The sequence below is a fragment of the Gadus morhua genome, chromosome 10 (genome assembly GCF_902167405.1).
Source record: "Gadus morhua chromosome 10, gadMor3.0, whole genome shotgun sequence".
NCBI classification, from domain to species: domain Eukaryota; kingdom Metazoa; phylum Chordata; class Actinopteri; order Gadiformes; family Gadidae; genus Gadus; species Gadus morhua.
In genome coordinates this window covers 11051672-11102367 of record NC_044057.1, presented here as the reverse complement: position 1 = coordinate 11102367, position 50696 = coordinate 11051672, and the positions used below count along the sequence as shown (strand labels likewise).

Genomic DNA, 50696 nt, shown 5'->3' with positions numbered 1-50696 from the left:
GTAACGCGGTTGGTGTGGCCGTACCATTAGTCGATTGATCCATGATGAATGCAACAATTGCCTCGCAACTGGCTGTTTATATCTAGCCGGTGCCATGTTTGGGTGTGTGTCTGTGCCGTAAAGCATTTTCGAAACTACAATCTGACTACATTTTCGAGGATACTTCCGCTGCGTCACATCCGGATTGTGTCGGTCCGAACAGATCAAGTTGCATATGCGCTTTTTCACTGGAGAGGCGACATGGGTAAATGACACACCCACCAATCGACCCAGAAATGGATGCAGAACCATCAGCATAACTCTCAACCTGCATACTTAATGTAATTTTGGCTAAAAAAGTTGCATAGTGGGCCTTTAAGGTTCTCTTCTGCCACAGCATGAGTTTCTTGTAGTAGGATAACGCTGATGTTGTGTTTATCTGCAAGATGGCGGATAAGGTCTCTTTTCGTTCTTGTTAGTCCCTCAGCATTCAGCTGTAGGATACTGATATTGCTGCTGGTCATAGCTTCTAGTGTGTATAGTTTCCTTCTGGAAATTGAGTTGCTGAGATTAGCCGACTATGAGTCGTTACTAGGATCACCACGTAGAGGTTCTCTGCTTGATCCCTTTTACCATTTCGGTACGGGGTGCTCGGTTCGGTGCGGAGGCGTACCGAACGAGTTTCCATACGGACATATTAAGTAGAGGACCGCATGTGTGGAACATGCTGCAGCCGCACATGGACAGTTGCGCACACCGTAGCTGTGTTCGAAATCGTTCCCTATTAACTCACTCAATCACTATTCCATATATAGTGTTCATGACATAGTGCACTATTTAGGGAACGAACAAACGAGAATTCGGACACTACGCTGAACATTTCTAAACGTCATTTGCGTCAGTAAATGCGCCGGGTATTTGTGTGACGCAGACAGATGCGCCCACATCTTGTAAACAAACCAGGCACTCACGAGGAAAGCTGGAGGTTGTATTGATGTTGAATGTTACATTTCCTTGTTCAAGTTTTTTTAAAATTAATTTTGAATGTTAAATATTCTATTTAACATTCACGCAGACAGATGCACCCACATCTGTGTTAAATCCCAAATAAATTGTTGACGTTTTTAAACGAAAGCCGGAGACTCTATCATTAAGGCCCCGTCCACACGAAGCCGATTTCATGGCGAAACCGCAAAGGTCTTGTACGGTTCGGCCTTCCGTCCACACGAAGCCGGCGAATCCGCTGACCGAAACCGCAAACTTCTGAAACCACCCTAGGAGGTGGTTTCAAATCTACCCGGTTTCGTTTTGGATTCGTGTGGACGCCTGAAACCGACTGAAACCGTAAACCATGACGTCATCGCCCCACCCCTCGACCCTAGTCTAGCCAATGACTGTTAAGCCCGCGGAGTCTCACCCTTTATGACCATGCTCGCCTCTTCTTACTATTTATTTTTGTAGCAGAAGCGGCGCCCCTTATGGGCCTGGAATGTGTACTACAGCGATTCTACAGATCTACCCGGTTTCGCTTGACTCCTTCTTTACGGAGATACTCCGAAACCGGATAGATCAAAACCGTAACGGTTTCGGCTTCGTGTGGACGGGGCCTCAATATATTCGTTTTCGCGGTTATTCAGCTTCTTCTTCTCCTCCGGAAAAACACGACCGCATTGCATTGTGGTATACGGGAGTAACATGTAGGGTATATCGTATGTACAATACACTCAAATTTTGGGCATTATTATCCTGCAGATAATGTGGATAAGGAGATTTTTCTGGCAAAAAACATAAAGATTGAGTGAAAGTCATCAGGGCTAAAGATTGGGGGGGAGGGGGGGGGGGGAGTAAAAATTAATTCATTGTTGCACATTAGATTGAGAAAAGATTTGTTTTTAAAAAAACAGTCTGAGCCAATGTTATTTATTTTTATTTCTACATTTCAGAATCTTTATATTTTTGAGCAGAATTCTAGCTTTGTATTGTCTAATGTTCCTATTGTAAAAAGCACAAAAGTGTGTTATGAACAACTTGAAGCAGATGTTATGAAGCACATTTATGTTTAGCATTTTGATTTTTTACTGTACCGAAAATGAACCGAACCGTGACCTCAAAACCGAGGTACGTACCGAACCGAGATTTTTGTGTACCGTTACACCCCTAGTATATATATAATATAATAGCACTGATCACCTGTGGAACTAATATACTGTATGATCATTCTGCTCTGGTTTAGATATTTTCTTTTAAAAGAAATGCCCTTCATGCATATAATATAGTAACAATTTCAATGTTAATGATCAGCATAGGTCATTTACTTGGCCTTATTAGTTACCAAAGCTTACAATGGCGCTCCAATGAAAAGGCCCATAAAAGGTGAAATGTCACTGCAACTCTCAAAAAATATATTCACTCTAATTTAAAGTTTTCAGTTAGTGGTAAAACATGTTTCTCAACATTAATGGATATTAACGTTGATGATTGGCAGAATTCCTTCAGTCTATCTAGAGCCGAATGACAGAGTTCAGGTAAAGGAAGGTGTCTTTACAGGGGGCGGTCTTGACCTCTCCAATATGGCGGAGGCGCTGACGTAAGATGGCGTCTACGTAAAAAACTGAATGAAGGAGGTGGACGTGTTGTTCAAGGAACGAAAGTTTGTTTAAACCGAAACCTATGTAATGCGACGTCGAGGCACACCTGTCCTTTTGGAGACAAAGAACAACACTTTAGAATCAAAATAGACCGCCAGAAACATCAGGCTTATAAGGTGAGTCCAACATATTTTACTGTAGCCTATAATCCTCAATGAATCTGTCCGGGTAGCAGGGCTTCATGTGAAGATTTCTGCTCAAACTAAGCGACACGAAAATATAATATATAAAACACTTGCATTATTACAACGAGTTGAAACCTTTCTTTTACCATTGTCATTGTCAAGTAAAAAACGAATGTTATGTGGTTTTATAAACTTAATTTAACAGAAACAAATCCGCAGAGAAAGAAGCTGTAGGCCTCAGAGCTGGAGCAGGAAAGAAGATCTGACCGAAAGAAGATCAGAGGTGAAACAGCTCTCACACACTGAAGACCACCTCCAACTCATACAGACCTTCAGATTCCTGAAGGATCCTCCCGCCAGGGAGTGGACACTGCGGTCAAGCCAGCCGACTCATCAAGATCGGTGGTCAAGCCAGCCGACTCAGTTTTTTGCCGTACCTGTATATACTAGCCATTACGGTAATAGCGTCTCAGAACTAGTTTCAAATAAAAGCATTCGTCGGGTACATACAAAAAGACAGTCAATAAAAGCAAATACTATCAAAGGAAGTGTACGGCCGTTGTGGTATTTACTTTCAAAATAAAAGCCCACCAAACATTCCTATATGAGACATATTGATTTTGGATACGATTTAAAAGAAAATGCCCTGTTATTCCAGGCTCATTTCCCTGCAGGGCGATAGTTCAAGACCCCACAGGGTCACCCAAGAAGTTTCAGGACATTCTGATGCGTAGTTTCAAAATAAAAGCCCACCAAATATGAGACATATTACATATGATTTTGGATTCGATTTAAAAGAAAATGCCCTGTTATTCCAGGCTCATTTCACTTCAGGGTTATAGTTCACGACCCCATGGGGTCAGGCAAGAAGTTTCAGAACATTCTGATGTGGAGTTTCAAAATAAAAGCCCACCAAACATTCCAATATGAGACATATTACATATGATTTTGGATTCAATTTAAAAGAAAATGCCCTGTTATTTCAGGTTCATTTCACTTCAGGGTTATAGTTCACGACCCCATGGGGTCACACAAAAGGTTTCAGAACATTCTGATGTGGAGTTTCAAAATAAAAGCCAACCAAAGTTTCCAATATGAGACATATTACATATGAATTTGGATTCAATTTAAAAGAAAATGCCCTGTTATTTCAGGCTCATTTCACTTCAGGGTTATAGTTCAAGACCCCATGGGGTCACGCAAAACGTTTCAGAACATTCTGATGTGGAGTTTCAAAATAAAAGCCAACCAAAGTTTCCAATATGAGACATATTACATATGAATTTGGATTCAATTTAAAAGAAAATGCCCTGTTATTTCAGGCTCATTTCACTTCAGGGTTATAGTTCAAGACCCCATGGGGTCACGCAAAACGTTTCAGAACATTCTGATGTGGAGTTTCAAAATAAAAGCCAACCAAACATTCCAATATGAGACATATAACATGATTTTGGATTCAATTTAAAAGAAAATGCCCTGTTATTCCCGACTCATTCCACTTGAGGTTCATAGTTCACAATATTCCACTGTGATCCTACAAAGAGAAAAGCATTAAAATATTTAAGTGAACAGCAATGAAGCCCACGTGCTGCAAAAATGGGAAATCAAACAGGAATAACTATTCTAAATCCATAGAAAATGTTGTACATTAAAAAACATAACATGGAGACGGGAATGTCCTGAATCAGGATCAGAATGTCCTAAAACTTCTCGGGCGACACTATGGGGTCGTGAACTATGACCCTGAAGTGGAATGAGTGTGGAATAACAGGGCGTTTCCTTTTAAATTTAATCCAAAATCATGTCTAATATGTCTCATATTTCAAAATCTAGTGGGCTTTTAATTTGAAACTACACATCAGAAAATCCTGAAACTTCTTGGGTGACACTATGGGGTTGTGAACTATGAACCTCAAGTGGAATGAGTCGGGAATAACAGGGAATTTTCTTTTAAATTGAATCCAAAATCATATGTAATATGTCTCATATTGGAAACTTTGGTTGGCTTTTATTTTGAAACTCCACATCAGAATGTTCTGAAACTTTTTGCGTGACCCCATGGGGTCTTGAACTATAACCCGGAAGTGAAATGAGCCTGAAATAACAGGGCATTTTCTTTTAAATTGAATCCAAATTCATATGTAATATGTCTCATATTGGAAACTTTGGTTGGCTTTTATTTTGAAACTCCATATCAGAATGTTCTGAAACCTTTTGCGTGACCCCATGGGGTCTTGAACTATAACCCTGAAGTGAAATGAGCCTGAAATAACGGGGCATTTTCTTTTAAATTGAATCCAAAATCATATGTAATATGTCTCATACTGGAAACTTTGGTTGGCTTTTATTTTGAAACTCCACATAAGAATGTTCTGAAACCTTTTGCGTGACCCCATGGGGTCGTGAACTATAACCCTCAAGTGGAATGAGTCGGGAATAACAGGGAATTTTCTTTTAAATTGAATCCAAAATCATATGTAATATGTCTCATATTGGAAACTTTGGTTGGCTTTTATTTTGAAACTCCACATCAGAATGTTCTGAAACTTTTTGCGTGACCCCATGGGGTCTTGAACTATAACCCGGAAGTGAAATGAGCCTGAAATAACAGGGCATTTTCTTTTAAATTGAATCCAAATTCATATGTAATATGTCTCATATTGGAAACTTTGGTTGGCTTTTATTTTGAAACTCCATATCAGAATGTTCTGAAACCTTTTGCGTGACCCCATGGGGTCGTGAACTATAACCCTGAAGTGAAATGAGCCTGAAATAACAGGGCATTTTCTTTTAAATTGAATCCAAAATCATATGTAATATGTCTCATACTGGAAACTTTGGTTGGCTTTTATTTTGAAACTCCACATAAGAATGTTCTGAAACCTTTTGCGTGACCCCATGGGGTCGTGAACTATAACCCTGAAGTGAAATGAGCCTGAAATAACAGGGAATTTTATTTTAAATTGAATCCAAAATCATGTAATATGTCTCATATTGGAATGTTTGGTGGGCTTTTACTTTGAAACTCCACGTCAGAATGTTCTGAAACTTCTTGTGTGACCCCATGGGGTCTTGAACTATAACCCTGAAGTGAAATGAGCCTGAAATAACAGGGCATTTTCTTTTAAATTGAATCCAAAATCATATGTAATATGCCTCATATTGGAAACTTTGGTTGGCTTTTATTTTGAAAATCCACATCAGAATGTTCTGAAACTTTTTACGTGACCCTGTGGGGTCTTGAACTATCGCCCTGCAGTGAAATGAGCCTGGAATAACAGGGCATTTTCTTTTAAATTGAATCCAAAATCATATGTAATATGTCTCATATTGGAAACTTTGGTTGGCTTTTATTTTGAAATTCCACATCAGAATGTTCTGAAACTTTTTGCGTGACCCCATGGGGTCTTGAACTATAACCCTGAAGTGAAATGAGCCTGAAATAACAGGGCATTTCCTTTTAAATTGAATCCAAAATCATATGTAATATGTCTCATATTGGAGATTTTGGTTGGCTTTTACTTTGAAACTCCAAATCAGAATGTTCTGAAACTTCTTGTGTGACCCCATGGGGTCTTGAACTATAACCCTGAAGTGAAATGAGCCTGGAATAACAGGGCATTTTCTTTTAAATCGAATCCAAAATCATATGTAATATGTCTTATATTTGGTGGGCTTTTATTTTGAAACTACGCATCAGAATGTCCTGAAACTTCTTGGGTGACCCTGTGGGGTCTTGAACTATCGCCCTGCAGTGAAATGAGCCTGAAATACCAGGGCATTTTCTTTTAAATTGAATCCAAAATCATATGTAATATGTCTCATATTGGAAACTTTGGTTGGCTTTTATTTTGAAACTCCACATCAGAATGTTCTGAAACTTTTTGCGTGACCCCATGGGGTCTTGAACTATAACCCTAAAGTGAAATGAGCCTGAAATAACAGGGCATTTTCTTTTAAATTTAATCCAAAATCATATGTAATATGTCTCATATTGGAATGTTTGGTGGGCTTTTATTTTGAAACTCCACATCAGAATGTTCTGAAACTTCTTGGGTGACCCTGTGGGGTCTTGAACTATAACCCTGAAGTGAAATGAGCCTGGAATAACAGGGCATTTTCTTTTAAATCGAATCCAAAATCATATGTAATATGTCTCATATTTGGTGGGCTTTTATTTTGAAACTACTCATCAGAATGTCCTGAAACTTCTTGGGTGACCCTGTGGGGTCTTGAACTATCGCCCTGCAGTGAAATGAGCCTGAAATACCAGGGCATTTTCTTTTAAATTGAATCCAAAATCATATGTAATATGTCTCATATTGGAAACTTTGGTTGGCTTTTATTTTGAAACTCCACATCAGAATGTTCTGAAACTTTTTGCGTGACCCCATGGGGTCTTGAACTATAACCCTAAAGTGAAATGAGCCTGAAATAACAGGGCATTTTCTTTTAAATTTAATCCAAAATCATATGTAATATGTCTCATATTGGAATGTTTGGTGGGCTTTTATTTTGAAACTCCACATCAGAATGTTCTGAAACTTCTTGGGTGACCCTGTGGGGTCTTGAACTATAACCCTAAAGTGAAATGAGCCTGAAATAACAGGGCATTTTCTTTTAAATTTAATCCAAAATCATATGTAATATGTCTCATATTGGAATGTTTGGTGGGCTTTTATTTTGAAACTCCACATCAGAATGTTCTGAAACTTCTTGGGTGACCCTGTGGGGTCTTGAACTATAACCCTGAAGTGAAATGAGCCTGGAATAACAGGGCATTTTCTTTTAGATCGAATCCAAAATCATATGTAATATGTCTCATATTTGGTGGGCTTTTATTTTGAAACTACTCATCAGAATGTCCTGAAACTTCTTGGGTGACCCTGTGGGGTCTTGAACTATCGCCCTGCAGTGAAATGAGCCTGAAATACCAGGGCATTTTCTTTTAAATTGAATCCAAAATCATATGTAATATGTCTCATATTGGAAACTTTGGTTGGCTTTTATTTTGAAACTCCACATCAGAATGTTCTGAAACTTTTTGCGTGACCCCATGGGGTCTTGAACTATAACCCTGAAGTGAAATGAGCCTGAAATAACAGGGCATTTCCTTTTAAATTGAATCCAAAATCATATGTAATATGTCTCATATTGGAGATTTTGGTTGGCTTTTACTTTGAAACTCCACGTCAGAATGTTCTGAAACTTCTTGTGTGACCCCATGGGGTCTTGAACTATAACCCTGAAGTGAAATGAGCCTGAAATACCAGGGCATTTTCTTTTAAATTGAATCCAAAATCATATGTAATATGTCTCATATTGGAAACTTTGGTTGGCTTTTATTTTGAAAATCCACATCAGAATGTTCTGAAACTTTTTGCGTGACCCCATGGGGTCTTGAACTATAACCCTAAAGTGAAATGAGCCTGAAATAACAGGGCATTTTCTTTTAAATTTAATCCAAAATCATATGTAATATGTCTCATATTGGAATGTTTGGTGGGCTTTTATTTTGAAACTCCACATCAGAATGTTCTGAAACTTCTTGCCTGACCCCATGGGGTCGTGAACTATAACCCTGAAGTGAAATGAGCCTGGAATAACAGGGCATTTTCTTTTAAATCGAATCCAAAATCATATGTAATATGTCTTATATTTGGTGGGCTTTTATTTTGAAACTACGCATCAGAATGTCCTGAAACTTCTTGGGTGACCCTGTGGGGTCTTGAACTATCGCCCTGCAGTGAAATGAGCCTGGAATAACAGGGCATTTTCTTTTAAATTGAATCCAAAATCATATGTAATATGTCTCATATTGGAAACTTTGGTTGGCTTTTATTTTGAAATTCCACATCAGAATGTTCTGAAACTTTTTGCGTGACCCCATGGGGTCTTGAACTATAACCCTGAAGTGAAATGAGCCTGAAATAACAGGGCATTTCCTTTTAAATTGAATCCAAAATCATATGTAATATGTCTCATATTGGAGATTTTGGTTGGCTTTTACTTTGAAACTCCACATCAGAATGTTCTGAAACTTCTTGTGTGACCCCATGAGTGACCGCAGTGAGTGGACGACGGTGGAGGTCCTTCCTCCGTCATACGTAGGGACCTTGAGGAGATCCCTGGAACAGCTGGAGGCGACACTGAACATGGAGATGAAGAAGCTGCCTGACCTGAAACCAGTTGGAAAGAAGTGAAAGTGTCTGTTTAGTTTGATTCATCTCAGGCTCGTCCAATATCCAGGGTCAGCAGTATGGTACGGTGCACAAGCCCACAGGCCATCATTACCGCCACACCGACCGTAGGCCTACCGCTATTTCGTAACGTTCCTTTTAAAGGTTGGGTATGGGATTTGCGAAACGCCAGCAGATTTTGAAAATACACAACTCAAATGGTCCTCTAATGATTCCAAGTACCTGGACGCGCAATCATGCACGAGTGCGAACACAGATGCGCGAGAGAGAGCCAGGCTAGCGTAGGTTTTCGTTAAACAACATGGCAGCATTAAAAAAACAACATGGGGATGGTGGCGTCTTGTCTGCCATGGAAATTGTCTTTTACTGCTAGGTCCAAATGTGGATTAACTAGTTCCAGTAGCTACCGCAGGATAACAACAAACAGGATCTGCTCTGGGTCACGAGTACTGCACGAAGGGGTCGCGCGCGGGGGAGGGGGAGTGCAGTACGACCGTTTGATTGACGTACTTACTGTCCAATGCAACTCGGTGGCTATGGAAATCATTGGCTGGAGTTTTTCGAGCCCTGCCCGCTCCACAGATGATTGACTTGTTTAATTTTCATGTCAGTACTTCTAACTCAGTGGCTGTAAGTGGGTTATGATGAGGATTTCAAGTTATTCTGCAAAAATGGCCAAAAAAGCGAATTCCATACCCAACCTTTAAAGAGCAATGTATTATTTATGGTATATCTGTAAATGGTCGGACAGCAACATAGTAATTTATAAAAAAAAATCACTTTTGCTAAAATAACACCTACACCACCGTGGAGAGAAACCAGGGCAAGGCATACAGGATCGGAAGAAAAGAAATGCATCTAATTAAAGACACCATCGGTTTTATTGATTTACGAGAGAGAGAGAGAGAGAGAGAGAGAGAGAGAGAGAGAGAGAGAGAGAGAGAGAGAGAGAGAGAGAGAGACATTGGGCAAATAATTGACAACAACAAAAACCTTCATTTCCCTCAGACTACTCGACTATTTCAACACGCCACAACAAGAGAAAAAGAATCCCGCCAACAGATACAGTCTAACAATGGTCTCCATTCTTCAGTTTTCATTGCCATCTAGTGGAAAGGACATGCAACAGCATGGATAATACCTCGCTACAAAACCATGGGCCTATTGTTGGCTAAGTGAACATAGTAACACCTCTTCTAAAATACAAAAAAGCAAACAAACAAACAAACAATCCAACTCTGCAATCCTACTTCAATCTACTGAAAGTTTGTCTAAATTTTGCCATTGTAGTTTACATAAAAATCTCTAGAAGTCAATAGTTAAAGGGAAACTTCACCCATTCTCATTAAGCTCTGTATGCTAGAAACCCACTAATATTTTTGAATGTTCGTGCATCATTCCCTTATTTCCTTCAAATGTACTTGAGTAAAAGTAAATATTCCAATTGTAAAAACCTACTTGAGTAAGAGTAAAAAAGTACTTTGTTTTAAAGTTACTCAAATTACAAGTTACTTTACATTTTTGTATTGCAGTGCTTGGATCAGTGAAAAAGACCTAACGTGTGTATGTGTGAGAAAGATGCACTCTCAAACATTTCTTCACAAGTTGCTTCATTGTGTATTGTTCATTAAACAAACATAGGCCATCAAACAAATTTACACTAAACATGGAATTTAACTTCAGCTTTGACAAAAGCATGTAGGAACAGTTACCAATTAAACACTAACCTGGCTGGGGGGGGGGGAGAGAGAGTTAGAGAGAGAGAGAGAGAGAGAGAGAGAGAGAGAGAGAGAGAGAGAGAGAGAGAGAGAGAGAGATACCCCTTAACAGTGGTATAATGAGCACATACCACAGCCTGTCGTGATCTATTGCTTAATTATAAATAGCTCTGGTTGTTGTTTCTGTTCCACAACATTTTGTATGTCATGTTTGTGGTGTGGGATGAAGAGAGTGGTAATGAATCAGATGTAGTGAGTGTAACATAATTCACCTACAGTATTTTGTTATGTGTTGTTCTTTCAATTGTGCTGTCGTTTACTGCATGTCATTTACTGTTTTGGCGGTTCAGGGATCGCTGTCGCTTTAAGGATTATGGCGTCTCATGACGTCAGAGCCCATGCGTATGGCAAGCCATCCCCGCCAGAAAACGGCATAATTTTGACGCGTATCACCTTCATTACGCCGTAAAAAACGCCGTAAAATGTAGAAAAACGCCGTAAAATACGGCGTCATGCGCAAAAAAGCGCCGCTTTTTACGCCGCAATTGAGCCTTTCAAGAGCGCGCGTAAAAAGCGCTGTTTTGAACATCAAACCGCACGTAAAATACGGCGCTTTTGTGCACATCACAACGCCGTAAAATACGGCGTTTCTCTAGTATGCTAATAATCTCCGCCCTTCTTTTCTGTTTGCGCCCAATCGCTGAACAAGACAAGCAGACCAAATCAGTTCAACACAGATCTCCTCTCATTTGGCGTTAGTTGTAGCGTCATATTCATATAGATATATATATTAGTAAATGCAGTTTCAACGTTGTAATAACCGTGGTACAATCGATAGAGACGCTTATGTAGGGAAGAGGTTGTCGGATCGAATCCATTTATTGTCAGATTTGTGCTTTTGTCAGATGGTCACGCTTTTATGACCGCAATGCTTTTTAGTCCGCAAGCCAGACCTCCTGTGTTATAAGTTCCAAATTCAGTGCCTTTTTAGTCAGCCAGCCAGATCATCTAGGTGTCTTGTTACACGCTTTATAAGTTAATTATATTTAAATTATTACAGCCATGGAGCCTTTATTTTCGCGGAGCTAAAAAAATATCTCCCCATCAAGGCCAACAGCAGAGTAGCCTACGAAAAGAATAGACTGATATGAATGCTTCAAATATTAAAACCCGATTGATTAGGCCTATGCCGACATAATATCAGTCCTAATCCTGAACGCACCGTGTGTACATTTTTCACGGCATTTTTCCCCAGACAGACAGACAGACAGACAGACAGACAGACAGACAGACAGACAGACACTTAATTTACCCCAAACTAACTTTCATAATCCAGCAGGTTACAAAATACAAATAACTCTTACACAAATACAGACAGCCTATAGGCTAATACAGCGCCCACCTCAGCAAAAGGTAAAATGTAAAAAGAAGATATAAGCTACATTTAAAATACAGATGCTGTAGCCTACATAAAAATACAGATGCCACATGAAATATGAAAATAGGATGCAATGTATAAATATGCAAAACTAGGATATAACTAGGCTATAATGAGAATACTCGGTTACAGCTGTGCAATGACTATCCAAAATTAAACTAGTTGTATGGAAAGATTTTTGTCTATGGAATGATCTTATCACTTTACTGCCACACATTGTGTGTGTCAGTAAAGTGATAGAATATAGGAGGTAGGAGAATCCGTGTATGGTTCGTTCTTTGAATATTCCGATTTAAAACAAAATCAGAAAAAACAATTAACAGGATTGTTTTTAGTTTTTTCTGATTTGGTTTTGAAACTGAAAAAGGGCAAAAGGAATAAACAAATAAACGGCATTTGTGTTTCTGTGTTTTGTGTGTTGGTTTTTTAAACCCGAAACAGAAAAACAAAAATAGATACATGCATAGTTATAGGCTACACTCATAAAAATGATTCAAGCACTTCTTAGATGTGACAAATTAATATTCTATTGGTCTAATGAAATATATATGAATTCAAATAAAAACCAAAATAGTTTAACTCGTACAACTTAAAATGTATTCATCGTCTCCGCTGACGCTGCTGACCTACACTCAAAAAAATAACTTGTTGAATTTACTTAAAAAAATCTTTGTAAGAAATTGCACTAAAAAAAACTAAGTAACTTCAATGCTTTAATAATCAAGTACAACTTAATTGCCGGCAACAAGTAAAATGTACTTGCTGCTAACCTTGACATTTGTGAAAATATTAAGTATATTTTACTTAATTATGTCAATACAGGAACATCATGGTCATCCAAATAGTGAGTAAATCTTACTCGTCTATAATATTCAGTGTTATGAACTGAATAAGTAGATTTTACTATACTTTTTCTGTTTCTATTACTCAGTTGTATTTAGTGGTTTTACACACTAAAATTACGTAAATGTTGCTTAATTTTTTTTGATAAATATTACCAAATGGCAAATAACTAAATGCTCAAAGCACTGATTGTATTGTATGAAATCAAATAACTTGAAGTGTTATTTATTTAAAGTAGGCCCACATACACAACTTCAATAACTGAATAAATCAACAAAAAATAAGGCACTGAGCTTATTAAGCTTGAAAAGACAACAAGATATGGTACTGTAATGAAGCAATTTTATTGATAACAAGGACTGGATGAAGATGAATAGTCAAATCTTTTTTCCTATTGCAGTTTCTCAAAACAATGCGTCTCTACGGGAACAGTAAAGCATAGTGTTTTGTAAGATTGTACAAACATAATCAAATACAATGCATAGTAGACGAATGAACAAGAAAGAAATTAAATGATGGTGGCATCGACTGGATACTCTTCTGAAGCATCATGGACGACCATGATCTTGAGGACGTGTTCAGTAGCATCACTGCGGTTGTCCTCCTGCGAAGAATTTACAAGAAAAGAAGACAATGCTATTGAGGAACAAACCGAATTTCTTCAATCATTCATATCGCCTTCATTGCCATAGGATAATTCCTATTTAGTTGACTGAGCTTTAAACAAAACATTTCTAAGCAGAAGGTTGGGATACCACAATATATTGGAATGATTTCATGCCTGGAGGGCAAAACTCACTCTGCTGGAGATACTGCTCATTGGTTGAAAACAACAAACAAGACGCACCTCCACACCAAAGGTTCGACTAGAAGACTAGATTCACCTGAGGGCTCCGTTGATTTTGAATTTTGACCATCAGGGGCACATTAAGGGCCCTATTTGAACGGTCTGATATAACTGCAGAACATTTCATGTAAGAGAATTTCACGGTATAAGAGTGAAATAAATATCATGCCAAGATAATGTAACATTAAGAGCCACTGTTTAAGTCGACGTTTTGAGTAGGTTAATGTGGGCCTCAGTGAAAATACAGGCTAGCGCTAACAACTAGTTCAAGTGCAAGTCATCGTGAAACATGGCGCCAAAAAGGTATTTGTTTCGACTTGAAGTCAACCATAAACACTTCCCTATAAAAACAACTCGTTTTCGTTTTGAGAGAAGACTTTTTAAGTTAAACATGTGCTTACTCTTCAGTAATGCAACTCACCTCTACAAACGTTAAGCTAGTCTCGCCTGGTAGACCAAAATGGCGATGGCGAAAACGAATATTACAGGCACTACCAACATTACTAACGTATATTGCGTCAAGCAGACTATAATCAAACCATCAAAATGTACACAAACTCTTCTACGATTACAAATATAAAACAGAAAGACAATTACTCACTCGTCTCGACCCGATCCAGCAAAATTGCGATCCAGAGATCTTGCTTCAGAGCTTCAGAGCCTTCTTCCCGCTTCTTCTCTGGCGCTTCACTGGCTTTACGTTCATACGTTGTCAAATGGCGCATGCGCAAAATCCAATGCGCTGTTTCTTCAGAATAAAAGTTACTTAGAATGTTCAGGTGTTGGTGCAGTGAAAATAAATAATTTAATAGTATGCGTAAATATCTAGTAAAAAATACTCTTCCAAGTCATGAACATTCATTACATGGATATTTTGTGTATAGTTTCATGTTTTTTTCTAGTTCCTATTGAAACTTGATATTATACTGTAAGAATTACTACTTTTGAATAAGTATACATTACAATGCCTAAAAGTCATTTTTTTGAGTGTATCCGTTCAACCCAAAAAGATTGAGGTCAATGACGGAAGTATGCGCACGTGAGGTGACCACGCCCCTCTTTCCATGCCCTGAAGCAGCGCGCCATTTTGTTCATCTTCTGCCTGCAGCGAGCGACTTCAACTTACTCTCGGTAAGTTTGCATTCTTTTCAATAGTCCCAAAGTGGGAGCTATTGCATGCTGTTCTATAAATTGGCATCTGTAAAGTTGCCGTGATAATGTAAAGAACAGAAGAACTTCACATAGTTTTTTAAAGGTTGAGTTGGCAGGCAGTGGCTGTGTGAGGCCTCATTTCAGTTTTGAGCTAGCTTAATATAGTAATAAAGAAGCGCTCAATCACGCGGGAACCGACATAAGCACGCTGTCTTGTAATGATGATTTTTTTTTTTGTGATAGATTTACAAGGGGCTCTCATTGATTTAAAGCTTTAAGGCCAATTTATGTATCCTGAATAATGGGCGCGAACGTTGCGGAGTCCGCAGACATGCCGGACATGCTCAGTGTCAGTCAGCACATGGCTTAGAGGGAAAATAAAACGAGTTACCTCTGCAGGAATATAACGGTTTAACGTATAGTCTACTTTCCTTTAGGCTAGGTGAGAATCTGCTCGTTTTTTCACTGCAGAGCAATTTTTTTACAATTCCGGTATTTTGAACATTGAGCCCCATTTCTGGTTGGTCTCAGTTGACACCGAAGTTTTCAGAAATGTGCAACTCACCGAGTGGTTAGTGGTGTTCGTTCGTTGTTCCAAATCAAGTATCGTAGCGAAATACAGTTTCTACCGGGCAATGATTCTTCCAACCGGAATCAATGGGATTTATAAAATGCGATACATGTGCAATAAAACATGACAGAAACTGTATTTCGCTACGATACTTGATTTGGAACATCAACGTACACAACAACTCGGTGAGTTGCACATTTCTGAAAACAAACGTTTTTTTAAGGACAGGTTTGTGCATGCACATAGCCAGCCATTGTGTTAGCCAATACCCGAGAAAGGACCAATAGTCAACATTTTGTGTGTGTGTGTGTGTGTGTGTGTGTGTGTGTGTGTGTGTGTGTGTGTGTGTGTGTGTGTGTGTGTGTGTGTGTGTGTGTGTGTGTCTAACAATATGTGATGCTCACCTAGTCCTCTTATTTTGAGTAATGAAATGCAGCCCTTTTTTCAGGAATGTATGGACAAACTGAACCTCAGGAACTTGGTGTCTATTTCAATGGATGGGCCCAATGTGAATTGGAAACTCTTCGACCTTTTCCAGAAAGATCAAGCTGAGCAGTACGGAGGTGAGGAGTTTATAATGCTATTACTGTGTGTGTGGGTGAGTGTGTTTCTGATCCATTAGTAATTATAAAAATGTATTTGTAGTGCACTTAACATTGAATAAACAATTTAAAAGTTCTAATTTGGTTTCTAATATCAAGTTTGCATTGAAACCTTTAGGTCTTCAGCTCGTTTGTGTGGGGAGCTGTGGCCTACACACGCTACACAACTCCTTCAAGTGTGGGTTCACTGTATGGCAGCTGGACAAATTGCTGAGAGCAATGCACACATTGTTTCACAATACGCCTGCCAAGAGAGAGGATTACATCACCGTAACCAAGTCCAGTGTGTTCCCTCTATCTTTCTGTGCCCATCGTTGGGTAGAAAACCTTCCGGTTGTGGAGAGAGCCCTGGCAGTCTGGCCATCATTTCTCCTGTACATGGAAGCTGTGAAAACAAAGAGACTCCCGAACCCTGGAACAGGTAGGCCCTTCTTAAATGATGTGAATAGGTCTGTGACTGTGGCCTAACCCTGGTGGTGGTGTGGCCTTGTCATAGTTTTTGTAATACATGGCTAAGTTGAAATGTCTGACTGTCTGTATGTCTTTTTCTCAGCATCATATGACACAGTTGCAGCAGCCATAAAGGATCCACTCGTCTTGGCCAAATTGCAGTTCTACGCAGCAATTGCCAGGACCTTCAATTCCTTCCTGAAAAAATATCAGACGGATGAGCCTGTGCTCCCATTCCTCCCCAAGGACCTGACCGAGTTGATGATGGTAACAATTTACTTAACGTTATAACCACTGATTGGGCTCAATTGATCCATTATGACAAAATGGGGTTTGTGGTTAGGATGTCTAAAAAATAGTGGCTACATTGTGCATCATCATAAGATAATTTGATGTTGGTGATTAATGTGCCGCACCAGACATTTTTGTGTTTGTCTGTTGACAGAGTCTACTCAGACGCTTCATAAAAGTACTACACGATATCACTGTCCTGCAGCTGACCAAACTGGATGTCACAGACAAGACCATCTGGCTCAGCCCACAAGACATCAGCATTGGTCTAGGTGCAGAGTCAGTCCTTTAGGTAGTGTGATGTTTTCAAAAGATAATTTTACAAATGGTTAGGGTGAACCAGGTGTCATTGAAGACATGTTCTATATTCATGGCTAATTTCTCTCTCTAGAGAATCAAAGGTGCAGAGCTCAGGGTGCTCGAGTTCAAGAGAGAGTGCATGCATGGACTGAGTAACATGATCAAGAAATTGCAGGACAAGAGCCCCCTCAAGTATCTGACTGTTAGGCAGATGGTGTGCCTGGATCCGTCAGTAATGTATAGAGAACCAGAAAGAGGCAGGAATCACATGAAAGGGCTGGTTCAAAGGTTTCTCCAGGACAAACAGCTTACTGATACTTCTTCGGGTAAGAATAAGGCAAATTATAGGCTACACATGAATTTATCCTCAATCTAATTAGCTGGTAATGCCCAAAGATTTATCAATGTTTTTCTCTATTTTCTCATTTGTTTTGTCGTAGGGGATGTCATACTGCGGCAGTTTGACAGTCTCCTGTCCTTGGAGAGCCGGAGTGAGGACTTCCTCTCCTTTCAACCCATGCAGAAGAGGCTGGACATCTTCCTGAGCAGCGCCATGGAGCCTTATCCCGAGCTGTGGGCCTTCTGCAAGAAGCTGCTCATCCTCTCCCACGGTCAATCTACAGTTGAGCGTGGATTCTCAATCAATAAAGAGGTGGAGTCTGATAACTTGGCGGAGGATACTGTGGTCACACGGAGACTGGTGTGTGACTACATCATACAACATGGAGGTGTTACCAAGGTAAGATGACTCCTGTCTGGAGTAGTAATATGCTGTTGACTTAAAAGTTGATAGAATCAACATAGTTGGTCTCTTGAGTTTGTCACTGAATCTGGTTCTCTTTCCCCAACCCGATACCCAGGTTCCACTCAGTAAACCGCTACTGGAAAGTGTAGCAAGGGCAAGGACAAGGTATCGTACCCATCTGGAGACCAAAAGAAGGAACAGGGAGGCAAAAGACCAGGCTCTCAAGGGAAGCAGAGGACTGTCTTGAGGAGCTGAAGGTTAAGAGGAGACGTGTACAGGAGGTATCTGAGGGTCTGGCTAGGGATGCGGACAAGATGGCTGAGGAGGCTGAAGCGAAGGCAGGGAGCAAGATGGCTTGCCTGATCACCAGGTCAAACATCCTGCGGAGAGGCCATAAGGAGAAGTTGGCAGAACTGGCTCTCCTTGATAAAGAGATCGCTGCTAAGAGTGCAGAACTTAGGAGTTGACTGTGTGATCATAATTTTATTTATTGTTGAGTTGATTTTCATTGTTTATTGTTCAGGAGTCTGTGCTGTTGGCGTAAGTACTCACCACTATGCTGCAATATTCCATCATTCCATAATGCTTTACAGTCCACATTTTCACATTTGTTGAAATAAATGAACAAATTTTGAACAAACGTTGACGGTAGGTCTGTGAAATAGGCCGTGAAATAGGTATTAATTTTTATATAAGTGGTCTTAAAAGGGACTTAAAAAGACTTGAATTTGACTTGAACAAATCTGTAGGAACCCTGTAATAAAATAACCTCAAACAGCTAATGTCTCATGTATGTTATATTGGGGTAGGGGGTAGAATGGGAGGGGGGGATTTTTGAATAATTCATTTCCAATGAACCATATATTTTTAGGTTGAACAAACACAATTTATTTTAACTACTTTAATATAATAACTTTTGTTTACCTCTCTTTGTTACACATATGCAGTGGTAACTCAATCTAATTTCATTAGATAGATGAATTTAGTTTCAGCTGGACCAACTTAAATAAAAATTGGTAGATGAACTCAAATACATTGTATTGAATCGATGGACTTGTTTTAGGTCGGGGTAACATATATTTATTGGATGGAAATCCTGCCCACAATTTAATTGAGTTCATCCAATGAGTTGTTTTTTTGAGTGTACACCAGAAGGCAGAACGCAGCGAAGAAAAAAGAGCCAACCACCTTAACCAGCAATAGACTGTCTAATTATATTTAGCCTTAGTTATGGCCGCACTTGAACCTCAATGTGATTTTATTCGTGAACTAGGCTATTTGACACTGGAAAGACACACGACGCGATCAGTATACCGCTCTAAAGCAATCTAGTGCCCCGAAGTGCTCCGTTATGACGGTGAGGAGGTTCTGTGTGGAGCACAACCTTCAAAGAAGAATTCTAGCATCCGATTTAGTTTCAGATAGTCCACTCGCAGACTAGTCGCCGGCTCCCATGGGAAACAATAAAGCTGGCCATTGTAGAATGCGAGAGACTCGATGGAACGTTTGAAACGTCTTTATATGTATTTTTATTCATCTCATCTCATCTTCGTCCGCTTATCCAGGGTCGGGTCGCGGGGGGAGCAGCTCAAGCAGGGGGCTCCAGACATCCCTTTCCCGGGCCACATTGACCAGCTCTGACGGGGGGATCCCGAGGCGTTCCCAGGCCAGTGTTGAGATATAATCTCTCCACCTAGTCCTGGGTCTTCCCCGAGGTCCCCCCCTTCCCACTGGACGTGCCTGAAACACCTCCCAAGGAAGGCGCCCAGTGGGCATCCTTACCAGATACCCGAACCACCTCAGCTGACTCCTTTCCAAGTAAAGGAGCAGCGGCTCTAATCCGAGTTCCTCACGGATGGCTGAGCTTCTCAACCTATCCTAGGGAGACGCCAGCCACCCTTCTGAGAAAACTCATCTCGGCCGCTTGTACCCACGATCTCGTCCTTTCGGTCATCACCCAACCCTCATGACCATAGGTGAGGATAGGAACGAAGATCGACCGGTAGATTGAGAGCTTTGCCTTGCGGCTCAGCTCTCTTTTCGTAACAACGGTGCTGTAAAACGAACGCAATACCGCCACCGCTGCTCCGATTCTCCAGCCAATCTCACGCTCCATAGTACCCTCACTCGCGAACAAGACCCCGAGGTACTTGAACTCCTTCACTTGGGCTAAGGACTAATTTCCTACCCGGAGTAAGCAATCCACCGGTTTCCTGCTAAGAGTCATGGCCTCAGATTTAGCGGTGCTGATCCTCATCCCAGCCGCTTCACACTCGGCCGCCAGCCGATCCAGTGAGTGCTGAAGGTCACAGGCCGATGATGATCCAATGAGGACCACATCTTCTGCAAAAAGCAGTGACAAGATCCTCAGACCACCGAACTGCAACCCCTCCCCACCACGACTACGCCTTGATATCCTGTCCATGTATATCACAAACAGGATTGGTGACGAGGCGCAGCCCTGGCGGAGACCAGCACCCACTGAGAACGAAACTGACTGGCTGCTGAGGACGCAAATGTATTTTTATTTATTTTTTAAAACAACCTCTTGCCTACAGAGCAAGCGTTTCTATCGATTGGGCCACGGCCACGGTGACCACACTGTTGTAACTGGATTTACTAATATATATCTATATGACGCTACAACTAACAACAAATGAGAGAAGAACTCCTCAAAGCAGATCTGTGCTGGCTGAACTGATTTGGTCTGCTTCTCTTGTTCAGCGATTGGGCGCAAACACTTCAAATGCATTGGCTGAGAGAAAAGAAGGGCGGAGATTATTAGCATACAAAGAAACGCCGTATTTTACGGCGTTGTGATGTGCACAAAAGCGCCGTATTTTACGCGCGGTTTGATGTTCAAAATGGCGCTTTTTACGTGCGCTCTTGAAAGGCTTAATTGCGTCGTAAAAAGCGGCGTTTTTTTGCGCATGACGGCGTATTTTACAGTGTTTTTCTACATTTTACGGCCTTTTTTATGGCGTAATGAAGGTGATTCGCGTCTAAATGATGCCGTTTTCTGGCGGGGATGGCTTGCCATACATGCGGGATTTGTTTACCTGCAGCACGTTTTGATTTCCGGCTTTTCTCTTTGACTTAATAAACGAGTCACACCACTGTGTGCTCAACGTGCGAAATTGTATCTTTCACTCTTTTCACTTTCGCAATTTCCACACAGATTTGTTTTGACGCAATTGCGATTCAGCCTATGCATAGCATGGTCTGGCTCGAATCCTCAGCCCCAACGTAATTGTGAGCTGTCTCCCCGGCAATGGAATCGCTACAATATTGCAATCTAGGGAGGGGGCGTCGCTAACGTGTACGCTTGTATTACAGTCAACGAAGATAATATGTTTATCAAAATACTCATTTTAATGAAGGCACGATGGAAAATGTAATTGAGTAAAGAGTAGAATTCTAAATCAAATATTTACTCGAGTAAGAGTAAAATTACAGACTTAAAAAAGGAACGTGAAAAGTACTTTTTATCCGAAAAAAGTACTTTTTTACTCATTTGCGTTACTTGTAACGCGTTACTACCCACCCCTGCCGTTGGGGTACTGAAAACGAGACGAGACGCCTGAAAGGGTCCCGGGAAATTCTAGCTACACACCCCCTCCGTTGATTGGTCGACAGAATCATCACTTCCGGGTGACGCGGGGATAAAAACAAACAAACAGTAGCCTCGAGGTATTATTCCTTACAATTAACATGTCGCGTAAAACGCTTGCTTGGGCGAACAAGGAGGTGGAGACGTTCGTCTGCGTTCTTGGGGAGGAAGACGTTGTTTACGATGTTTACATAGCTGCCGCGGCGATCGACATCCGGCCTACCACAAAGGGTACTGTCGGCAGTGGAAACGCGGCCTCGGAACTGAGCTGGGCTATACCGCCCCCTCCCTCCGCACCTTTGCGATCCGATCCGTTCCGCACCCTGCAGTGGAAACGCGGCATAAGCTAACAGAAGGCTGTTGATAAAACCAAAGTACAATGGCGGAGGGTACTGGATCTTACATAGAAGATGGCACCATGCAAAAGTTCACCATTTCGAAAGCAATACAAACGAGGACTACCGTATTTTCCGCACTATAAGGTGCACCGGATTATAAGGCGCACTTTCAATGAATGGCCTATTTTAGAACTGTTTTCATATATAGGGCGCACCGGATTATAAGGCGCATAGAATACTGCAGTCAAACGTTTGACTGGGGTTGCGTTATGCATCGACTAGATGGAGCTGTGCTAAAGGGAATGTCAACAAAACAGTCAAATAAAGTCAAACTTTATTAAGCGTTCTGACAACTCCGTTCACTCCCATGGTAACGATGTTCATATATCTCCGAGCCTTGTTCAGTTGTAAACACGTTAAACAAACACAGTCTGATACCGCTAATTAAAACGCTAGTGCAAAACTCAACATTGTTCAGTTACGTATAACACGTAAAGCTCACTTTTTCAGTTCATTCCCCGTCCACGAATCCCTCGAATTCTTCTTCTTCATTGTCCGAATTGAACAGTTGGGCGAGTACGGCATCCAACATGCCCGGCTCCCTATCGTCATTATCCGAGTCAGTGTCGCTGCTGTTGCCTGGCAGTTCAGTGATTATTCCTGCCTTCGTGAAAGCTTGGACCACAGTTGAGACTGTTATATCAGCCCAGGAATCCACGATCCATTGGCAGATAGTGGCGTAAGTCGCCCGGCGCTGTCTCCCCGTCTTGGTGAACGTGTGTTCGCCTTCTAAGGCCCCGTCCACACGAAGCCGATTTTTTGGTGAAACTGCATAAGTCTTGTCCGTTTGGCCGACCGTCCAGACCGAGCCGGCGAATCCGGTGCCCGAAACCGCACATTTCTGAAACCACCCTCGGAGGTGGTTTCAAATCTATCCGGACCTTTGCGGTTTCGTGTTAGGATTCGTGTGGAGGTCTGAAACGCTTGATGGCAGTGGCTCCCCAACAGCTGGGGGACGTCAGAGTTGCGTTGAATTTTTTATTTATTATTTTATTTGAATTCTTTTTGTAGCTTTAAATAAAGACCCTTGATAAATGTAATTACTAACTGTACATTAAAAAGTATTTCTGCTCAATTTAAAAGGTTGAATCTCCTCATGACTGAATCGAGCGTTTCTACAGCTCGATGCGGTTTCGAAATGACTCCGTCTTTACGGGTTGCGCCTTATAGTCTTTACGAAGTGCGCCTTATAGTGCGGAAAATACGGTAATTCACTGAGTTCACCAACTAATACCCCTCACTAGTAATGTTGTGTGAAATGATTTTCAAGCAGTCTTGCGGTATCAGCTTGGTAGATGGAACAGCGAGGTGTCCGATAGGCGGAGATCTAGATCAGCGGGAGTGGCCAGCGAAGCTGTGCATCGTGGTGCATGGTGGGAGTTGTTGTCTTCAATCCACAAGCGCCAAAAAGTCACTTTCTGCCTTTTCTCGGTCAAGACGGCCCCAAATTAGAATTTTATTTCCTTATTCGACTACATATAGGACCCAATTTCAATACAAATTCATGCCTCCACCGGTGAACTTGCTCCTTTAACGTCAAAGAAGCAGGCTCTGCTAACGTTAATCAGATGATCTCTCATCTCTCTGATAAAGGAAACCAGCGCTATTCCCAGAAAATTTATATTTTAGGTTTTGATTCATATTTACTTCCAAATCTACGGTGCCCCTCTGGTGACATGGGTGAATATTTATTAATTTGTGCCCACGCAATAATAATTCGTGGCCACACATTAATAATTCGTGCCCACAAAATAATAATTTGTGGCCACACATTAATAATTCGTGCCCACGAAATAATAATTCGTGGCCACATAATAAATAATTTGTGGCCACAGCATAATAATTCATGGACACGATTATTCTTTTTTGAGCCCACGAATGAGTAGGCTAATCCACACTAATCCACGTGGAGAACTGGAGTTTGGAAACGACTGTACAAGGTTGGTCTTACTAGTATTACCTGGCTGAATGGTGGCTAAACAACACGAGACATTAGGAGATATACCGGTATGTTATTAAAGTAAGTGTGTAGGCAGGGAGTATTGAGAAAGGAGTTAGTTAAGGATCTTTGGTGTAACCTAAATTGCAGAATAATACCACGTCCGCCACCTGCACACATTGGGTAGCTATGTAGCTAGCTAACGATATGTATTTAGTAGACGCTATCGTTTCTCAAGAGTAAAGACACTTTGGAGTCTTTGTCATTCACATCAGACAGGGATTCTCTGATATTATGAACCTTAAAGACCACATCGGGTTCTCCGACTCTCTGGTACTTCCACAACAAAGTCTCATAGTGGGGGTTATCTCGGTTGTGGTGGAGAAGGAATTGGGGGGAAAGGAACTTTGGCTTTGACTCTGAAGCAGGCGCGTGCCGTCCATATGGGCAGGTGGGGCGGCGAACTCCCTGCAAAAGCATGCTCCCAAAACAAATAGTTCCTCAGTAAATCATTGCTCCAAGTTTATTTTTAATAATGTGATTGTCACATTAACTATCTATAGTTTCTGTAGGCTTTCCGACTATTTTTGGTCTGTTGATATCAAATTGATGGTGGTGATTCTAGTTGAGTTTAACGTGTCATGCAATGTGGGGCAGGGGAGCTCAACGACCGCGTCCCTCAGTATGTTTCTCGCGTAACCCTGCACACTGCAATAAGAATTGCAATCCGCGCTATAAGACGCCCATATGGTCGGAAAGTATTCTGCCCCATGGTCATATTCTAGGAGTGTTGTTGTTTAAAATCGAATTACTCCACCTGTATCTTTCGGCATTGAAGCCTATTTGTTTATTTATTTCAGCCGGTATTATAATGGTTTACCTGATTTCATATCTGATTTCAAAAGTGTTGTTATTGCGTGATTTGCACACATCGTCGGGCCAAGTTCGAAATCGAAGGTCTGCTTGATTGATGACTTGTATTTCTACTTTTCATGTATTTGCAATGCACTTGCTAAGCCTGTTGTTAAATTGTTAGATTGTTAAAATAAAATATGGAAGAAATAACTTCCCTATAATGTCGAATTTGTCCTTGACTTTGCAGAGTTGGTGTTTCCATTGCACATAGGCTATTCTAATTAGCCCGACATCATATGACGAGTGTTGCGGATGGCACTTCAAAAGCGTGCAGTAACATTAGGCTATTAGTTTATTTTTAATTCTTACTCACAATTAGTTAAGTTAACATGTTTCAATGTAGCTCAAAATAAATAATGTTAAAAATATTGTGGGTGTGGTCATACGCCAGTAGTTTCTGCCCCACCGAAATGAAGGGGCACCGCACGCTACTGCTCTGAAGTCCAGATTGAAACGCTACATGGAGGAGAAAGGGATTGTTTTCGTAAGCGGGACACTTGTCAGTTCACCTCTCGGTCGTATGCAGACTCCTCCGGCTGCTCCGTCGCCAGAGGAGTCCGCATTCCTCGGTCCGAACAATGGATCATTGGAGAAATGACATGAATTTACAGCTGTCTACTGAAAACATCTTTCTCGAATGCTGAGTTTGTTGTTGCTGGTGACGTAAAGCGGTCAGCCGGTGGCTCTACTACCACTTGTTGAAAGGGCTACAGTGCCAACTAGCGTAGCGGAGTCAGCCAAGCTCCGGCCATTATTCGATTCTCTGAAAGGCCATGTACATTCAGACAAGTGACACGGTCCGTTCGAGTAGCAAAATCTGTATATGGCTTAATCCGATCTAGCTGTCCCATGTGAACGCACTGTGTGTTTTGTGCCTTTCCAGTATTTGATATCAGCTTAGTCAAAATGTGATAATATGTATCATAAATATATGATAATAGTAATGCATTTATATGAATAAATATTTTCGTATGTAGATTTGGCTACTTCCTGTAGTTGGTGGATTTAAATGTTAACTGTTTAGAAATGAGATCCTTATTGTATTTTATCCTATCCTGTGTAGTGTATATACTCTCCCGATCCAGCGCAAACCTATTACCTTCCTATAATAGTAATAGTTTTAAGTGTATTTGTCACATACATGAGTGCACAACTGCAAAGAGCATATTTTTAATTTATCCTTTCATACTTTCTATTTATCTACCTTTTGTATTGCAACACTGAATATCAATGCTGAAAAAATACAGAGTTCAATCCCATCTCTCCTCCTTCATATATTCTTACTGATATACCATCTAGTATAGTGTCATTACCCTACCCTGAACCTGCACAATCCTATCACCTCCCTAATAACCATTGTTTTTTGGTCTGATGACATTTGGACTCAGGTAACATGGAAGGACAAAATGGCTTGCTGGAGTTTCTGGAGGACCGAGGAATTGAACAAGACATTCTGGAAAAACTGAAAAAAGACAAGGTATTCTCAAGAAAATGTTATTTCTTTCTGGGACCAAACTGTAAATAAATAAACTGCTTTCTCTGTTACGTTTATGAACTGTTAAATTACTAACAAAGTCTTAGAAAGTATACGGAGGTCATCTAGTGGTAAACCTTTTTTTTTTTGACCTGTCGTCCTCGAAATAGAAAAGGCTTATGAAATATTTCTACTGCCAGAACGTACAAAACGTACATGTCACATAGAACGATTTACTTTTGAAAGTCACATACTACGATTTACTCTTGAAAGTGGCCCATTTCTCATTTACGTCATACAACATCTTTAAAGGGGACATATTATGAAAACAGCACTTTTCCTGGGATTTGGGGTGTTGTTGTGGGTATATGGTGCTCCCACACGCATACAAACTTTGAAAAATGTCTGTACATGATTTTTTGAGTAAGATACACATTTCTGGAAGCAGCCCGCCTCAAGCTACCAAACGAGCGAGTCAGTTTCAGCGCCCGTTCCTACGTAGGAAGGGGCGCTCATTTGAATATGACCTCCCACTTCCCCACACCCCTTCAATCAGAGTATAAGTAAGATACGGCCTATTGTGTTGCATGTTTGGAATTCATCATTTCGAGGATTCACAAGAGGTGTTCTGTTGTTGGCTGTATGGACGTCCACAAATCCCTCCATCGTGTCCCAGAGGACGAAAGAGCGACGTGGATTGATTTCATTCTTGAAGGCGAAGTCCCGGCTACAGTTGGCAAAAACCTGTTGGTCTGCGCTATAACCACTTTACGACTGACTGTTTCTCCAACTTCGGTCAGTACACGGAAGGATTAGCTGTGAAACTTTATCTCTACGAGGGGTCCCTTCCAACTTTGCGTGGAATACCTGCAGACGAGGGACATGTAAGTATACAAATAATTAGCTGTGTGTTTCTTTGGTAGATTAGCATGAACTTGTGCGTGTTGTGGCGTGAGTTTTTCCATTGAAAACGATGAAAGGCTAGGGAGAGCACATGCTGCAAAGCTACCAAGGATACATTCAGTGAGACAATGGGTGAACGAGATTTTTATAAGGAAACGTTCGCAATGTGGGTGGTTAATGCAAAGGTGACATAGGGGAGTTGGAGTGACCATCGTTGAGACTGCAACACTGACAGTTAACGGAATCTACATAACAAAGAAGTCATTCGATAGACATGGCCGGAGTATCAGATTTCGTGGCTACAATGGCAATTCAAATACCAACGAAGCTCCCATCCAGAGAAAGGAAGGGAGGTATCTAAAGTTACAGGGAGAATGTATACAATTCCTTTTGATGTGAATAGTAATTATATATACACTGTGAATATAATTTGTATATTATAGTTATGCTTGATACAGACACAGAGCTATACATGCAAGATAAGGTTGACATCTTTTTTTTTTCTCCCGATAGGCCTCAGAGCACCATGCATTATCGGAGTTACCTGCTACAAGGGATATTGGCTGCAATACTGAGCCACCTCAGAGACACCATGTTGGCACACAACTCTCTTTGAAGACTCTTCGTTCACATTACAAAAGTGAAGGTTGGTAGTGTTTATACTGTAACAGTGCAGTCATGTTTTATTCCTAAGAATGCCCTGCTATCATAAATATCTAGTTTTTGTTACAGCTGTCCAGGCTACTGTGTCCTTCAAGGACTTTGGCACAACCAATAAGTAGGATACTTACCAATAAGTAGGATATAATGTATGATATTTTTGTCTTTCAGCAACTCCTGCATTCTACAAGCTGGAGAAGGCGCTGACCAAGAAGACAGTCCTGAGGGATATAGCAAAGCTCAGTCCCCACCACCAGACGTCCTCTTTGGAGGCATTCCACGCCGTGATCCGGCGGTTCGCTCCTAAAAATGTGGTCTATCCATTTCTAGGAATGCTGTGCAGGTAAATTGAGCTGAGATTACTTGTTGTGAACATTTTACCATTTCTTGCAATTATTTTCATGTTTGATTTTTCTTTTTAATGTCATAGACTCTACCTGGCTGCACTGTATTACAATATGAATTCTGATAGAGGACAAGCCACTACATCATCAGGGGATCTTATGTTCAGACTGAACTTTCCTAAGGCCAGGAAGGGAGAGTGCAGAGCCAAACCAGTGAAGACTGAGGCGACGTTCCGTAAGTGTTAACTTTTTATTTTACTCAGAAAATAAACATTTATATTGAACATGAGACAAAGTACATGAGACAAACTCCACCCCAATAAAATAAATGAATAAATGCACATAGATACCTGAAAATATACCAAAGTGCAAAATGTAAATGCATATTCAAAGTGCAAAATGTAAATGCATGATCAGTTGTTGAATAATCTACTAGTGATTCCCTTTTGTGTGTATTGCACAGAGTATGTGAATGATTTGATGGACATGATCATGGAGAAGGTCTTTGTCGACCCAGCATCGTACAGAGCAGAGATTATGAAGAGATTATGAATCCCGCCGGAACTGTCTTCAGAATATGAGCATCCAGACAAGGAGGAGGTCATCGCCAGCTACGTCTCCAGATTCAATCAAGGGCGGGTCGTTTGAAGCCTCCGTATCTTCCATGGGCGTCAAAAAAACTCCCGGTGTATACGAAGAACAACGCATGATGGGATAACAACCCGTATCTTCCGCCCAAGGAAGCCCCAGCACCAGCTCACAAAATTTCTATAGGCTAAATACCTGTAACGACTGAGAAAATGTAACATTGTTAGTCAACAGGTTCTACAATGTCAACATCTCTGTTCACATTTTCTCATTGAATTCAGTGAATTCTTCACTTATACTGTATTTAAATGCACAAATATTCATGACTGCGTTCAATAAATGTTTATTGTATCTGTACAATGTTTTATGTTAATTAATGCGTAATATGCAGTATCTGTTTATGAAAAAATTGGCTATATGTTGAAATATGATGTGAAATTGAGGCATTGGCTGACTTTATTTAGTTTATTGTGTATGAACAGTCAAGTAGGTTATTATACATAAAACTCACTGCTCTATCCCCCGTAGTCGCAAAGGACCATCGTCAGCTCTGTAAATGTTGAATGCGTTCTGCAGCGAGACCAGAACGCATTCTACCAGAACGCATTCTACACCTGCGTTCTGCAGGTGTAGACCTGGTTTGGACAAACCGGTTCTACACCTGGATGGTCTATCATACAGGGAGGCCTTTCATCCAGCTGTTCCTGCCGTCTTGTAACCTATTATGGATAACATAAGGTGAGTATCTGCAATGGCATGTTATCAGAAGTCATGCACTGCAAACATAAGTGTAGGTAAGGGTTAGGTAGCTGCTAATGTTACCTGAGGCACCTCCTGACAGCATATGTTTTCAGGCTCTGACTGCATTGTGGCACAATTTCCACATGTGCACCTATACAAACAAATACAAATAAATCATGCATGTATAATGCTAAGTAAATAAACCTGGCATACCAGTATTTGCAACCAATAATAGCTCCCACGTCTGAGATTGGTGCGTGCTCTACATGGCCACATTTTCCTAGCCTGAGGTGAATGTCCAGTAGCGCTAGGCATTCTCAAGTTAACAACACAAACACATCTGGTTGACATAATTTCACGTTTTGTGAAATAGAAGAAAAATATAGTTATAACTAGTGTAAATTCAATAGGCTTACTATATAATCGCCTAGCTTCTAGGGATGGCTACTACATACTTATTTTTATTTTGTTTGCACTACTACTATGACACATATTTTCCAAGAACACCTTACCATGCATACTGAATCACAGGGTCTGTCCCTGCAATCGTCTGATTCAAGCATCTGAACCCAACGCAGACTATTCATAATATTCTAATAAACACGGAAGAGGCAGTGAATAAAGTATTGATTAGACAGCGATTCAGACACTGTCACAGAGTGTGAGAGGAGAGCTGACGGAGAAGATGGCGGTTGACCTAGTTTCAAAGTTTATAGGCCTACCGTGTATACTCGGTAATACCAGTGTTGACGCGATTGTATTACTCGGTGTGAAAATGTCCACACCGCGTCAACCCTAATGCCTTCTATATATCTAGTGCCAGCAGCTAGCGTATAACTTAACTTATGGGAAACTCAGACAATGACGTTGAAAAGTTCCTTAAAAAATAGAAGGTTTTTCTTTGACAAACCATTCAGAAGCATCCTGCTGAATTCTCGGAGTCTGAGGTTCTGCAGGAGCCTTCTCTCCTTCAGGATCCGATTCAGGTTCGAACATATATGGTTGAACCACTGAAGCTGCCATGTCCGCTAATTTCACATGCTACGGTACACTCTCTCCGTAACCATGGTAACAGTTTGTTAGAAGGGCGTATCCAAATGCAATGGATGGTAGCTCATTTGCATTCAAGCCACACCCCCCTGAAAGAGCGCATTCTGAAAGGGACTGAACCAGAGGGAATAGCGGTAGGCGATTTTTTTCCCTAAAACTTATTTCAAGCAAACAGCTTCAAAAACATGTTTTTGGAAACTCAAATGCTATGTTTGCTTGTTGTGAAAATAGCATAATATGTCACCTTTAAGGTAATCAAGAACAAATTGTGTATATACATATATGCTATTTTCAAGGAATGTAAATGGAAAATCATGCTTGCTGTAATAGTTTCATATAATGTTTGTACTGTAAGAATGATGACATTGTCGATTGTTGATATCACGTGGAAGTTATTTCCTCAATATGTCTGGTCAGTTGTCTCTGAATCTGTGACTGTAATATTTACTGACCAGTTTTTTTTTACCAATAAGTAGGATATAATGTATGATATTTTTGTCTTTCAGCAACTCCTGCATTCTACAAGCTGGAGAAGGCGCTGACCAAGAAGACAGTCCTGAGGGATATAGCAAAGCTCAGTCCCCACCACCAGACGTCCTCTTTGGAGGCATTCCACGCCGTGATCCGGCGGTTCGCTCCTAAAAATGTGGTCTATCCATTTCTAGGAATGCTGTGCAGGTAAATTGAGCTGAGATTACTTGTTGTGAACATTTTACCATTTCTTGCAATTATTTTCATGTTTGATTTTTCTTTTTAATGTCATAGACTCTACCTGGCTGCACTGTATTACAATATGAATTCTGATAGAGGACAAGCCACTACATCATCAGGGGATCTTATGTTCAGACTGAACTTTCCTAAGGCCAGGAAGGGAGAGTGCAGAGCCAAACCAGTGAAGACTGAGGCGACGTTCCGTAAGTGTTAACTTTTTATTTTACTCAGAAAATAAACATTTATATTGAACATGAGACAAAGTACATGAGACAAACTCCACCCCAATAAAATAAATGAATTTCAGGCTCTGACTGCATTGTGGCACAATTTCCACATGTGCACCTATACAAACAAATACAAATAAATCATGCATGTATAATGCTAAGTAAATAAACCTGGCATACCAGTATTTGCAACCAATAATAGCTCCCACGTCTGAGATTGGTGCGTGCTCTACATGGCCACATTTTCCTAGCCTGAGGTGAATGTCCAGTAGCGCTAGGCATTCTCAAGTTAACAACACAAACACATCTGGTTGACATAATTTCACGTTTTGTGAAATAGAAGAAAAATATAGTTATAACTAGTGTAAATTCAATAGGCTTACTATATAATCGCCTAGCTTCTAGGGATGGCTACTACATACTTATTTTTATTTTGTTTGCACTACTACTATGACACATATTTTCCAAGAACACCTTACCATGCATACTGAATCACAGGGTCTGTCCCTGCAATCGTCTGATTCAAGCATCTGAACCCAACGCAGACTATTCATAATATTCTAATAAACACGGAAGAGGCAGTGAATAAAGTATTGATTAGACAGCGATTCAGACACTGTCACAGAGTGTGAGAGGAGAGCTGACGGAGAAGATGGCGGTTGACCTAGTTTCAAAGTTTATAGGCCTACCGTGTATACTCGGTAATACCAGTGTTGACGCGATTGTATTACTCGGTGTGAAAATGTCCACACCGCGTCAACCCTAATGCCTTCTATATATCTAGTGCCAGCAGCTAGCCAACACCCCCCTGAAAGAGCGCATTCTGAAAGGGACTGAACCAGAGGGAATAGCGGTAGGCGATTTTTTTCCCTAAAACTTATTTCAAGCAAACAGCTTCAAAAACATGTTTTTGGAAACTCAAATGCTATGTTTGCTTGTTGTGAAAATAGCATAATATGTCACCTTTAAGGTAATCAAGAACAAATTGTGTATATACATATATGCTATTTTCAAGGAATGTAAATGGAAAATCATGCTTGCTGTAATAGTTTCATATAATGTTTGTACTGTAAGAATGATGACATTGTCGATTGTTGATATCACGTGGAAGTTATTTCCTCAATATGTCTGGTCAGTTGTCTCTGAATCTGTGACTGTAATATTTACTGACCAGTTTTCCATGTTTGAAGTTGGATTTTCTTTAGTTCAGCCAGGAGAGATTTTTTAGCCATGTTTCATTCGTCCCGCAGCAGGTTTCATTGCACTTTTGCCAGTAGAATTTGAATCCTTTTAACATATCACTTTGTATTTTGCAGATTGATTCTTCAGTACTGACATTGATGTCAGAGGATAATCTCTCCAAGTACATCCCCCCAATCTGCCGCAGGAACATCTACACATTCACAACCTGCCGCTGGAACATCTACACAAGGACTTCTAGAAAGAGTAAGAGCAAAGTACTCTTCCCCAGATAGGCCTACTAAGAAGAGACAATTGTCTTGGGGGACAGTAGAGGGGAACAAAAATGCAAAGAAAACACTCAGAAGAGTAGAAATTGGTTGGATTCACTTCTCTGAAAATGAGAATGTCTTTAAACAGGTGCGAACCAAAAGAGGGGGTGGGACCCGGCATGTCTGTGCAGACAGTTTTGCAACAATCGGAGACCTCCAGAAAGATGCAGATATTTTTTTTTCCAAATGGTTCCTGCAAGTCTCTTAAACGGACAGAATGCGTCCGGCATATGTGTGACTTTGCCCAGAACAAGATTGTCTCAGAGTGTTCAATTCAAGAACTATATGAAAAAAATAAACTAAAGATACTTAGATTGTACCTATGCACAGGGGCGGGCCGTACTATTAGGCAAACCAGGCATTTGCCTGGAGCCCCAGGCCCCATAGAAGGTTTTTGGGGCCCCCAAAATGCCCCAATGCATATATTTTGTCCCCATATTTATTATTTTTATAAAAATCTCTTCACAATAGTAGCATCGGGATGTCTAATTACTCATATTTTGACGATCTTTCCGTGTGCACCCCCCTTCAGTCTGCACTACATGGACTATTCCATGTTACGCGCATCACGCTCATCACGCGTATGCAGATTGCAGAAAGGATGTCAAATTCAAAACAGTAAGCGGTAAGAGAGAGAGAGAGAAATCGAGTGAGACATAAATCGAGTGAAACATGAAGCGATCTTACGAAAGCGGGTCAGATAAAAATAAGAAGAAAGACCAAAGGCAGGACTTGCTTTCAAAGCTGCCAAAGCTATCCAACTTTTTTACAGCCACCGCAGTGTTAGCGGGACCGTCGGCGGCTCAAGAGCAGCCCTCAACGTCGTTTGCTGTCACGTTACTGCTCCTTTCATTCCAAGTGGCTCTGGCTCAGCCAGCAGCGATGCTAATGACGTGTGTCAACAAACTGACGGAGATGATGCACAACTGGTAATGAATATTGCTCATTCTCCTTCTTCCACTTCGGTTATTGAAATTGATGACAATAACGATAACAATGACTGCAAGACACATATTCTTGTGGATGACCCAGCACTCTTGCCCAAGCTGCTGTGTCTTGGGCAGGCGCACACATATTCTAGTGGATGACTAAGCACTCTGGCCCAAGGGCCGCAGATTCACAAAAGCATACTATTACATAGTAAGGGAAAATGATGAGAGGGTGAACAGGTCTTGGTTAGTCTAGTGAAAGTGCAGACCGTGTTTTTTGCTTTTGTTGTTGCCTTTTTGGAAAACAAAAACAACTGAGTGAGGAAGGATTTAAACACTGGAATAACCTTGCAATGCATCTAATCAACCATGAAAGGTCTGAAGAGCACAGGAAAAATACTGATAGCTGGAAGCAGCTATCAGTAGGTTTCCAGTCACAGCATATAGCTGCTGTGACCTACTGGAAACCCTCAGGTAAATGATGACATAAGGTTAACAGTCAGTGTAATGTGTCAACATAACTAATCTTATTGTTTTGTATGTTATTCTCAATTTGTAAATAGATAATTAACATTTGCATGAAAGAAGGATAGTGACTTTTGTTCATCCCTTGTATGGAGTATCTCATTATGCGACATAAGGTACAATAGACCGGTAGATGCAGGGGCCCCTAAATTACTGTTCGCCTGGAGCCCCCAAAGGGCTAAGATCGCCACTGCCTATGCACCAAAAGAACATCTATCCCAGGGAATTATGGGAAAACGCGCCATCAGAGATATAAAACCAGCAGTGGCGTCTTTGCATTAGGGGCCAGTGGGGCACGGCCCCACCATAGAACGCTGCCGTGCAGGGCACGATTATACTTTTCTTTTTTTTTTCAAAAATGTCATTGAGCATAAGTTAATAATACATTAATTGTTAATAATTAATTACATGTCCGCAGTTTTAATTTGATGAACGCAATTGTTGTAGTGTAGTAGTTGTGTGTGAAATAGTTCGTTGCTCCGTCTCGTCTGTTCCGCTTCCGCTCGGTGGGGCACAGCCGAGATGGCCCTGTCTGCTGCAGTGTAGAAAACTGGTGCTGTTGCGCGAGCAAGCGCGTGCGCAGCGCCCGCTTCTGTTTCGGCGGTGGGGCCAGAAGTTTAGTGCCCCAAAGCTCTTCTCATTGGCTGATTTGTAGAAAGGGCGGGGTTTACGGCGGGAGCCGATCAGATCTTGCTAGCTGGCTAACGTAGTTACTGTTACAGTAAATAACAACAAATGGACGTTTCATTCATTAAATGATGAATCGTGTTGAGTATCTGTCTCATGTGAGATTTAGCACTTTAGAACAGACGTTGGAGATAAAACGTTTGGGACCACATCGCCCGACGGATTTAATCATTATTCAAGAGGGAAAGGACAAGAATAGATCGTTCAACCAGGAGTGGTTCAAGCGGAAAAAAATGCTTGTGTTTCACCTCAGCCACACAAAGGAGACCTGAGACAGCACTGTCCTTAAAGCACAGGTAATTACCATCTTAGCCCAAACTTACTTAAATTTTCACCCAGGATTATCCAGGTCTGAATAGGCAACCACTCTATCAGGCTAGATTCATTGTTAATTGTACAGTATGGTGGCCTGCAAACTTAATGCAACTTAAACCATACTTCTTCTTTTTTTGGTATATTGTGAGTGGTGGCTTTGTATATTGATTGCTGTGTGAAGGGTGTGCGCCGTTGTGTTTTTATTGTTGCCACGTAGTTGTTTTCTTGAGTTTTGATATTGTGAGATCTTGAACGCTGCCATTTGGTGGTGCTATTGCTATAATAGCCTAATATATGTCGTCAGATTCGCGTTTGAGTGATGGCATTATTCAGCTGCAATTTTGGTCCCCTCTGTCACTTGCTATTTTTTTTTTGTGATGGTAGTAATATGTGGTATTTCTGGATTGCGTTATAATATTTTCCTGCATGGGCCCCACCAGAGTTTCCAAACCAAAATCGCCACTGAAAACCAGTCACGGACTCATGGGTTTCAGAAGAAGATGGACTCTGTATTAGGTTTATGGCGCTAACGTTGTCACGGTGTTTTTTCTGTTTATTAAAGTTTACCGTTTTAGAGGGAGAGAGTTTAAAAGAAAATAAATATTCAAAAAGACATCAGTATGAAGCGTGGCCGTTTATTGAACCTATGCAAACACAGTGACAACGACCCGCCAATGTGGCTAAGTAGGCCTAGGCTAGGTAGAAAGAGTGCCTAGCTTTCAGTTCGAAGCCAACAACAAGTGGACCAGAATAAAAGCGTGTAAGAGACGTTGAGACTGAGAGTGGTCTACTATCGGAGAAGGAGGAGAGCTTCGACGTAGCTGACAACCGGCTAACATTCACACCACGGCTCCAGAGTTGACCTAGCCTACAGCAGCTTTCATCGGCTGTTGGCTCTTGGACAGAGAGCAAGGACACGGGACACGTTCGCAGAGGACCGGCGCGCGTATCAGAGAGCAACGTTCGCAAGCAGCACACCGGTTTCGCGACTCGACGAGCTGGGAGCGGCGTCCACAGGCGGCGCGGCTGTTTGACGGCTCGAGGAGCACAGAGCATCGTTCGCAAGCAGCGCACTAGTTTCACGGCTCGGCCAGCAGAGAGCACCGTTCGCAAGCAGCTACCCTGCACCAGGATATGATTCGGCTCGGCCAGCTGAGAACGACGTTCGCAAACAGCACAACTTCATCCCACCTCGCCGCAGTAAGCCAAGCAATGCCTGTCTAGTCTACAAGGTATTTCTGACTGATCTTCGGCGTAGGCTACAACGGACGACATCAGGTTTGACCATGCTGCCCTGAAGTTTGAGAACGTCACGTATGGACATTTGTAAATTAGAGTGGACTTGATTGATATATCAGTTGATATTACCAGAGACATTAATAACTTAATGATTGTTCCTTCATTATTTTGCATTTTGTTTAAAGTGGCATTGCATTTTGATTTAAAGTTAAGCATTTATGTAGTTCATTAAGATATTTTGAGTGTACCCTATACAAGTTTAAAATAGATATCTTAAGTTAAGATGTCAGTTCATGGAGAAAAGTCAGAAGGTGATAAATTAGAAGATCCTCTCAAGAGTGGTGAACAGTGTTTACAACCTGATGCCACTTCAATAACAGTTGGCCCAGAGCAAAGAAAATCTAGTAGGGTAGAGCGAGTACGGTTGAGACACTTTTGGCTTTTTACACTACTGCACAAAAACTAGACACTGAAAATAAGTGATATTTGATAAGCTGTTCCCTTTGATTGTATACTAAAATAGAATCAATCAATAATACCCCTAACCCAGTAGTCGAGATGGGGGGGGATGGCATCCCCCTTAGGTATTAAAATGGTCAAAACCATCCCCCCTTCCCATCCCCTGTTATTTGATCAATTAATGTTGAAATATTGCCACTATTTAATTTTCAACATTCTACATTTTATATGTGCACGTCACGTGCCCCTCATCCACAGTATTTTAGCCGCTAAAATACTGTGGACGAGGGGCTCGTGCACATATGTCACGTGAGTCAGCGTCAGTGATAGCAGCGCAGCAGGTGATTTCAGCAACATGGCCAACAATAAGCGACAAGGACAGCTTGATCTGAGGGACTACTTCGGCTTAAAGAGGACAAAAAGTACTTATGATATGTCACCAAAGGTGTAATCTCTGGACAGAGGCGATAACAACACAGTTAAGGATGTTATGATAATGCGCTTACTTGTGCTCTGCGCTCAGTAAAGGTGGGGATGGGATGTCTGTAAATGTGATGCATGCCTCCGAATCGTGTGATCACGGCATCTGGTGGTTGAATGTCATCGCTCTTATTTTATATTAAAAAATACATAACTTGACAGTAGGCCTACTTCACTGTCTGCTCATTCTAACAAAACCATAATGCCGTTGTTTTCTTCATATAGAGCAGGATAATCATGGCGAGGAAGCAGGAAGGAGAGCAGAGAAGCCTAGAGCTGGAGAAGGAACAGGTTTGATAATTCACAATAGACACTTTTCTTTTTCGTAGAGGGGGAAATGTAGCTAATCCTACCAAGGGGGGGGTTTAATATAGATTTTATGTTTTTGTGGTAGAAAAAAGAAGGGAGGAGGAGGAGGAGGCAGAAGCAGAGGAGCCTAGAGCTGGAGAAGGAACAGGTTTGATAATTCACAATAGACACTTTTCTTTTTCGAAGAGGGGGAAATGTAGCTAATCCTATAATAATAATAATAATAATAATAATAATAATAAGTGGGGCTTAAACACAGATTTGATGTTTTTGTGGTAGAAAAAAGAAGAGAGGCGGAGGAGGAGGCAGAAGCAGGGCAAGATAGTGTCGATGATTCTGACCAAAATAACCAGGGAGATGATGAGCAAGATATCCCTGAATGCTGGACATCTACCAAGTTCAGGGAGAAAAAAAAGTATTATCCATGGCTAATATGTCAAAGCAAAAAACTTGGCTGCCTAACCTGCCAGAAAATGAAAGTAGTTGGGCCAAGTACAGGCAGTGGCGGAGCCAGGAAATTTCCATTGGGGTGGCCAGGATGGGGCCAGTGATAATAATAATAATTTGGGTGGCAAGCATGTGTCTCACCAGGAGATGCAGAGCTATTTAAGACACATACAGCAAACATCTCAACATTATTCGGAATTCAGATGAAGGTGCAATAGAAAAGTATTCAATATATTTAAATTGTTCTTATACCTAAAGGCAAAGTAACAAAGAAGCTAAAACTTAAAAAAGAATATACACTTATTCTGTATTCATACTTGTTTTTAAACTGTGTTGATTTACCGATTGCTATTTGTGTTTTTATTTGTATTGTACGACTGAGTCGAACAATGGTTGTACAGATATGCATTGACAGCAAGGTATTCTATTTTATAGTAGAGATGTCCTCAGTTTATGGCGACAAGCCAAGTCAATTCTCTCAGTGTATCATCAGGAATACAAAACAAGGATACAAAATTAGAAGTGCAATGTTTTTTTAATCAAGTCTGATCACAATATGGATTTATCTTTAAATAACAAAAAGTATAAAATACTGAGCTAATGTATAGAAATATGAAAATAAATAAAATAACATCCTGAATACAATTTGCTGAATTCCAACAAATGTAAATATGACAAGCATTAACAGCCTGTTTAAATAAGCAGTGTCAATTTTTCTTCAATTCGATTCATAAACATCTATCAAACACATAATAACAAACATCATATTCACAATGGGTATTAGGCGGACTCTGCAAGATTAGATTCAAGTTTGAGCCACATTTACACATATCAGACAGAGAATCCAAACAGTGACATCTCATTAAAACTGAACACTTCAAAGACTGTCCTTAAAGATCTATCGGTTCTTGATTTGGAAATGTCTGTTTGAAAATGAAAAAAAAAGGCATATTCAATTATTAAATTACAGCAGAGATTAATAACAATCAAGATAAACTCATACATTGGAGCGTACTATCCCATGTTACATCTAATGGATTATCTGAACACTATAATCTGCTTAAAACGTTATAGATTTGAGGCCATTCATCCAACTCTACTCCAGTTGAGGACGGTGAGTGGTATGACTCATACCTGTTTAGAAATTATCACGCCACTGTATTAGATTGTGCAAAACTGAAGTGGAATTAAAGTGTCCAGTATGTGTGAAAGAGTGAGTATACCTGGAGGTACCTTGGGCCGCCACTTGTTGTTGGAGGCTCCTCTCTCTCGCTGTCTGAATCTTCTGTGGGAATCTAAATATATATATTAAAAACATTAATAGGTGTTTAAAGTATTTTCCACAAGGTGTAATGATCCACTATCCAAGTATTTCACAGATACAAAAGATTAAAATTCATTTTCTACAGCATTAAACATATACAATATAAACTTGTGGACAATATCGATGAAAAGTTAGCAGAAGAGTACAACATACAATGTAAGATTGACAATTTACCTGGGGATCCACTGGGGCCACTCCTCAGGGAGGACTCTTCTGTCCTGCTCTCGATCAATCTTTCAGAAACATCAAAAATAATTACAATAAGGTGCACAGGTAATTTTCCTAAAGGTTTTATAATGCATGCTATGTAGTGTTTAACAAACACACTATAAGCTAAAGTATAATATTAGTGAAAGTGTCTCTGGGTAGCAAATACAAATATGCCATACTTTAATGTACTGAAAAAACGAACTGATATGTTTTACAATGCACTTTCAACCTGACTGTATATGAATAGACAAACTTTAAGCCAATTGTAAATAAGATAACCTCATACCAAGCTGTACTATATGTGAGTCTCTATACTGTATACCTGGAGGTCCATTTAAGTTGCTGCTCTCTGGGGGCTCCTCATCCTCGCTCTCTGCCTGTTTTTTCTCCATCTCACCCTCATTCTTTGCCTTAGCTGACTTCTTTCCACTTGCCTTGAAGAAGGACGCTATGTCTGCCTTCTTCCTCTTCATTATTTTTCCCTCTTTAATGACACTTATCCAAAATGCAGCATAAATACTGTATGTACCTGACACAATCATAACACGTTCTGGCAACAATAGCAGTTAACAGCAAATAACTAGATCGAAAGTCGATCCGAAGTTGAAAAAAAAAAAACGTGTAGAGACTAGAGAGATTATATTAAAACACTGTACACAATCTCGCAACGTAGTTATCAAATACAGCATAGCATATAGCAATTTTAACAGTTTACTATGTTCTCCTCCGATCTACCTTGCTTCTAAACTTTGCAAAATAGATAGTCATGGGTGGGATAGTTAGTTATTAGAAGACAAAAACAACATCCATTATGATATCATACCTTTCTGTTTTGGGTTTCTTCACTTAGCCGCAGGTGCCGGTCGAAACGTCAGGTGGTAACAGGCATTCAGGGCATGCTTGAGCCGTTTAATTCAAATACAGGACGTGTGCGCGCTGTGCGCGGCTAAAGGGTCCGGCAGTGTACTAGCGGTGCGAGAAAGGTTCCGCATTTTTCCACAGCCGTCAAAACTTTTGACCGCTGTGATCCGGTGCTTGGGGTGGCCAATGGGGTGGCCGAGATTCTACGGGGGGTGGCCATGGCCACCCCCGGCCACCCCCTGGCTCCGCCACTGAGTACAGGTGGGAGCAGCCAGTTGCATATTGCTGATGAGTGGTCCAACGTTAAAGTTACAGCCTATGGTGCAAACCGAGCAGCACAGCTGCAGTCTCTTCGTAAGAAAATACACAAGCATAGAATGTCAGACTACCACCAAGCAGCTGAGAAAACCATGGAAAAAGCAAAAGAAAAGACATTGGAAACATTGACTTCTGAAATGCAAAGGGATCACTTCTTAACTACTGATAGGGTATTTCGTACAGTGTACAAGATTGTAAAATCTGGAAGGCCTTTCACAGATCTACCGTCCGATATTGATCTGCAAGTCTTGAATGGACTAGACATGGGAAGAACTTTACATTCTGACCATTCCTGTGCAACAATCAGCCAACACATAGCAAATGAAATGCGAAAGAGAGTAGTTGGAAAGGTCCTTCAAAGTGGAGCAAAACTTTCTGTTATGATAGATGAAGCTACAATGACAGTAAAAAATCAGTATTGATAATTTATATTAGAACGAGCCTAGGGATGAGTGAAGAGCCCCTAACATTCTTCTTGGATCTAGTTGAGCTTTCTGCTACCAATGCAGGTGAAATTTATCAAGCTCTAATGAATAACCTGTCACATCATGGCTTCTCTGTAGCTATTCTGAGTGAACGCTTTGTTTGCTTTGCATCCGATGGAGCTTCTGTAATGCTTGGAAGTAAAGCAGGTGTTGCAACCAAAATTGTAGAAAAGTTTCCAAACGTAATGGTGTGGCACTGCATGAACCACCGTCTTGAGTTGAGTGTTGGAGATGCTGTTGAAGAAACTGTAGGGATGAATGACTTCCAGTTTTTCTTTGACAAAGTGTACAGTCTCTATCATGCATCGGCCAAAAACCGTCGTGAGCTCACTGAATGTTGTGAGGAACTTGCTTTACAGTGTCTGAACATAGGGAGAATTCTCAGCACTAGATGGGTGGCATCCAGTTACAGGACCATTAAAGCTGTATGGCAGCAGTACCCTGCAATCCACAAGCACTTTTCTAATGCCTCAGTTGATCCTAAAAGAAGTTCAACAGAGAGATGCATGTTCAGTGGTTTAATAGATCGCCTTTCTAATGCCACCTTTGTGCACAATCTTGGAATCATGTATGACGCTTTAGAAGAGTTGTCTGAATTCTCTCTCTCTCTTCAAGACAGAAACATGACGCTCCCCAAGGCTGTAGCAACTCTCAGTCGGCAGGTCCGTGTGTTGAAGTCCATGGCAGAGCAGCCTGGACCAGCGGCAGAAGTGGCTCAGACTGCAATGGGTTTGAAGCTATTCAAAGGGGTGCCACTGACAAATAATTTAAGACACAGCAGAGAAATAAACCACCAACATTTCTTTCATGCTTTGGCTGCTAAAATTGAATCAAGAATGGGATCACTGCCTGGAAAACAGAGAAGCAAAGAAGTGTACCAGAGCTTTCTTAACAATGTCAAAGTGCTGCAGCCATCAAACTGGCCAGATGAGTGTGGTGTTCGTTATGCCGAAAAGGAAATACAGGAACTCTGCTCCTTTTTCAAGCTTGATAATGGCAGACAAATTCAGAGAGGAATGAGGGATATATTGATATGGTGAAACTCAAATCTGTTGGTGAAATGACACCACAAGCACCAGAAGAGCTAAAACCCCTCCTTCAAGCAGTGAACACACTGGTCATCTCCACAGCTGAGTGTGAGCGTGGGTTCAGTCAGATGAACATTTTAACGACAACTAGAAACACGCTAGAGGTGAAAAGTATGTCAGCCTTGCTTTTCATCAAGTGTGTTGGCCCTCCACTACAAATGTTCAAACCAGATGTTTATGTCAAGTCTTGGCTTCAAAGTCTCATTGCTTGGCTAATGATCTGAGAGCAAGAGCCCGGAAAGTTTGCATTAAAAAACATGATAACGAAACTCTCTGGAAGCTTCTATAAGATACTGTAGGGGAGAATGGCGTAGGTAGCCATTGAACAAAACTGGTCAGTTTATTTGTATTTGTATTATATCATATTGTATGTAGTATTTTCAGATTTTGTAAATGGTATATTTGTTTAATCCATGTTCTTGCACTTGAATGGACTTCACTTGAGAGGATTCATGTTCATTTACAATGTTTTGTGAGGTTTTGATATTGTATGTAGTATTTTCAGATTTTGTAAATGGTATATTTGTTTGGACTTCACTTGAGAGGATTCATGTTCATTTACAATGTTTTGTGAGGTTTTGATATTGTATGTAGTATTTTCAGATTTTGTAAATGGTATATTTGTTTAATCCATGTTCTTGCACTTGAATTAAAATGGACTTGACTTGAGAGGATTCATGTTCATTTACAATGTTTATTGGATGAATTCCCTGTAGATTTATAGGTATCATGAGTATGAAGTTGCACTTGCACCCAGTGGGAAAATGTGTCCTCTGCATTTACCCTAACTATGTAGGAGTGGTAGCCATGGGACCAACTCTAATTCTGAGGTGCCTTGGTCAAGATCAATGACAGGAGTATCTGACACGTAATATATCCATAGCATGCATGTTGTTTTACAGTAATAGAATATAATAATTATCTTTGTGCTTAAACAATATCAAAATATAAGTCTCCATTTTAGGACTTTTGTTTTTAATCTTCGGGGGGGGGGGGGGCATGCCCCCGGACCCCCCTAGCAGGATCCACCATCCCCCCTGGCTTTTTTTTTACAACTTGACCACTGCCCTAACCAATTTATTTTATTCATAATTTGCTCATATACATGAGGTGCGATTTTGTCTCAACCGTACCCATGGTGAGTACAGTTGAGACACCCATTTAAACCCATTGATGGTGACTGACCAAGCATTGAAAAAACTTTAAACTTTATTATAAAAGAACTGGACAAAATATTTAAGCAAGAAATTCATTTATTGAATTCATTTATTTATTCACTTTATTATCTCACTCCTCACAGTGATGACCAACATACTGTTTGTCACCAGTGGTGCATTCAAAATGGGACCACAACCCACACCCGCAGCACGACACCCACTTCTCACCCGGCTTTGAGGCCGAAAACCATTCAGCACACACCAGACACTGAGTATCTGAATTTGTCTTCTTACTCCTTTTTCCTCCCTCCTTCGTTTCTATGATCTTCCGTTTTACTTTCAAAGAGGAGGCTTTCTTCTCCTCTTCCAGGGGCTGCTTTTCCGGGGTGTCGGTTAAAATAGTGGAAGTCTTTTTCTTGCGTTGCTGCCGCCTGGCCTTTCTCGGGGAAGCTTTCGGGTACGGCCGGACCGACTCTGGTGAAAACACTGCAGGCTCCTGGTTAAGATAAACACACAGAGATACACACACATGCACACACCCACACACAACAGGGTGTCCGCGGAGGTCTTAAAAGTCTTAAAAAGTCTTAAATTCATTTTTCTAAATTTAAGGCCTTAAAAAGTCTTAAATTCGTCAAAAATGTCATATGCTGGTCTTAAATGTATAACTCGGAGGTCTTAAATTTGTCGGGGCAGGGTTATTTAATTTTTTATTTTTCTTGCGGGACTTTTCGGGAAGGAGATGTACGAGGGGCTACTTTCTTGCTAGCTGCATATATAAACGGATGTCTGCGCGCTTGCTAGCTAGTCTGCAACAATGGGTGAATGCAAGTTCAACGTCAGTTGGCTGGAAGACGTCCGTTTCCGAGGTTGGCTAGCGTCCGTTGCCAACCCAGAACAGGCCAGATGCATTCCGTGCAAAAGTAGCCTACATTCAAGCTCGGCACCATGGGGATTAAGGCTGTCGTCAGCCATATGCAGAGCCAAAAACATAAAACCTCTGCCAGGAGCCACACACAGACCCCAGCCATTTCTACGTTTTGCATCTCTGCCCCGGCGCCACCGCCGCAGACGGTCCGCGCTGCTAGCACTGACCTGAGGGTAGCATTTGGTGCGACACCAACACTGAAAGCGGAGGTGTTGTAGATTCTAAACACAGTGGTCAAGCACCAGTCCTACAACTCGAATGAGGGGATAGTAGATCTCTTCGGTTTGATGTTCCCTGACTCTCAAATCGCGAGCACCTTTACTGCTGGAAGGGACAAAACGGCGTATATAACTCGCTTCGGACCAGCGCCTTTCATCCGAAACGAGCGAATCTGCAGCGTCTACAAGGCTTTTGTTTTGATATTTGAGACGTTGAACCACGCCACTAAAAGCAAGCAACTTGACGTGCACGTCCGATATTGGGTCGGAGATCGAGTGCATTCCCGGTACTTGGGCTCGCAATTCATGGGGCCCCACATATATGGGGGTAAAAGGGATGATGATACATAATATTTTTTAGACAATATGCAGAATCTTTTCACTTACGAATTAACACGGTCGGCTATTTTTGCCCGCACGCCACCCTAGCCATATTATGGGCAACCGTGTTCCCCTTGGCTGTGATTTGAACTTTGAATTCCTCGTAGGAGTTCATAATAATACATTGCTCGCCTTGGATGAAATACACCGCTCTTGCGCGATTTATTTTGCATAAGGGTGAGTCAAATGACGCGAGAAACGCCCCTTTTATGTGAGCGCGCATTGAACCTAAAGCGGAAAACCTGGTTCAACTAATTGAATCTAAAGTGAGCGTCGTGGTACCATTTAACTGTGATTGCGAGTTGCGGCTCTGTCGAGCCAGGTTTTCCCAAGAAAGCCTGGGTATGTTCAACGAGGTTCGTGGTATACCCCCCAGGTCTTACTGAAGGCATTTATTTAATGGTGAAAATATTATTAATCAGTGGCGTAAATATCGACGGTGCAACCGGTGCAGCTGCCCGGGGGCCCAGACGCTGTCACCCCCCTCTCAACAACTTGCACCATGAATACGTGCTGGTGCACCCAAATTAAAGATTTAGGCGCACCAGTGCACCCAAGGAAAAAGTTAGTCTGGAGCCCTGGAGTATCACTTTATGTTCAATAAACAGACAGAAAGTAAACTTGAATGAGTCTCATTGAGTGACGCACATGCTATGCTTGGGTTGTAATACAGCGGGATCCCCCCCACCATCGCGGGTTTAAGGTCTTAAATTTCATTCAAGGTGGTATTAAAAAGGTCTTAAAAAGTCTTAAATTTGACTTGCTGAAACCTGCAGATACCCTGCACAACCCCCCATCCCACACACACACACACACACACTCATGAATATTTTACTTTCAGAATGTGGCAGTCAATACATTACAAAAATATATATATATATAGTAAATATATTTTTTCTTACTTGGGTAGAAACGACTTCCTCTTCTAAAGATAAAAGAACCAGGGTCAGAGTGACTTCTGGAACACCATCAGAGCTGACAGAAAAAATATGTTTGGGAAGCTCAGTAGGGATAGGGAAAAGAGGTGAAAGGTCACCCTCTGTGAGGGACCACTGAGATGCACTAGTGGCAAGCATGGATGGCCCGGCTGTAGTGAGGGCAGGAGGGGACAACCCAGGTGGAAGGGTGGCCAGCGTGGATGGCCCGGCTGTAGTGAGGGCAGGAGGGGACAACCCAGGTGGAAGGGTGGCCAGCGTGGATGGCCCGGCTGTAGTGAGGGCAGGAGGGGACAACCCAGGTGGAAGGGTGGCCAGCGTGGATGGCCCGGCTGTAGTGAAGGCAGTAGGGGACAACCTAGGTGGAAGGGTGGCCAGCGTGGATGGCCTGGCTGTTGTGAGGGCAGGAGGGGACAACCCAGGTGGAAGGGTGGCCAGCGTGGATGGCCCGGCTGTAGTGAGGGCAGGAGGGGACAACCCAGGTGGAAGGGTGGCCAGCGTGGATGGCCCGGCTGTAGTGAGGGCAGCCTGGCTTTCTGGGTTTGGCCTGTCAGTTACTAAAGCAGGGGCAAAGTCAGCTTCCTTAAAGACATCTGGATTGTATGGCCAGATGCCAGTGGAAGAGAAGCCAGCCTGAACATTCTGTGGCGATGCTCCACGCAGCATGATATTATTCAGGAGACTTGGAAGGTCATAGATGGTGATTGACTTGCCTGGGTTCTGACGGTGCCAGCTGTCCATCTCCCCAGTAAGATACCTCTTCAGAGGCCCATACACAGCCTTGTCCAGGGGTTGAAGGTGGTGCGTACAATGTGGTGGGAAGGATAGCATGACCACACCACTTGCACGGCAAAAGTCAATGGCTTTCATTGAGATATGGGAGGAGTGATTATCGAGAAGTAAAAGGACCTTCTTTTCCTCAGTGGGCCTGGTGTGGTTGATGAAGTGCTTTAGGAACTCCAGGAAGTCATCCTCCTGCATCCAACCACTGCCATTTGCTGTTCCTATTGACCCCTCTGGACCGCCAGCGATGAAGTGTGGCAGGAACCTCTTGCGGGGAAAGACGAAATGGGGGGGGATGATGTTCCCCAGGGCATTACCTGCCAGTGCCATGGTGACCAGGGTTCCTCTCTCCCCAGAGGTGACTGCCCCCACTCTTCTCACTCCCTTGGAGGCCACCATGAAGCCCGGCTTTTGGACTGTGACCAGCCCGGTCTCATCCATGTTCCACACATCCTTAGCCTGTAGGAAGTGCCTGGTGTACACACTGGCCAGCTTCTTGAAAAATGAGTCCACATTGATTGTTGAAATTCGAATTCTGATTCTGATGCAAACTCGTGGCCTGATTCTCCCCTGCCTGAGGCCAAAAAAAATAATAATTCACCATTTCAGCTCAGTTAATTCATTTTATTTTTACATAATGCAGCACAAAACAAAATGTAAACAAAGGCTGACATATTAAAGTGCAAAACTGCAGGTTTAAACTAGGAACTCCCAACATGATAAAAATAAATAAAAAAAGAGGACTTGTTATAAGTCAGTATTGCAACTCCAAAATAAATGTTCTTGCTATTAAACTCCTTTCTATTATTTCTATTAAACCCCTTATTAAAGTAAAAGTGCAACATGTTTAAAGTAAGTGTAAGTGTCCAGCTCAAAATCCAACTCAAATATTAATCAATATCATGTCAGTTAGACATGTGTATTGTAGTGTAAGAACGTCAACATGTCCACATGTTCTGGGCTCAGGCTAGCTCTTTTCTTGGAAGCTATGTTACCAGCTATGGAGAAAAGACGTTCTTAAGGGGTTGATGTTGCAGGTACACACAAATATGACTTTGCCAGAACAGCCAGAGAGGGAAACCTTGCCTCATTTGTTTTCCACCACTGCAGAGGATCTGAACTTTTAGGCAGTCCCCAAAATACTTGAGAATCTCTTCTCTCACAGAATGACTGATGACATCTGCCTCGTCCCCACTGTCATTCTGGCTGGATGTTTCCTCAGAGTCCGACCCAAGCAATGTGTCCAGCAAAGACACAGACCTCTTCTCTGTAACACCTGCTGATGTTTGGCCCTCTATGGTATGCTGTGGTTGCTGACTCTCCATCACCCTCCTCTTTGCTTCTAGTGCAAGGGCTTGCACTTTCAACTGCAGTTGCAGGCTTTCATCTGGGGACAGGAACTTCAGTCTGCAAAACCTGGGATCCAAGGCAGCTGCGATTACAGTGGTGTTTGTATTGATACCAGCATCTTTGTAGGCCATCTCAACCTCCCATCTTGTTGAGATTTCGTTCGCTGCAACAGCTTGAAATGCCAGCACATGGGTGTTGTCAAAGGCTGCATTCTGTGTAGACTTCAGCAGTCCTTTAATGAGTGCAGGTAGAGAGGAGAGGGTCACATATGACCCCCCACTAAGATAAACAGTTGCACACTCAAATGGCTTGAGAGCTTGTTCTAGCTCTTCCAGCAGGCTCCACTGTTCAGCTTTGAGGTCAAGGAAATGTTTTGCTATGTGTGTAACCTCTGGGTCTGACAGAGTTGCTGTAACAGGCCACCTCTGCTCTAGCAGGCGGCTGATCATATAGTATGAGCTGTTCCATCTTACACTAACGTCTTGAATCAGCTTGTGTTCAGGTTTGCCCATTTGTTTTTGTTTCGTTTTCAGCTTGGAACTGGCCATTTCACTCTTTTTGAAATGTTCCACCAAGCATCTTGCCGCTCCAATTGCTCTGTTAATTTGTGGATTCTTCAGTGCTTGATTCACCACTAGTTGCAATGTGTGGCCAGCACAGCGGATTGAAGATATCCCATGCCTCTCTTCCAACAACTTGAGGGCTGCTACAACATTAGCTGCATTGTCATGCACCACAGCTTTGATCCTGCTTGTAGGAATCTCAAACCTCTCAATTGCCGTCTCAATCCAGGATGCAATATTCACTGCAGTGTGTCGCTCTTCAAGAGGCATAGTAGTCCATGGTTCCCGCGGGTCCTTAAAAAGTCTTAAAAAGTCTTAATTTTTTTTGTGTAAAATTAAGGCCATAAATTTACTGTAAATTTGCTCTAGGTATTAAATTTTGCAGAGGGTTTTTTAAGACTAGGGGAAATTGTCGCGCACAACAAATAACCTAGTGCGTCTTTTATTTACGGCATTTTCAGGAGTTTTACGTTACGTTAACGTTGACATCACTCATCGGGGGGCCGGTTGCATCTGCAGCCTGCAGCTGCGTCTGTAGGCTAACTTGCTGGCGCTACTTTTAGCTATTGACGGTTGACATCATTAGGCCAACTTGCGCTACTTTCAGGATGGGACAGTGCAAATTCAATGAGAAATGGTTTGAGGAGGATACGTTTCGGGGGTGGTTGGAGAAGGCAGGTGACTACGAGGCAAGGTGTCGTTTATCCCGAAAGGCATTCATACTAGGGACCAGGGTCCAGTTGCACCAGCAGAACGTAAGGTCCCACTTAGGCTACGTTGAACGTAAATCACCCAAACGTTCGACTTTACACTCTACTAAAAAAATAGCAGTTGCACCAAGCAGATAGTTTTAACGTAACATTAAGTTATAACTTATCTTTTACACCTCCCCTCTAGCTGGTGTAAGTTCCATACTAACGATAAAGAACCGTTAAAAGAAAAAAACGTAAAAAGATTTCAACACTAACGCAGGGTAAAGATGGCTATTCGTTTTGAGCAATGGGAAGAGGAGTTTCAATGCGATATGCGCCGGGAACGGATTGTCCGTGACCGTATCGATCCATTTCTTTATTATGATGATGTTGAATTATATGCGCGATTTCGGTTTTGCCGGGCGGAATATTATATTTATTTATTTATTATAAAATCCGCCATCAAATAGCTTAACCTCACGCCTATACCGTCCAAGCAAATTTTAGAGAATAAATGACTGAAACTGTTTTGTTTGCCCTCTCATTTGGGTGCTAACGCGTCTTCACTCCGGTAAGGTGGAAACTTGCCGGTATTTCCTGTTTACATTGTTATCTGTCAATGATTGGCTTGAAATGATCTAAACGTCATTAAAAGCGACACTAGTACACTTTATGCACTACTAGTAACGTTACAACTTAAGTTATGGTGGTGCAACCAAAATTTAGAACACCTTTAGTTTGACACTAGCTACGTCGAGCGTAGGGTTAAGGCAGACTTTACACCCGAACTTATGATCGGCTTTACGTTCTGCTGGTGCAACCGACTGCATGGGAGCAAAAGCTCTTGAGTCCCACATGAGGTCGCAGAAATATATCCGATGCTCCGTGGCAGCTAGCGGGACTACACCGATGCCCGTATTATTTGAAAGAAGTGGACTGAAAAGTTCAGCATCCGTGGCTAGTACTTCACATCAGACGGCGTTAACCGGCTTTGTGTCGCCACCAGAAACCCAGAAGGCCGAGGTATTGTGGG

At 41.6% G+C, this 50696-nt stretch overlaps 1 protein-coding gene and 1 long non-coding RNA gene across 2 annotated transcripts; one reads left to right on the top strand and one right to left on the bottom strand.

The window, feature by feature from the left end:
• Positions 1 to 14799: 14799 nt before the first annotated feature.
• Positions 14800 to 17339, top strand: LOC115551874 (uncharacterized). The gene is made up of 6 exons (XM_030367456.1): positions 14800 to 14929; positions 15970 to 16084; positions 16242 to 16544; positions 16677 to 16840; positions 17019 to 17156; positions 17256 to 17339. The coding sequence occupies exons 1-5, from the start codon at positions 14819 to 14821 to the stop codon at positions 17154 to 17156; spliced, it is 831 nt and encodes a 276-aa protein (XP_030223316.1). The 5' UTR covers positions 14800 to 14818; the 3' UTR covers positions 17256 to 17339.
• A 21547-nt stretch (positions 17340 to 38886) lies between these two features.
• LOC115552872 (uncharacterized) lies at positions 38887 to 40823 on the bottom strand. Its single transcript, XR_003978389.1, has 4 exons — positions 40728 to 40823; positions 39869 to 39927; positions 39594 to 39665; positions 38887 to 39293 (listed from the first exon to the last, which is right to left on the bottom strand). It is a non-coding gene; the product is annotated as an uncharacterized LOC115552872 (long non-coding RNA).
• Between the last annotated feature and the right edge of the window lie 9873 nt (positions 40824 to 50696).

What these genes read in the sequence shown, in the direction of transcription:
- LOC115551874 (XM_030367456.1), top strand. Translation starts at nt 14,819, where the DNA reads ATGACGGAAGTATGCGCACGTGAGGTGACCACGCCCCTCTTTCCATGC. An exon ending in GCGACTTCAACTTACTCTCG is followed by an intron (nt 14,930 to 15,969) that starts GTAAGTTTGCAT and finishes CCCTTTTTTCAG; the next exon opens with GAATGTATGGACAAACTGAA. An exon ending in ACTCCCGAACCCTGGAACAG is followed by an intron (nt 16,545 to 16,676) that starts GTAGGCCCTTCT and finishes TCTTTTTCTCAG; the next exon opens with CATCATATGACACAGTTGCA.